The 72,089-nt window shown below is 38.7% G+C and overlaps 2 protein-coding genes across 3 annotated transcripts; one reads left to right on the top strand and one right to left on the bottom strand.

Moving 5' to 3' along the window:
- Positions 1–10,846: 10,846 nt before the first annotated feature.
- On the bottom strand, positions 10,847–27,333 carry nts (neurotensin). Of its 2 annotated transcripts, XM_061894432.1 has the most exons (5): positions 26,927–27,333; positions 20,115–20,181; positions 18,799–18,866; positions 14,203–14,424; positions 10,847–11,859 (listed from the first exon to the last, which is right to left on the bottom strand). In XM_061894432.1, exons 2-5 carry the CDS (start codon positions 20,173–20,175, stop codon positions 11,716–11,718), a joined length of 495 nt encoding a protein of 164 aa, XP_061750416.1. In that variant the 5' UTR covers positions 20,176–20,181; positions 26,927–27,333; the 3' UTR covers positions 10,847–11,715. The 2 variants fall into 2 exon arrangements, with proteins under 2 accessions (XP_061750416.1, XP_061750415.1); XM_061894431.1 differs by lacking the exon at positions 26,927–27,333 and having other exon boundaries at positions 20,115–20,447.
- On the top strand, positions 26,941–40,598 carry rassf9 (Ras association domain family member 9). Its single transcript, XM_061894430.1, has 2 exons — positions 26,941–27,153; positions 39,290–40,598. The coding sequence occupies exons 1-2, from the start codon at positions 26,972–26,974 to the stop codon at positions 40,452–40,454; spliced, it is 1,347 nt and encodes a 448-aa protein (XP_061750414.1). The 5' UTR covers positions 26,941–26,971; the 3' UTR covers positions 40,455–40,598.
- Positions 40,599–72,089: the final 31,491 nt, after the last annotated feature.

Raw genomic sequence — 72,089 nt, forward strand, 5'->3', positions numbered from 1 at the left:
TTGCAAAATTAAACCAAAAAAAAAGTTTACATTTCAATTATGGGGTATTGTTCTGTCGAATTTTGAGGGCAAAGCTTGCATTTTACCATTGGCGGGCCGTGCGTTTCCCACCTAGGCCTTCAGCGATGTCCTGTGTCCAATGATTACCTCTCAAAATATCAATCAATCAATCAATCAATCAAAGTTTATTTATATAGCCCTAAATCACAAGTGTCTCAAGGGGCTGCACAAACCACAACGACATCCTCGGTTCAGAGACCACATAAGAGCAAGGAAGAACTCAATATCATCATTTTGGTCACCACATGACCATTGTTGGAGAAGCACTATACAGCAGGGGTCTCAAACATGCGGCCCGCGGGCCAAGTGCGCCCTCGCGAGACGTTATTTTGCGGCCCGCACCTTGATATGACAATTTAACGCTAGTGCTGCCCGCGAGTTTAATATGAACGCATGAACGGCACTTGACACCGTCATACTTGCCAACGCTCCGAATTTTCCCGGGAGACCCCTGAATTTGAGGGCATCCATCCTCTAGAATTTCCGTCGATTTTCTCCCAACCAACAATATTCAGGGGGTGCCATGATGGCACTGTCCTTGGCGCCAACTGCATCCTGTTCAAACAGTGTGCAAACCCAGTTATATGTTGTATTTGGCTATGTTAGGCACACCTGTGTTATTGCAAGACATATTTGATCAACAGCTACACAGGTCACACTGAGGCTGGCCATAAAAAAAACGTTAACACTGTTGCAAATATGCGCTACACTGTGAACACACACCAAACAAGAATGACAAACACATTTTGGGAGAACATCTACACCGTAACACAACATAAACACAACAGAAGAAATACCCAGAATCCCATGCAGCCCTAACTCTTCCGGGCTACAATATACACCCCCGCTACCATCAAATCTCCCACCCTCCTACTTGCATCGGTTGAGGTGGTGTATATTGTAGCCAGGGAGAGTTCGGGCTGAAAGGTGTTCTGGGTATTTGTTCTGTTGTGTATAAGTTGTTTTAGGGTGCGGATGTTCCCCCGAAATGTGTTTGTCATTCTTGTTTGGTGTGGGTTCACAGTGTGGCGCATATTTGTAACAGTGTTAAAGTTGTTTATACTACTAAATTTGTGTAGTAGTTGTGCTGCTACTTTATTAGTGTAGTAGTTGTGCTGCTACTTATTGTAGTGGTTGTGCCTCTACTTCATTAGTGTAGAAATTGTGTTGCTACTTCATTAGTGTAGTAATTGTGTTGTGACTTCATTAGTGTAGTAATTGTGTTGCTTCTTCATTAGTGTAGCAGTGTTGTTGCTACTTTATTAGTGTAGTAGTTCTGTTGCTAAAACATTAGTGTAATAGTTGTGTTGCTACTTGTTTCCAACATTTACATTTGAATATCGATATGATTTGTTTACATCATTAATATTTCCAGATGATTGTAAATGATACAATTAATTGCAGACTACATTTAGCAGGAAGTGCCAACATGAACTTCCTGTCTGGGCCGCGTATTATTAATGAAGTCATGAAGTGAGAGTGGTGGAGAATGGCAAGTTAACTTTCAGTTTCAATCACTGCCAAGGACATGTGTATAGTATCGCCCCGGAAGAGTGAGTGCTGCAAGGGATTCTGGGTATTTGTTATATTGAGTTTATGTTGTGTTACGGTGCGGATGTTTTCCCGAAATGTGTTTGTCATTCTTGTTTGGTGTGGGTTCACAGTGTGGCGCATATTTGTTACAGTGTTAAAGTTGTTTATACGGCCAGCCTCAGTGTGACCTGTATGGCTGTTGAGCAAGTAGCCTTGAAGCCACTTACGCGGATCTGCATACTTCTCATACAACATATTACTGAGCCGGCATGCTGCTTGTGTGATGTAAAGGCGGACGTGATGACATGTTGTAGAGCAGTGGTTCTCAAATCGGGATACGCGTACCCCTGGGGGTACTTGAAGGTACTTGAAGGTTTTAATTATTCTTAAAAATATCTTTTTTTCCAAATAGTTCAAGAAAGACCACTACAAATGAGCAATATTTTGCACTGTTATACAATTGAATAAATCAGAAACTGATGACATAGTGCTGTATTTTACTTCTTTATCTCTTTTTTTTTTCAACCAAATATGCTTTGCTCTGATTAGGGGGTACTTGAATTAAATTAATGTTCACAGGGGGTACATCACTGAAAAAAGGTTGAGAACCACTGTTGCAGAGGACGTTAAAGGCAGTGCAGTCACGGCACGCCCTTAATAATGTCGGCTGGGTGAAAATTGGGAAAAATTCGGGAGAATGGTTGCACCGGTAGATTGTCGGGAGGTGCACTGAAATTCGGGAGTCCCCCGGAAAAATCGTGAGTGTTGGCAAGTATGTTGCTAGGGCGGGAAAGCCATTCAGAGAAGGTGAATTCATTAAAAAGTACATGTTTGATTTTTTAAGAAATCTTTTCTTGTGGCCCAGCCTCACCCAGTTTCTGCATCCAGTGGCTCCTAGGTAAATTGAGTTTGAGACCCCTGCTATACAGGAACATAATTTACGCCCTACTGCGCATTGACCCACATCAACAGTGTACAAACGGGTTATTGACTGGCGCATTTAAAAATCAATATACCCGCTTTAGCAATTAAAACATCTTAAGTGGTACTGTCAAAAAAAACAAGAAATAAAATATATGACCTCACAATTTGTAGAACCTATTGGAGCTTCCGGGGTTGGCCGACATTGTCTCACAAAATGTATTTTCTCTTGAAATATCCTTCTTGAAAATGGCCTTGCAAATATATGTTGTCTTGTCTAATCATAAAAGATGTAAACAAGGCGTGTTGGCCGACTTCTTAAAGTTTACTCCACAATGTGCTCGTCAAAAACATCCTATGGCTAAACAGGACTACTGCGCATGCTTTTCACAACTGTGGCATGCTGGGTAATGGAGTTCTTATGTGACCTGGCTCATAATATCACGATATACTGTATATCTGCCTTCGACCAGCTAGAAGGCCTTACTGATAACAAGGCGTGATCTGATTGGCTATCGCAGCTGTCTGTCAAATATGTGTGCCCGTTCACTTACATTGTTGATTCTGAAAGCCTCGGGCAGATTTGGTACAGCATGGCAACATAAGCAAGCTGAATTCTGATTGGATAAAAACTATGATCTAAAAACAACATCGCTGGAAGGAGCATAAGAAGAGAATATGAATACTTTTAAATATTGAGAGAAAGTAAATCAAAACTTATATTGTTAATTATAATCATGATTTCTGGTTATATTAGGCCAGCAGAGAAGGTCTTGCTGGCCCTGACAGCACACCCATTTTGGAATAAACCCGTAATATAACAAAAGTTTGCAAGTATACACGTTTTGTTTTTTTTTACACTAAAAACCTGACGTAGCAGACCAGATGCATGCCTTAAAGGCCTACTGAAATGAGATTTTCTTAATTAAACGGGGATAGCAGCTCCATTCTATGTGTCATACTTGATCATTTCGCGATATTGCCATATTTTTGCTGAAAGGACTTAGTAGAGAACATCGACGATAAAGTTCGCAACTTTTGGTTGCTAATAAAAAAGCCTTGCCTGTACCGGAAGTAGCAGACGATGTGCGCGTAACGTCACGGGTTGTAGGGCTCCTCACATCCTCACATTGTTTATAATCATAGCCTCCAGCAGCAAGAGCTATTCGGACCGAGAAAGCGACAATTTCCCCATTAATTTGAGCGAGGATGAAAGACTTGTGGATGAGGAAAGTTAGAGTGAGGAACTAAAAAAATTTTTTTTTTAAAGCGACGGCTCCAGGCGGCGGCAGTGATAGCGTTTCAGATGTAATTAGACATATTTACTAGGCTAATTCTGGAAAATCTCTTATCTGCTTATTGTTTTAATGAGATTCTAAATTCATACCTGAAAATCGGATGGCTGCGGTGAACGCCAGTGTCTCAGAGAGAAGCCAATGGAGGAGCCAAGATCACAGATGCCTTTTTGACAGCTACAGGAGGAGGTCCCATAATCCACTGAAGTCTCCGGTAAGAGCTGACTTAATATCACAATTTTCCCATCCAAAAACTTGCTGGTTGACGTAGAGAAACATGTTTGCTTGACCGCTCCGTGTTAAAGCTTCACAACAAAGAAACACCGGCTGTCTCGGTGCTAAAGGCAGCTGCAATCCACCGCTTTCCACCAACAGCATTCTTCTTTGACGTCTCCATTATTAATTGAACAAATTGCAAAAGATTCAGCAACACAAATGTCCAAAATACCGTGTAATTATGCGATGAAAAGAGACGACTTTTAGCCGTGTGTGGTGCTGGGCTAATATGTCCGCTACAACCCGAGACGTCACACACACGTCATCATACGCGTCATCATTCCGCAACGTTTTCAACAAGAAACTCCGCGGGAAATATAAAATTTCAATTTAATAAACTAAACCGGCCGTATTGGCATGTGTTGCAATGTTAATATTTCATCATTGATATATAAACTATCAGACTGGGTGATTGGTAGTAGTGGGTTTCAGTAGGCCTTTAAGTATATAATCCACATGAGGACGGTAATTGACTTATTAGAGAACTGTCCAATGATCCTGCAAGATTGCCACAAAGAAGAAATGACAAATAATATACAAAACCAGTGAAGTAAATCGTAAATAAAAACAGAATACAATGATTTGCAAATCCTCTTCAACCTACATTCAATTGAATACACTGCAAAGAAACTTTATTTTTGGCAAATATTAGCTAATTTGGAATTTGATGCCAGCAAAAAAGCTGGCACAAGTGGCAAAAAAGGCTGAGGAATTCTCATCAAACACTTATTTGGAACATCCCACAGGTGAACAGGCTAATTGGGAACAGGTGGGTGCCATGATTGGGTATAAAAGCGGTAATTCACAAACAAGGTTGGGGCGAGGGTCACCACTTTGTGAACAAATGTGTGAGCAAATTGTCCAACAGTTTAAGAACATTTTTCAACCAGCTATTGCAAGTAATTTAGGGATTTCACCATCTATGGTCCGTAACATCCTTAAAAGTTTCAGAGGATCTGGAGAAATCACTGCACGTAAACCAGCATTGAATGCCCGTGACCTTCGATCCCTCCGGCGATACTGCATCGAAAAGCAATATCAGTGTGTAAAGGATATCCCCACATTGTGATGGCACCAATAATGCTGAAAGGTACATACAGGATTTGGAGCAACATGTGTTGCCATCCATGCAAGGTCTTTTTCATGGACGCCCCTGCTTATTTCAGCAAGACAATGCCAAACCACATTCTGCACCTGTTACAGCAGTGTGGCTTCATAGTAAAAGAGTGCGGGTACTAGACTGGCCTGCCTGTAGTCCAGACCTGTCTCCAATTGAAAATTTGTGGCGCATTATGAAGCGCAAAATACGACAACGGAGACGCCAGGTTGTTGAAAAACTTAAGCTGTACATCAAGCAAGAATGGGAAAGAATTCCACCTGAAAAGCTTCAAAAATAGGTCTCCTCAGTTTCCAAACAATTACTGAGTGTTGTTAAAAGGAAAGGCCATGCAACACAGTGGTAAAAATGCCCCTGTGCCCAATTGTTTGCAATGTGTGGCTGCCAAAAAAAAAATCAAAGTTATTATTTGCAAAAAAATATTACGTTTCTCAGTTCAGACATTAAATATCTTGTCCTTGCAGTCTATTCAATTGAAAATAAGTTGAAGATTTGCAAATGTTTTTTCTGTTTTTATTTACAATTTACACAAAGTGCTACACTGGTTTTTGGTTTTGGTTTTTATCGTGAAACTGTTTTGAAAATGTGTGCATCACTTTTGAAACATTTTATCGCATTTCATAGATTATAAATACCATCGAGCAACATACAAATATGTTTACAAGGAAGCTGTTCTAAAATGAATAAAGTGGAACTAAAATAATAATATATATGATTCTTAAATAAACTGTCAATAAAATAAAGTGCAAATGAAAATACAACTTCACCATTTTAGTCTTAATTTTTGCGCTGAATAATTTTCTATCTGACTTAAGCTTTAGACTTCTTCTGTTTGTTCGATATTGTCAGTACTGACACAAGTGGTGCAAAAGTGTATTACAACGGAGTACCTCTGCGGCCCCTTACGGAACACAACTAAGGAATACATGTTTTTTTTAGCGGTCCAACAATGGTCCTTAGGTTAAGAAATACTGGTTTAGAAGGACCAGTAAAAGCTCCTGTTTTAAATAATTGGAATGTTCTGTCCATTTAGTAGTTCAGGCTTTAAATTGTTTAAATATTGCTTGTAGAAGCATTTAAGTCCAATCTTAAAACTCATTTGTATACTCTAGCCTTTAAATAGACCCCCCTTTTAGACCATTTGATCTGCCGTTTCTTTTCTTTTCTGCTCTGCCCATACTTGCTAACCCTCCCGGATTTCCCGGGAGACTCCCAAAATTTAGCGCCTCTCCCGAAAACTCAACAATGAGTAGATGAGTGTTATGTGTGTGTGTATATGTGTATATAAATGAACACTGAAATTCAAGTACTTGTCTTGGTGAATTCTAGCTGTACATATACTCCTCCCCTCTTAACAACTCCCCCAACCACGCCCCCACCCCCCACCTCCCGAAATCAGAGGTCTCAAGGTTGGCAAGTATGTCACTCAGGTCCGCATGGAGCTGTAGGGGGCGTGGCCTCCAGCTCCGCCTGAATTTCGGGAGATTTTTGGGAGATAATTTGTCCTGGGAGGTTTTCGGGAGACGTCTCCCAGAAAATCCATGAGGGTTGGCAAATATGGCTCTGCCCCCCCCTCTCTCTCGTGAAGAGGGGGGGGCACAGGTCCGGATAAAGTGCTGGCTGTCCAGAGTCGGGACCCGGGGTGGACCGCTCGCCTGTGCATCGGTTGGGGACATCTCTGCGCTTCTGATCTCTCTCCACTCGGGATGGTCTCCTGCTGGCCCCACTATGGACTGGAATCTTACTATTAGGTCCCTGGTTCAATCCCCACCTAGTACCAACCTCGTCACGTCCGTTGTGTCCTGAGCAAGACACTTCACCCTTGCTCCTGATGAGTGCTTTTTAGGGCCTTGCATGACATCTCCCTCCATCAGTGTGTGAATGTGTGTGTGAATGGGTAAATGTGGAAGTAGTGTCAAAGCGCTTTGAGTACCTTGAAGGTAGAAAAGCGCTATACAAGTACAACCCATTTATTATGTTAGATCCACTATGGACTGGACTTTCACAATATTATGCTAGATCCACTCGACGTCCATTGCACCGGTCGCCCACATCTGCGGTCCTCTCCAAGGTTTCTCATTGTCATCCCACTGGGTTGACTTTTTCCTTGCCCTGATGTGGGATCTGAACCGATGATGTCGTTGTGGCTTGTGCAGCCCTTTGAGACACCTGTGATTTAGGGCTATATAAATAAACATTGATTGATTGTACAGTATTAAATTGCAAGAAAATGGAAGTTTGGCTCCAGTATGTGATGCATCGATTTTTTGTCTTTAGCCCTGCTTGCCTCGTTGTCTCATCCTGTCTTGTTTTACTTTCTTGTTGCCTCTTTATGCTCTCCAAAATCTCAACAACGGAATTGATCAACTGGCCTCTCAACAAAATTGACAAGTTCTCGGGTCGAGGGGAACCTGGTCCCGTCGGAACGGTTGTTGCTGGACACTCTTGGGAGGAGTACCGCATGCCTGGAGACCCTTCCAGTCGAGGACGTTGACGATATCCACCGATTCGATACCACGTTAACAGGACAGCCGCTGATTGGAGTAAGCGTTGCCCTGATGTCTCGAAAAATTGGAAGATGCTGGCAGCCATTGAAGGTACCACAACGCTGCCACAAATGATTGGACACTCAAAGTTTTGTGATTTTGGACAACATCGTACCGTCTGCCCTGCAGGATGAATTTGAGGACCAGAGATAGACAAGAGTAAAAAGATTACATTAGTTTTCGCTCGCTCAAGCACAACCATTCTAATCTTGTTTTCCCTGGCTGCAACACAGGAAGGTCATTGCTTCAAGACTCCCTCGGGGTCAGTGGAGCAAAGACAAAACAAACTCCTTCCCTGCCAACAACACCTGGAAGGATAAACTCTATTCTTTTGCCACCGTTTGCGGAGTGACTCCAGGCCTACAGACTTAACACACACCATGGATTATGGCTACATTTGCACACATACCCACACCCCACTCCATTGCCACCACTTCACCCCACGTGGTATGGCGGAAAACAGTGCAGCGCCCCTAGGGCCTGGCAGCTTCAGCCCGGTTGCTGCCCCCTCCCCTCCTGTTGCAAGTCTTGTGGTTTCTGTGTAAAATGTTTGTGTGCTTATCGGCTATCAAGTTTTTTCCCAGTCTAAGATTTACTTTCTTTACTCACCCTCCCAAAGCGTCTACCATTTTCCCACCTTTTACTGGGCATCTAAAGTGGCCGTCACCGTTCCTGTTCTATTTTACCGCCTGCCCTGCAGGATGAATTTGAGGACCAGAGATAGACAAGAGTGAAACGTTTAAATTTGTTTTGGCTCGCTCAATCACAACCATTCTAATCTTGTTTTCCCTGGCTGCGACGTAGGAAGGTCATTGCTTCAAGACTCCCTTGGAGTCAGTGGAGCAAAGACGAAACAAACTCCTACCCTGCCAACAACACCTGGAAGGATAAACTCTGTTCCTTTGCCACCGCTTGCGGAGTGACTCCAGGCCTACAGACCTAACACACACCATGGACACGTTGCACACATAACCACACCCTACTCCATTGCCACCACTTCACCCCACGTGGTATGGCGGAAAACAGTGCAGCGCCCCTAGGGCCTGGCAGCTTCAGCCCGGTTGCTGCCCCCTCCCCTCCTGTTGCAAGTCTTGTGGTTTCTGTGTAAAATGTTTGTGTGCTTATCGGCTATCAAGTTTTTTCCCAGTCTAAGATTTACTTTCTTTACTCACTCTCCCAAAGCGTCTACCATTTTCCCATCTTTTACTGGGCATCGTAAGTGGCCGTCACCGTTCCTGTTCTATTTTACCATCTGCCCTGCAGGATGAATTTGAGGACCAGAGATCGACAAGAGTGAAAAGTTTAAATTTGTTTTGGCTCGCTCAATCACAACCATTCTAATCTTGTTTTCCCTGGCTGCGACGTAGGAAGGTAATTGCTTCAACACTCCCTCGGAGTCAGTGGAGAAAAAGTCGAAACAAACTCCTTCCCTGCCAACAACACCTGGAAGGATAAACTCTGTTCCTTTGCCACCGCTTGCGGAGTGACTCCAGACCTACAGACTTAACACACACCATGGACCACTGCTACATTTGCACACATACCCACACCCCACTCCATTGCCACATCTTCACCCCACGTGGTATGGCGGAAAACCGTGCAGCGCCCCTAGGGGCTGGCAGCTTCGACCCGGATACATGCCCCCTCCCCTCCTGTTGCAAGTCTTGTGGTTTCTGTGTAAAATGTGTGTGTGCTTATCGGCTATCAAGGTTTTTCCCAGTCTAAGATTTACTTTCTTTACTCATCCTCCCAAAGCGTCTACCATTTTCTCACCTTTTACTGGGCATCGTAAGTGTCCGTCACCGTTCCTGTTCTATTTGTTTGTTTAATCTTGTACAGACGAAAGAGATTTAATTGTACCTGTGCAATGACATTTAAGAGCATAAAGAGCAAATTGTTTCATGTCGGGAGAACGAAATCCAGCCTCAGACAAATCCATGATCCACCAGTCAGCAGCAGCTCTGAAAGAGTTCTTTCAAGGCTGTTCTTTTTCACGCAGAAACGAAGCGAGGCGGTTGAAAAGCACTCTTCTTACAGCGCCCTCGAGTCGGTCATTTCAAAGCGATTTCACCGTGGGCGTCACGGTTTCACATGGAAAACAAGGACTTGTATCAAATGCCAGCGCCTCAGCGGTGAATGTGAGATGAAGAGAGGAATGACAACGACCACGGCTTTTCGAGCATCAATCCTTTAATGATGGACACTAACCCGCCCAAAGGCAGACTGTGAAGTGTGCAGGGACCAAAGAATGGAAATCAGGGGTGTCCAAACTTTTTGGGGGAGTTAATATACGTACTATATGTATATGTGTATAGATACAATATATATATATACACATATGTATATATACAGTTAAAGTTTGACTTCTACCTTGGTTACTTGGTGACGACTTCCTTAAGGTTTTTTAATCAGAAAAATCAAGCAGCTAAAATGCGCCAAACATGGATGTGTGGAGAGTGTTATGCATTTTTTTAATCGTGCTATGTAATGGATTTAAATGTGTGTATATTTTATGGTGCATGGACATGTGTTTAATATCCACAAAGTTCAGTGAACACATTATGTGTGACCATGTCTGACATTTTGTGTTGGTTGTGGGTTGCTGTTGTTTTTGTTTTTTTAACACCATTACTAGGGAAGGTTGTTTGTATTGGATCATATAATTAAATGCTGTCCTACAATTACCGTATTTTTCGGACTATAAGTCGCTGTTTTTTTCATAGTTTGGCCCGGGGGTGCTACTTATACTCAGGAGCGACTTACACATTACCGTAAAATATCAAATAATATTTTTTAGCTCGTTCACATAAGAGACGAGACGTATAAGATTTCATGGGATTTAGCGATTAGGAGTGACAGATTGTTTGGTAAACGTATTCCTGTTCTATATTTTATAGTTATTTGAATGAGTCTTACCATAATATTTTTCGTTAACATAGCAGGCATGTTCTCTGTTGGTTATTTATAACGTACACTTATTCAGCCTGTTGGTCACTATTCTTTAAAGCACAGAGCATCCTGAAAGACCCATTCCACCCCGGGCACTGCCACCTAGAACTGCTACCCTCGAGCAGATGTTATAGGGTGCTAAAAGCTGGCACAATTAGACTAAAAAACAGCTTCTACCCAAGAGCCATAGTAGCATTAAACAGGCACTGAGTGAGCACAATGTGTCCATCATGTCCTCATGTGTCATGTCTTTATTTTTTTCGGACTATAATGTGCAATAATGTTATATGTGTATGCATATATGCATGTGTGTGTATATATATACATACATATGGATACATCTCTTATTTTCCATCTTTTTTTACTATTTACAGTATATTACCAAATTGTATATGCACCTTAGGGGAAATGCTCCAATTTCGTTGTTTTTTTAACCTGTTCACTGCAATAATGACTATAAAAACTCTATTCTATTCTTTTATTTATTTTAAATTGCCTTTCAAATGTCTATTCTTTGTGTTGGGTTTTATCAAATACATTTCCCCCAAAAATGCGTCTTATATATGTTTTTTTCCTTCCTTATTATGCATTTTCGGCAGGTGAGACTTATACTCCGGATAGACTTATACTCCGAAAAATACGGTAATGTACTTTTGTTGGCTATCAGATGTCAATAAAATGGCAGCAATCTGACCAGTGGATGTTTATTGAACTTGTGCTGCCTCGCGGGCCAAACTGAAGACGCTCTGGCCCTAGTTTGGACACCCCTGTTGTAAATAAATATAGCTTCTCCTTCAGTGTGATGCGAACATTTTATTTCAAGGACCTAGTGACACTTGAGGGTAGCAATGGCGGCGAGGCCGGCGAGGCAACGGTTGGATTGGGTCTAAAGGGTCGAAAACATGGGCAAGGAGGCGGGAGAAAGAAGACACGATGGAGGCGGGAGAAAGAAGACACGATAGCGGCGGGAAGGTATACCCCCAATCCCCACGTGAGGCCGTCGGAGGGCGTGTGGATGTCAGTAAATCGCACTTCGTTTCAAGATGTACGGCCTCCGGGACTTAGGTCGGTGAGACGCCTGTCTCTTCAGGATGTAGGGGGACTTCCGCTTCAGCAGAGTCTCGCCGTTCTGGGGCGCATACTCCAGGGAAGCGTGGCGAAGCTGTCAGGATGAAAGGGACACACGGACAGTGGCGGGTCATTAAAATGTTGTCCTTTGAGACCTCGGACGCTTAAAAGTTTGGAAATGCAAAGATGGCAATTATCTCGGAAATTGTGAAGTGAATTACATTTATATAGCGCCTTTTCTCTAGTGACTCAAAGCTATTTACATAGTGAAACCCAATATCTAAGTACATTCAAACCAGTGTGGGAGCAGGTGGGTAAAGTGTCTTGCCCAAGGACACAGCGGCAGTGACTAGGTTGGCAGAAGCGGGAATCGAACCTGAAACCCTCAAGTTGCTGGCACGGCCACTCTACCAACCGAGCTAAACCGCCCCAAATTCTACTTTTACTTTGGTTTTTTTTGTGAAATCCACTCCTGGTTACGGGAACAGAGTTAATTTCTAAACATGCTGAGAAAAGTGACATTAGAGATTGCTACCATTTTTGCTACCAGTATTATATAGTAAACTTTGCATGCGGTTGCAATGCCAAGACATTAGATGGCAGTAGTGGTCAAACTAAGGTGTGTTGCGGTAGTCAGGAAGTAGTCTTTGCCGTTAAGCTGAATGTTAGGCCTGTCTTTTGTTAAATCCTATAAAGTGTTTATACTCGAAGTATTGTAGAGATGGGTACTGTTGTACCTCATTTTTATTGTTGTACCTAATTTTTACTGTTGTACATCGTTTTTGGAGCCACTAGGGATTGAACTTTCACAGTATCATGTTAGACCCGCTCAACATCCATTGCTTTCGGTCCCCTAGAAGGGGGGGTTGCCCACATTTGAGGTCCTCTCCAAGGTTTCTCATAGTCATCGTTGTCACTGGCGTCCCACTGGGTGTGAGTTTTCCTTGCCCTTATGTGGGTTCTTCCAAAGATGTCGTAGTTGTAGAGGTTTGTACAGTCCTTTGAGACATTTGTGATTTAGGGCTATATAAATAAACATTGATTGATTGATTTTACTGTTGTACCTTTTTTACTGTTGTACCTCGTTTTTACTGTTGTACCTCGTTTTTACTGTTGTACCTCGTTTTTACTGTTATACCTCGTTTTTACTGCTGTACCTTGTTTTACTGCTGTACCTTGTTTTACTGTTGTACCTTGTTTTTACTGTTGTACCTTGTTTTACTGTTGTATCTCGTTTTTACTGTTGTACCTCGTCTTTACTGTTGTACCTCGGTTTTACTGTTGTACCTCGTTTTTATTGTTGTACCTCATTTTTGCTGTTGTACCTCTTTTTTATTGTTGTACATCGTGTTTACTGTTGTACCTCGTTTTTACTGTTGTACCTCGTTTTTACTGTTTTACCTAATTTTTATTGTTGAACCTTGTTTTTACTGTTGTACCTCGTTTTTACTGTTGTGCCTCATTTTTACTGCTGTACCTTGTTTTACTGTTGTACCTTGTGTTTACTGTTGTACCTCGTTTTTACTGTTGTACCTCGTGTTTACTATTGTACCTTGTTTTACTGTTGTACCTCGTTTTTACTGTTGTACCTCGTTTTTACTGTTGTACCTCGTTTTTACTGCTGTACCTCGTTTTTACTGTTGTACCTCGTGTTTACTATTGTACCTCATTTTTACTGTTGAACCTTGTTTTTACTGTTGTACCTCGTTTTTACTGTTGTGCCTCATTTTTACTGCTGTACCTTGTTTTACTGTTGTACCTTGTTTTTACTGTTGTACCTCGTTTTTACTGCTGTACCTCGTTTTTACTGTTGTACCTCGTGTTTACTATTGTACCTAATTTTTACTGTTGTACCTCGTTTTTACTGTTGTACCTCGTTTTTACTGTTGTACCTCGTTTTTACTGCTGCACCTCGTTTTTACTGTTGTACTTCGTGTTTACTATTATACCTCATTTTTACTGTTGTACCTCATTTTTACTGTTGAACCTTGTTTTTAATGACTACTGCTGCAAACCAAATTGCCCCTCGGGGACAATAAGGATTTTCTAAGTCTATGTCTAAGTCCAAGACACTTTACCCACCTGCTCCCACTGGTTTAAATGTAACTTAGATATTGGGTTTCCCTTTATAAAGCGCTTTGAGTCACTAGAGAAAAGCGCTATATAAATATAATTCACTTCACTTCAAGTGGAGCCTCACTTTATTTGCGCCGGAGCATTTTTTTGAGTCGATTGCTTAGTCTGATTTGACAATTACAGGCCGTTTGGCTCCGTCCGCTCTCAGTGCTGCTGGAGTGACCAGCAATAGTCATAAAAAGTCGGAATTAGTGCCTGGTTAAGTACCAATGTTTTTGTTTTTGTTTTTTGTTTTTCGTCACTCTGCACGCTTTTCCAGGCAAGTTCAGCATGAAGTGAACATCAAGTCTCTGCGACCCACCCGGTCTTCTTGGCTCTGCAGCGCTCGGCAGATGTGCTGCAGCCTGTAAAGCTCCTCCAGCCTCTGGACGCCGCGCTCCCTGGGCTGCTCCTCTCCCTCTGCATCCTCCTCCTCCTCCTCCTCGCTGCTCCTCCACGCTTCTTGCCGCAGCCCGCTCAGCAACCCGCACAGGTTGTCCAGCGACAGGCGCCAGTAGGGGGCGCTCTGCCGGCTTTGTTGCAGCTGCGGAATCGAATGCATGAATTATGAACGTTTAGCTACTTGAGCCGGTGGAAACAATGGCGAAGGACCATGAGATGGGGAGACATCACCATGGTGATATCTTATGGGAGCATGGCAACAACCTCGCGGCCGTCTCACCCCGTCACGTCTACCGTTGATCGTATAACGGAATTGTCAACATGGCGACGCGAAAGCATCACTGAACGTCAGTCGCCACTCAACGTGAAGGGACAATAATGAAGGAGTCGTCTCCTCATCCGTGGTGCATCATGTGTCTCCATGACGACGGATGGGGACAACACCGTAGAAGCATGAGAATGGAGTCGTGACATATGGCTATGGACACAATAAGGTTGAGACTTTGGAACATCTTCAACAAGACGTAACACATTCCCACCCGACTTAATAAAGTATATTCAGAGTATCCCCAAAAAATTAGCATTTTGGGGATTTTTGAAGATGTGTCCGTCTTTTGCTTTTCTTCCTGCATTGGGATACAATCCACGGGCAGCACAGTGAACCAGGGTTTAGCAGATGTGCCTCACGATACGAAGGGATCTTTCTGTGTGGAGTTTGCATGTTCTCCCCGTGACTGCGTGGGTTCCGTCCGGGTACTCCGGCTTCCTCCCACCTCCAAAGACATGCTCCTGGCGATAGATTGATTGGCAACACTAAAATTGGCCCTAGTGTGTGAATGTTCTCTATCTGTGTGGCGACTTGTCCAGGGTGTACGCCGCCTTCCGCCAGAATGCAGCTAAGATAGACTCCAGCAAAGCCACCCCACCCCCGCGACCCAGAAAGGGACATGCTGTAGAAAATGGATGGATTGATGGAGCCACAATGTTCAGTGAGCAAGTTATGTTTTTTTGGTGATTGGATTTTTTTTTTCCTGCGCCATGACTAGGAAAGGTTGTTTGGATTGGGCCATATAACTTGTCCCCCAAAAAAGGGACAAGCGATGGGAAATGGATGGACGGATGGGATACAATCCACCGTACTTCAAAGGTATTGTCTGTGAGGAACCTCATGAAGAACCAAGAAACACCACAAAATAGCGCTTAGGCAAAGCGATAGGGATAATTATTGATATTTTTCATGACCTGTGTAAGATAAGAACCAGGGGAAAAATATAAAAAATGCTAATATTATTTTAACTGTAACCCTCCTCTTATGTTTATGCTCTCAGCTGTCAAGGCAGAAAGGAAATGTAAACAAAAGCATGGAAAATACTCAATGTCAACAAAAATCAAACAATACGATTTAAAATGAAGGTGAAAAAATAAGGATATTTTTTTTGAGGATTTTAGAGATAAAGGGGAGGTGCGACACCGGCTGGTAGTTTAGCACAAAGTCAGACTCGAGGTTACGTCTTTTAAGCAGAGAATGAATTGATCAAACAAATAAACAGAGAGAGCTGAGAAGAACGATTTTCTGCGGGTTTAGCGCCAGGACGTTACGGCTGTGCTCTAAAGGGTGAGCGCGGCTAAGGCGGTGTGGTATTACCGGTCTTGGTGGGGACGAGCGCCTTGCCTCATTTACAAACCACATTGCTTTACACTACACACCAAATCTGATTTTTTTTCCCACTCAAAGTGACAAAAATCGGATGTTTGTGCCGGTCTAAACTCCCTAAAGTTCTTCAAATCTGATATTTTCTCATCAGGGTAGTAGTCTGAATGTGATTGGAATCGGATCTTTTCAAATGTGACTTCAGTCTAAATAGAAATGTGTGCTGAATGCGACTTTTTTGGTCATTTTTTGGCGAGCTACATCATTTGGGTGCCCGCCAGCGGAAGTAGGTACATCATCACAACATCCGGTTTCTGTCAGCAAAGTATTTTTTCGGCACACAAATTTTTGGTGCATCAATAGTCGAAAGTGCGCAAATAATAGACTCCATGTATGAATGTATATTTTGATTGCGAAGAAATAGCGATCAATGGAGGACTGGAATTGACGACGTGGCATATTTGCTTAAATTTTATGTACATTGTTTACGTAAGTGAGTTGAAAAATAAAGCTAACGTAGATGTGATATCCATGTCTCCTCTACTTAATGGCCATTAATAGATTATAACATTCCCAAATATTTCACACTATATATATTTATTCATCCATTACATTACTTTATTTTCACGGGAAAAAAAATCACACATTTTTATTTTATTATTTCGTTTCTTGTCGATTTACGGGATGCGGACAGATTGCTTTGTTGTCACTTTATCAAACTGAGCATGCAAGTGACATCGAGGCAACATTGGGGCCACATTGGGCCCTGTGCACTTTACAGAGGAGTCTGATAAAGATCACATTGTACTTGCAATGTCAACAGTCAGCTGGAAAAAATCTACTATAGAAAAAAAAAAATCTGATATGGGCCACTTTGGCCTGCAGTAAATACCAAAAAACATCATACTGCACTGGTGATTTTTCCTCTTTTGCCCACTATTTCTTCATTTTGGCTTTCTCTTCTCACTCCATGGAAAGAATAAACTGCCGGACAACCAAAGAGATGGATCGTTGATACTGTTACCTGATTGGCTGTCAGCGTGTCATTGATCAGTGATCACTTCCTGCATTGCTCGGCTACCAGATAGCGAGTGCCTTTGTTCATGCAACCAACCGTGCTTCCATACTTCCGCTTTCTTATAACGAAAAAAAAAAAAGACATGTATACCTATGTTTTTTGGGGGTTTTTTAATCTTCTTCGTTATAAGAAACCAGAAGTTGCGAAGCTTGGTCGGTTGCATGAACAAAGGTCCGATAAAGCGTTTTATATATATATATATATAAATATATATATATATATATATATATATATATATATATATATATATATATATATATATATATACATATATATATATATATATACATATATATATGAACATTTTATCTGTATGTATAAAAATATATATTAAATGTCCATATATGAATGTTTTATACACCTATATATATACATATATGAATTTGTATATCCATCCATCCATCCATTTTCGACCGCTTATTCCCTTTGGGGGCGCTGGTGCCTATCTCAGCTACAATCGAGCGGAAGGCGGTGTACACCCTGGACAAGTCGCCACCTCTTCGCAGGGCCAACACAGATAGACAGACAACATTCACACTCACGTTCACACACTAGGGCCAATTTAGTGTTGCCAATCAACCTATCCCCAGGTGCATGTCTTTGGAAGTGGGAGGAAGCCGGAGTACCCGGAGGGAACCCACACAGTCACGGGGAGGACATCCAAATTCCACACAGAAAGATCCCGAGCCCGGGATTAAACCCTGACTTCTCAGGACCTTCGTATTGTGAGGCAGATGCACTAACCCCTCTTCACCGTGAAGAGTGCATTTGTATATGTATATTTATGTATGTATGTATATATATATGTACATATATATGTATATATGTATACATGTATGTATGTATGTATATAAATGTATTCATGTTTACATGTATGCATGTTTGTACACATACATGTGTACGAATACATACATGTGTATGAATACATACATGTATCTATACATGTATAGATGCATGTATTCATACATGTATCTATACATGTATAGATACATGTATTTATACAACATGTATACATACATGTATCTATACAACATGTATAGATACATGTATCTACACATGTATACATACATGTATGTATCTACACCTGTATGTATGTTTACAAACATACATGTATGTATATATGTATACATATATGTCTGTATAAATGTATACATACATGTATGTATACATGTATGAATGTATGTATATACGTACATTGATAACGTTTTATTGCCCATCCCTAACACAAGGTCTTCGAACACAACCCAAAATGTCACTAACAGTGGTCCCGATCCAAGACTAATATAGACTCCACCGGCTTATCTTCCAATCACCGCACTCGCCCCGCTTTCACATTGTCGTCATGGAGCCCGGTGAGGCGTCACATTTCACACGTCTGCGAGCCCAGGAGACAGATCCATGTGTCACTCTAGTCCCGTCGGACCACACCGTCTCTCCACTCGTGACCACTTCAAGTCCGGGCTCGTCCCAGACCGCCCCATGTGACAAGAAGCCGAGGTCCCGCTACAAGAACAAGGCCTGTCTCGGGTGCGCCCGTGCTACATGACAATGTTTCCCATAAGTCTGTTTCATTGCCTTGGTATCCCGCTACTGATACATTTGGACCACCACAGATAGATTTGTCCTCGCTCATGATATAGCTCATTATTATTGTAGCTTTTCGCTACAACTCCGTACAAACTGATCAGTGTTGCTACCTTAATCACCATATTGACTACATTCTGATTCTTCAGAAAAAAAAAAAAGTGACAATAGCAAAGAATGCAGGACTGGCTGCAGTTTTGTACCTTGGACGCAAACAAGCTGCTGAGGAGCTCCTCTTCTATCGCTCGCTGCTCCTGGTCCACGTCTTGAGCTTGGAGAGAAAGAAAACATTTTTTTTTAGCCGAAAGTGACTTTTTAGTTGTGTTTGTGTTGTGATTTGAAGCAGCATGACTGAAACGGAAAGAGGTCAACGGGGCAGAAAGGACACTTCATTAGGCACACAATCTAATGAGAGCCAATAGAAAAAGTGCGAGAAAAATGTTGATATTTCAACAATAATTGTACAATTGCGGAGCTAAAAAGGCAACCGAAACATACAAATAAACTCTCAGCTACTTTTTAGTGGATAGCGCACTCATAAATAACATTTTAGCTTAGAGGTTTTCTCGGGGCCCCAATACGGAGGGGCCCCTTCAAATATTACACTGAATTATTCATCTTACTCTTGATTTTTCTAGTATTCAAAAATTAAATATAGCCTGTTGACAGTTTAACAGGATAAAACGTGTCTCATACTATAAGTGACAATTATAATATTAAAGCAGTGAAGTGAATTATATTTATACAGCGCTTTTCTCAATTGACTCAAAGTGCTTTACATGGTGAAACCCAATATCTAAGTTACATTTTTAAACCAGTGTGGGTGGCACTGGGAGCAGGCGGGTAAAGTGTCTTGCCCAAGGACACAACGGCAGTGACTAAGGATGGCGGATGCGGAGATCGAACCTGCAACTTTGAAGTTGTTGGCCCGGCCGCTCTAAATTCCTTTTCTCAATAGGCAAGCAACATATTACAAACTGCTGGTTTGCTGTACCAAACACATATTTAGTATGTACGACCACACTAATAATAATAATAATCTGACTAATTTTCTCATGTTAAACTCTCAACGTTTTTTTTTGTATTCAGTTATTTTCTTTTTTATTCACTGCTATTATTCCCACAACGCTTGCTTTTATACATTTATTAGTGTATTATTTATATATATATATATTTTTTACATTTATTTAAAATCCATTTTTTGATTTGAGTTGATTTTAAAGGTGCAATTTTTTTCCTTCCTCAGTGCCCTGTTGTTGTCGGTTTTTTTAATCGTCAATATTGTGTGCGCGTAGGTGTTTTTTTTTTCTTTTTTAAAACATTTTTTTTCCATAGAGCTAGAGTGATTGACTGTTAAGAGCTTTCTGTATACCTAACAAAGTGTCTACTAACAATGATGCACAGAGAAGAACCCTGACCTACGATACGTCTACTCACTAAAATAAATCGTGTATCATCCGTTATTCAGCGGCGTCTATTGATGGCAACCTTCAAATGAAACAACTTTCCTCCGTCTTACCTGCGCAGAGTCCACCGCAGGTGAAGCCCAGCAGGAGCACGCACGCCAAGTGAATCTGCATCTCGCTCTGGGGAAAGAGGGGTGGCGGGGGTGAAAAAAAAAAAAGAAAGGCCGACGACTAAAGCAAGTGGTGAGGGGAAAAAAGACAAATCCCACACACTTTTGCGTGACCCGGCCTGAGCGGGAGGGGTTAGTCCATAGGGTGAAAGGTCGGACGCGTGGCGAGAAGACCTCCCTGCTGCTGAGAAGATGTGAGCTGTGGCCGCCTTCATTCCCGCACTTTATAGTCGCTGACGTGATGTCACTGCATCGTCGCCGCCCCCTCCTGCAGCTACGTCTTCACACAACTTGTGTCGGCAGACGTCACTCTGCCGTCACCGCCTTCATCGCATCCAAGAGTGCGCACGGCTGATGATGGGGCGGACGCAAGGGGGCCGGCGGGGTGAGGCGCGTACGACCTCAGCGTCGTAATCGTCGTCGTCATCGTCGTCGTCATTGCTGCGCTTTTGACGCGTTCTCGCCTCCCCGTTCGCTCGAACCGTTAGTGAAGAAGACACCACCCACCTGATAAGTCCCAAACAGAAAGATATGATGCGGTATTAAATGCTCACAGATGCTCCCCGGTGGTTGTCTGAGCACATTGCGGCTAGTCCTGCATAGTCCCACTCCTTAACTCAGCGGTGTCAAATGGTACTACACAAGCAGCAGTTTTTTTTGTTTTTTTTTATGAGAGAAGCTGCTGTACTAAACGTGTCCACCGGATGTCGCAATAGCAATTCAAGTGTAAAGAGGATGTTTCAGCTGACTCTAAGCGCCCACTGGATTGGCAATGACTTAAGTCAACATGACCGTCATTGTCGAAGTAGTTTGCGTTTCGCGCAGCGCTCGCAATTTGCCGGCGGCACTATGCGCACCCTGAACTCCATTGTAAAAATGTGTCTTTCTACATACAGTCGTAGTCAAAAGTGTACATACACTTTACATAATGTCATGGCTGTCTTGAGTTTACAATCATTTTTACAACACTTATTTTTTTGGTGATGGAGTGATTGGCGCACATATTTGTTGGTCACAAAAAATTATTCATGAAGTTTGGTTCTTTTATGAATTTATTATGGGTCTACTGAAAATATGACCAAATCTGCTGGGTCAAAAGTGTACGTACAGCAATGTTAATATTAGATTACATGTTTGTTCTATTTTACTTAATGCTTAAATCTACCAAGTTCACGTTGGTTAAGTTTGTAGTTATGTCATTGTGGAGGGGGGTGTGGCCTGCGGGCCTGCCACGGAACGGGGTGTGCAAGGACTGGCCTCAAAGACAGCGATAGTCTTTTGCGCGGCTGGGCCTTGTTTTATAATCACCTGTCACCTTTATAAGGAGCAGCCGGAACGAGACAAGTTGGGGGAATTGGAGGTGCTGTTGAGCAGACGCAGGAGGAAAATACATTTTGCTGGAAAGCAGAAGCCTATCAATATTTATGCAAATAAAAAAGTGTTATACCCTGAATTCCAGGCTCTGCTGGCAGTGTGTGGTGGTCCGAAGAACCCACTAGAGGGTAACCTCTACAGTTACCATTCATTTGTTTTGATTATAACCGAATTGTAATATTTGAATAATGATAATGTGTTGTGGCAGTTGCGGACGTCGCCAATGCGGCGGTTTGACGAAACAATCGGTTGCTTTTTCAAACACGTCTTTAATGGTAAACAGGAAGTGCCTAAAGTTGAATCGCTTTGTAAAAACACTGAGACCAAGTCTAAGTCTGTTGTGTTCGTCGTGGTGTTTATGAAACTGCACCAATTTTTTAAGTGTTTTGCTGAGATTCTAAGAACATTACTATCATAGTGAGTAAAAATGGATATTGCAGGTTTGGTTGAGTTATACTTAAATACATTTTTTATTACTTTTTCGCATTATCTCAGGATTCTAAGAACATTACTGTCATATTAAGTAAAAAACTAATATTTGTGCTTGCAAACCTTAATAAGCACGTTTTTAGTAAAACTCACAAAAGATACAGTAATACAGGAATTATTAGACATATTATGCTTGAATAAATCTTTGTCAGCTTAACAAAATTATTAGACATACTGATTATTTGCATTACTTACATTTTCAGTATGAACATGTTCTATTTTTGGCCATAGAAAACAATGTTGAAAGTTGTTTTTATTTTTAAATGATTTTACCAGTCCAGCCCGCATGCAAATAGATTGTCTTCTTTTGCCGTGATGCTTCAGTCTCACGCAGGATTCTCACAGGAATGGAGCAAAAATACACAAATTCTGCCGAGCAACATTCAAAACAGATCTATCAATCAATCAATGTTTACTTATATAGCCCTAAATCACTAGTGTCTCAAAGGGCTGCACAAACCACTACGACATCCTCGGTAGGCCCACATAAGGGCAAGGAAAACTCACACCCAGTGGGACGTCGGTGACAATGATGACTATCAGAACCTTGGAGAGGAAGAAAGCAATGGATGTCGAGCGGGTCTAACATGATACTGTGAAAGTTCAATCCATAATGGATCCACACAGTCGCGAGAGTCCAGTCCAAAGCGGATCCAACACAGCAGCGAGAGTCCCGTTCACAGCGAAGCCAGCAGGAAACCATCCCAAGCGGAGGCGGATCAGCAGCGCAGAGATGTTCCAAGCCGATACACAGGCAAGCAGTACATGGCCACCGGATCGGACCGGACACCCTCCACAAGGGAGAGTGGGACATAGGAGAAAAAGAAAAGAAATGGCAGATCAACTGGTCTAAAAAGGGAGTCTATTTAAAGGCTAGAGTATACAAATGAGTTTTAAGGTGAGACTTAAATGCTTCTACTGAGGTGGCATCGCGAACTGTTACCGGGAGGGCATTTCAGAGCACTGGAGCCCGGAATTACTTTTTTTGGGCTTTGGGAATCACTAATAAGCCGGAGTCCTTTGAACGCAGATTTCTTGCCGGGACATATGGTACAATACAATCGGTAAGATAGGATGGAGCTAGACCGTGTAGTATTTTATACGTAAGTAGTAAAACCTTAAAGTCACATCTTAAGTGCACAGGAAGCCAGTACAGGTGAGCCAGTACAGGCGTAATGTGATCAAACTTTCTTGTTCTTGTCAAAAGTCTAGCAGCCGCATTTTGTACCAACTGTAATCTTTTAATGCTAGACATGGGGAGACCCGAAAATAATACGTTACAGTAGTCGAGGCGAGACGTAACAAACGCATGGATAATGATCTCAGCGTCTTTAGTGGACAGAATGGAGCGAATTTTAGCGATATTACGGAGATGAAAGAAGGCCGTTTTGGTAACGCTTTTAATGTGCAACTCAAAGGAGAGAGTTGGGTCGAAGATAATACCCAGATTCTTTACCGAGTCGCCTTGTTTAATTTTTTGGTTGTCAAATGTTAGAGTTGTATTATTAAATAGAGGTCGGTGTTTAGCAGGACCGATAATCAGCATTTCCGTTTTTTTGGCGTTGAGTTGCAAAAAGTTAGCGGACATCCATTGTTTAATTTCATTAAGACACGCCTCCAGCTGACTACAATCCTGCGTGTTGGTCAGCTTTAGGGACATGTAGAGTTGGGTGTCATCAGCATAACAGTGAAAGCTAAAACGTTATTTGCGTATGATGTCACCTAGCGGCAGCATGTAGATGCTGAAGAGTGCAGGGCCAAGGACCGAACCCTGGGGAACTCCACACGTTACCTTAACGTAGTCCGAGGTCACACTGTTATGGGAGACGCACTGCATCCTATCAGTAAGATAAGAGTTAAACCAAGACAGGGCTGAGTCTGACATACCAATTCGTGCTTTGATACGTTCTAATAAAATATTATGATCGACGGTATCGAAAGCAGCGCTAAGATCGAGGAGCAGCAACATAGATGACGCATCAGAATCCATCGTTAGCAATAGATCATTAGTCATTTTTGCGAGGGCTGTCTCCGTAGAGTGATTTGCCCTGAAACCGGATTGAAAGGTTTCACATAGATTGTTAGACGCTAAGTGTTCATTTAACTGCTCCGCAACAATTTTTTCGAGGATTTTTTAAATAAAGGATCAGATCTTTTACTGTATTTAAAAAGTATACTAAAAAAAATAATGATGATGATAAGATATGATTTGGAGCAGGGTTGCCTAAAGTGGGAACTGCAGGCCAAAATTGGCCCATCGTGTCATTTTCTTTGGCCCGCCAACAGGTGGCTACCAAATGTTATAGATATTTTCTAGCTGCACAATCATTTACGAACATTTCACTATAAAAACCTGGCAGCTCAGTCGCCAGAAATTAACCATAAAATCCCAATGTTTCCATTTGCAGTAATGCACTGCAAAAATAATGGACATAGATTTTACGGTACGAAAGTAGCAGCTCAGTCGCTACAGTTTAGCAGTAAAAAAAAAAAACACTGCGTAAAAAAAATTATTCAATAAAATGATCTAAAAACCTTGCCAAATAATTCGAAACATTGTGTTGATCACAGATATTATTATCAAGGCTTAGGTCAGGCTGATTACAAAAATAAATAAAAATCAAAAAGACTGCAAAAAAGGGAGTCATAAAACTAATTAAAAATAAATCCATCCATCCATCCATTGTCTACCGCTTGTCCCTTTCGGGGTCACTGGAGCCTATCTTAGCTGCATCGCAGGGCCAACACAGATAGAGAGACAACATTCACACTCACATTCACACACTAGGGCCAAAGACCAATCCCCTTGTTCACCCCCTGGGAGGTGAGGGGAGCAGTGGGCAGCAGCGGTGCTGCGCCTGGGAATCATTTGTGGTGATTTAACCCCCAATTCCAACCCTTGATGCTGAGTGCCAATGGGTTTGGTTTGAACTCAAATGCAGAGGACAAATCTCACCACACCTAGTGTGTGTGTGACAATCATTAAAGAAATTTAGTGCTGCCAATCAACCAATCCCCAGGTGCATGTCTTTGGAGGTGGGAGGAAGCCAGAGTACTCGGAGGGAAACCACGCAGTAATAGTAATGATAAATGACAATACAACTTTCCTAAACAAAACTGTCAGTGGATTTTTGTGTTCAAATGAAAATACAGCTACACAATTTTAGTCCTTTTTTTTGCGCTTGAGAACCTTTTCTGCAGCTTTAGCGCCAGACTTTTTTGTTATATTTATAAATACTATATATACTGTATACATATATATATATATATATATATATATATATATATAGTCAATGTGTATATTTTTCTGTCTATATATTCATCCCATCCCATCCATTTTCTACCGCTTATTCCTTTTGGGGTCGCGGGGGGCGCTGGTGCCTATATATGCAATGTTTATTTATATATATATATATATATATAAAAATATATATATATATATATACAAAAGATTAGTCACATGTAATGTTTTCAATGTAGGTGTAAAAATAATGTATTTATATATTTCTTTTGTATTTTATGTCATTCTCTTGTTTTGTTTGCATGGCTCAAAATAAACCATTCATTCATTCAATCATTCATTCATATACATATTCACTATATGTATAAATATATATTTGAATATATATATATATTTCATACAAACTGCGTTTCCATATGAGTTGGGAATTTGTGTTAGATGTAAATATAAACGGAATACAATGATTTACAAATCCTTTTCAGCCCATATTCAGTTGAATGCACTACAAAGACAATATATTTGATGTTCAAACTCATAAACTTTTTTTTTTTTGCAAATAATAATTAACTTAGAATTTCATGGCTGCAACACGTGCCAAAGTAGTTGGGAAAGGACATGTTCACCACTGTGTTACATCACCTTTTCTTTTAGCAACACTCAATAAACAATTGGGAAATGAGTAAACAAATGTTTGAAGCTTTGAAAGTGGAATTATTTCCCATTCTTGTTTTATGTAGAGCTTCAGTCGCTCAACAGTCAGGGGTCTCTGCTGTCGTATTTTACACTTCATAATGCGCCACACATTTTTGATGGGAGACAGGTCTGGACTGCAGGCGGGCCAGGAAAGTACCCGCACTCTTTTTTTACGAAGCCACGCTGTTATAACACGTGCTGAATGTGGCTTGGCATGGTCTAGCTGAAATAAGCTGGGGGTCCATGAAAAAAACGGCGCTTAGATGGCAGCATATGTTGTTCCAAAACCTGTATGTACCTTTCAGCATTAATGGTGCCTTCACAGATGTGTAAGTTACCCATGCCTTGGGCACTAATGCACCCCCATACCATCACAGATGCTGGCTTTTGAACTTTGCGTCGACAACAGTCTGGATGGTTCGCTTCCCCTTTGGTCCGGATGACACGATGTCGAATATTTCCAATAACAATTTAAAATGTGGACTCGTCAGACCACAGAAGACTTTTCCACTTAGCATCAGTCCATCTTAGATGATCTCGGGCCCAGAGACGAATTGTATTTAGTGATCCCCTACACATAATTTGCAATATTTTTTTGGCTCTATTACAGTATATATAATTAAGAGTTGATGTCAAATTTTACATTACTATATTTTGTTATCACCAAGTGTGTTTGATGTCATTTTATTTTTATTTTTTTTTGCCATGGTCCGTTTCATTTTAGCCCAGCAGCCTGATGATAATGATGAAAAAGGGACCCAAAAAAATGAGGGAAAAAGGAGAGAAAAAGAATGTAAAGAAGCTAAACAAGAAAGTTGTTCCTCATCCAAGTCCTTATTTGAATTCATTTAATTGTATGTTTAATCCTCAGTGACCGTGATTTAGGGCTTTATGAATACACATTGATTGATTGATTGATATGTACAGAGCACATGATTGAGGGCAGTAGCTGCAGTACCTCAGATAGTCGTGCAGGTGCATGGGGGCAGTGTTGCACCACTGAATGCACTTTTCCTCTTACTCCTCCTCCTCCTCCAAAGTTCCTGGTGGGACAACGCACCAACTTTTTTCCCTTCTTCTGCAAAGTGTTTTTGGTGCTGCTGCAGTGAGGCTTGTGGACCTGCTGCTGCTCACCATCATGGCGCCCTTTGGGAGGAACTTCTTGAAAGCTCGTCTGAAAAGCAGGTAAGAGAAGAACATTTTTGGAGCTCCTCGGTTTGCACGTGCGTGTGTGTGTGTGTGTGTGTGTGTGTGTGTGTGTGTGTGTGTGTGTGTGTGTGTGTGTGTGTGTGTGTGTGTGTGTGTGTGTGTGTGTGTGTGTGTGTGTGTGTGTGTGTGTGTGTGTGTATGTGCGTGTGTGTGTGTGTGTGTCAGCTACTTCTCAGATTTAAAGCATGGTATATTTGTCCAAACATTTGGGTCACAACAACATATTTTATTGTCTGCCTCATTAATCATTTAGTCTTCCACATTTGCCAGAAGACATGTATTGCATTTTTTTTTTAATAGTTATTATGTATTTAAAAACCACGGAATATTTATACATACAGTCGTGGTGAAACGTTTACATACACTTGTAAAGAACATGATGTCATGGCTGTCTTGAGTTTACAATCATTTCTACAACTCTTTTGTGATAGAGTGATTGGAGCACATACTTATTGGTCACAAAAAACATTCATTAAGTTTGGTTCTTTTATGAATTTATTATGATTCTACTGAAAATGTGACCAAATCTGCTGGGTCAAAGTATACATACAGCAATGTTAATATTTATTTACATGTCCCTTGGCAAGTTTCACTGCAATAAGGTGCTTTTGATAGCCATCCACAAGCTTCTGGCAAGCTTCTTCTTGAATTTTTTGACCACTCTTCTTGATAAAATTGGTGCAGTTCAGCTAAATTTGTAGGTTTTCTGACATGGACTTGTTTCTCCAGAATTGTCTTTGAGAAGGCCATTCTAAAACCTTCATTCCAGCCTGATTTAGCCATTCCTTTACCACCTTTAACGGGTGTTTGGGGTCATTGTCCTGTTGGAACACCCAACTGCGCCCAAGACACCACCTCCGGGCTGATGGTTCTAGGTTGTCCTGAAGAATTTGGATCTTTCTTTTTCATTGTCCCATTTACTCTCTGTAAAGCACCAGTTCCATTGGCAGCAAAACAGGCCCAGAGCATAATGCTACCACCACCATGGTTGATGGTAGGTGTGGTGTTCCTGGGATTAAAGGTCTCATCTTTTCTCCTCCAAACATATGGCTGGGTATTGTGGCCAAACAGCTCAATTTTTGTTTCATTTGACCACAGAACTTTCCTCCAGAATGTATTACCTTTGTCCATGTGTTTCCAATCACTCTTTCACATAAAAATAAGAGTTGTAGAAATTATTGGAAATTCAAGACAGCCATGACAGTATGTTCTTCACAAGTCTATGTAAACTTTTGACCACTACTGTATATATTGAATATTTTGTCAAAACCCAAACATATTTGTCCTCAACTGATGTATTCCTTTTTTAAGTGGATGACATAATGTGGTATGTTTTGTAGTTGCATAGTCGTATCAATCTATAGCATAAATGATATCAATCTATAATTGATGGTATCGATACCAAAGGTATCTTTTATTGCAGGGTTTTTTTTCTATACGCAAAAACTATAAAGAATGTTTCAAGTTTATGCGACCGCAGCGTCTAAACATTATCTCCTGCTCACTCAGGCACTCTTTACCCCTGCCTTTCCTGCTCTAATGACTACTCGCACACACACAACACAACATAAATAACTCCTTACTTAGTCTGAAACAACCATTTCCCACCACGCACACAAACACACGCATACACACAAATAAAAATTAATGTAAACCATGACTGAGTACGGAGGAACTAGGTGAAAAAACACAGTCTTCAGGACATTGTTTTTTCAAAAATGTCTGCACATAATGGAATTTATTTCGGTAAATTCTTCCTCTTTATTATTTTGCAATTACTTTTTTATGAATAGAGGAATATTTTCTGTGTATAAGCTTCTTAACTGTACAAAAAATGTTTTGTACAAAACATGTTTAACTTGTCTTCATAATTGTATTAAACCTATTAGAGAGGAATTCTCCCAAAGGATTAGATATCCATCCATCTATCCATCCATCTTCTTCCGCTTATCCGGGGTCGGGTCGCGGGGGCAACAGCCTAAGCAGGGAAACCCAGACTTCCCTCTCCCCAGCCACTTCGTCTAGCTCTTCCCGGGGGATCCCAAGGCGTTCCCAGGCCAGCCGGGAGACATAGTCTTCCCAACGTGTCCTGGGTCTTCCCCGTGGCCTCCTACCGATTGGACGTGCCCTAAACACCTCCCTAGGGAGGCGTTCGGGTGGCATCCTGACCAGATGCCCGAACCACCTCATCTGGCTCCTCTCGATGTGAAGGAGCAGCGGCTTTACTTTGAATTCCTCCCGGATGGCGGAGCTTCTCACCCTATCTCTAAGGGAGAGCCCCGCCACACGGCGGAGGAAACTCATTTCGGCCGCTTGTACCCGTGATCTTATCCTTTCGGTCATGACCCAAAGCTCATGACCATAGGTGAGGATGGGAACGTAGATCGACCGGTAAATTGAGAGCTTTGCCTTCCGGCTCAGCTCCTTCTTCACCACAACGGATCGGTACAACGTCCGCATTACTGAAGACGCCGCACCGATCCGCCTGTCGATCTCACGATCCACTCTTACCCCACTCGTGAACAAGACTCCTAGGTACTTGAACTCCTCCACTTGGGGCAGGGTCTCCTCCCCAACCCGGAGATGGCATTCCACCCTTTTCCGGGCGAGAACCATGGACTCGGACTTGGAGGTGCTGATTCTCATTCCGGTCGCTTCTCACTCGGGATTAGATCATCAAAATGATTGATATGAGTATCAGCAATATTAGCCCTGTATTTACTTGGTATCAGATCGATACTAAAATTCCCAGTATTGCCCAACGCTTGTAATTACGACTCTAATGTGGTTGTACTCAGCATTCCCAGTAAGGTCTATTCAGGTGTACTGGAGAGGATTCTTCGCCGGAGAGTCGAACCTCGGATTCTGGAGCAACAGTGTGGTTTCCGTCCTGGTTGTGGAACTGTGGACCAGCTCAGTAGGATCCTGGAGGGTACATGGGAGTTTGCCCAACCGGTCTACATGTGCTTTGTGGACTTGGAGAAGGCGTTCGAGCGTGACCCTCGAGAAGTCCTGTGGGGTGTGCTCAGAGAGTATGGGGTATCAGACTGCCTGATTGTGGCGGTCCATTCCCTGTATGATCGGTGTCAGAGCTTGGTCCGGAGTACGACGGACCCGTTTCCAGTGAGGGCTGGACAGCCCTTGGTCATCGATTCTGTTCATAACCTTTATGGACAGAATTTCTAGGCGCAGTCAGGGCGTTTAGGGCATCTGGTTTGATGGCCGTAAGATTAGGTCTACTTTTTGCAGATGATGTAGTCTTGCTGACTTCATCCGGCTAGGATCGTCAGCTCTTACTGGATCAGGTACCAGCCGGGCGTGAAGCGACTGGAGTGAAAATCAGTCGAATCCATGGTCTTTGCCCGGAAAAGGGTAGAGTACCGTCCTAGGGTTGGGGAGGAGATCCTGCCCCAAGTACCTCAAAGTTTTGTTTGCGAATGGCGGAAGAGTGATTCGTGAGATCCACAGGCGGATCGGTGCGGCGTCTGCAGTGATGCGGACCACTGTATCTATCCGTTGCTGTGAAAAAAGGGCTTAGCCGGAAGGCAAAGCACTTAATTTACCGGTCGATCTACGTTCCCACCCTCACCTATGGTCATGAGCTCAGGGTTGTGGCCAAACTCAGCAGGCACAAGACATTAAACAATGTTGAGAACTTGTTGAATTTGGTCCTGACGTTGAGCAACTTAAACCTAATGTTGAAACAACATGCTTTTTGACGACGTTTAATGGAAGTCGGGTTGTGACGTTGATTTGACCATCGCATTTGGTCATTTGCCAACCAACAATGTGCATCCAACATTGGACATCAACGTTCTCAATTAACAAAAAAAATATTTTGCAACGTTGTTTGAAAACGTTGGGGCAACACGTTGGGACAGCGGTTAGTGCATGTGCCTCACCATACAAAGGTCCTGGGTTCAATCCTGAGCTCGGGATCTTTATGCGTGACGTTTGCATGTTCTCCCTGTGACTGCGTGGGTTCCCTCCGGGTACTCCGGCTTCCTCACACCTCCAAAGACATTAACCTGGGAAAAGGTTGATTGGCAACACTAAATTGACCCTAGTGTGTGAATGTGGGTGTGAATCTTGTATCTCTATCTGTGTTGGCCCTGCGATGAGGTGGCGACTTGTCCAGGGCGTTGATACTACATGTAGTAGTTGTGTTGATACTACATTAGTGTAGTACTTGTTGCTACTTCATTAGTGTAGTAGTTGTGTTGCTACCACATTAGTGTTGTAGTTGTGTTGCTCCTTTATTAGTATAGTAGTTGTGTTGCTACCACATTAGTGTTGTAGTTGTGTTGCTTCTTCATTAGTGTAGTAGTTGTGTTGCTACTACATTAGTGTAGTAGTTGTGCTGCTACTACATTAGTGTAGTAGTTGTGCTGCTACTTTATTAGTGTAGTAGTTGTGCTGCTACTTTATTAGTGTAGTAGTTGTGCTGCTACTTATTGTAGTGGTTGTGCCTTGACTTTATTAGTGTAGAAATAGTGTTGTTACTTTATTAGTGTATTAATTGTGTTGCTTCTTCATGAGTGTAGTAGTTGTGTTGCTACTACATTAGTGTAGTAGTTGTGCTGCTACTACATTAGTGTAGTAGTTGTGCTGCTACTTTATTAGTGTAGTAGTTGTGCTGCTACTTATTGTAGTGGTTGTGCCTTGACTTTATTAGTGTAGAAATAGTGTTGTTACTTCATTAGTGTAGTAATTGTGTTGTGACTTCATTAGTGTATTAATTGTGTTGCTTCTTCATGAGTGTAGTAGTTTTGTTGCTACTTTATTAGTGTAGTAGTTCTGTTGCTAAAACATTAGTGTAATAGTTGTTATGCTACTTGTTTCCAACATTTACATTTAAATATCGATATGATTTCTTTACATCATTAATATTTCAAGATGATTGTTAATGATACAATTAATTGCAGACTACATTTAACAGGGAGTGCCAACATTAAATTCCTGTCTGGGCTGCGTATTATTAATGATGTCATGAAGTGAGAGTGGTGGCGAATGGCAAGTTAACTTTCAGTTTCAATCACTGCCAAGGACATGTATATTGTAGCGTCCTGGAAGAGTTAGTGCAGTGAGGATTTCTGGGTATTTCTTCTGTTGTGTTTATGTTGTGTTACGGTGCGGATGTTCTCCGAAAATGTGTTTGTCATTTTTGTTTGGTGTGGCTTCACAGTGTGGCGCATATTTGTAACAGTGTTAAAGTTGTTTATACGGCCACCCTCAGTGTGACCTGTATGGCTGTTGACCAAGTATGCATTGCATTCACTTGTGTGTGTGAGAAAAGCCGTAGATATTATGTGATTGGGCCTTTAAGGCACCCCTCCAATATTGTTGACTGGGAGAAATTCTGGAGAATAGTTGCCCCGGGAGATTTTCGGAAGGGGCACTGAAATTCGGGAGTCTCCTGAGAAAATCGTGAGGATTGGCAAGTATGACTGGGAGACGCAACTGCTCTGTACTTCTCACTACGTTTGCGTGTACCACTCCGTACAGCGGCGTTTTAAAAAGTCATAAATTTTACTTTTTGAAACAGATACCGATAATTTTCGATATTACATTTTAAAGCATTCATCGGCCGATAATATTAGCAGTACGATATAATCGGACATCTTTACTCATCTCACAAGGTATATATCTGCGGCTTATATATAGAAAAATATTTTACATATAAACCGTTGCGCTCTATAGTCTGGAAAAACAGTACTCTTGTTTTGGCGAATAAGTTATAAAATGTTAATTTTAGTCACCTCTCATCATGTTTGAGAGCCTTTGAACAAAATAATCCGGGCGCACTAATAATATCCACAAACGCCGTAAAACAAATGCAACAGGAAAACGCTGCAAGTTCATGGTACAAATTGGAAGTTAGTCTGTCTATGTGGCGTTTTTATGTGTTCGTAGCGTTTTATCGTCTTATGAATTTACTTCAAGGGACATCACATTGCATTTCAGTTCCTATCTGAAAAAGGAGTAGGAAGAAGAAAATAGTCTTGATTCAAATTGCTGTTTGAAAGCCTTTGTTTCTGCTCATTATATGTAAAGTAAAGTACACGTTCCAATTCGAAAGAAGAACAAATAGGTGGACGCCCAGAGTGAGGGACATTCTTCTACTTCCTGTCTCGCTTCCCTCGGGCCAGTGTGTGTGATTATGTGCTACAGGATGTTGGTGATTGTGATGGGAGGACAAACACAGGTGTTTCCCTCGCTCACTGTACTCTCGTCCTGATCAGCTGCTTACTATATGTTATTATTATTATTAGGGCTGAACAATATGGCCGAAAATCGCATCACAATACAAGTTTTTTGTATCGGACCATATCGATATTTATAGACATGTTTTATGACCGGTGGAAAATAAGAACCAAGAGAAGCGTAACCTTCCTCTGATTACAATGCCCTCAGCTATCACGGCAGAAAGGAAATGACATAAGCATGGGAAACAAACATTGTCAACAAAATAGTGAAGTATCACTGAACACTTAACAATACGTTTTTAAAATGAAGGTGCAAAAATAAGGAATATGTAAGAAATGCTTAATAAAGTGTGAAAATGCAAACAAAGAGAATGCTGGGAAGAACTATTTCCTGCAGGTCTAGTGCCATTAAGTCACAGCTGTGCTCTAAAGGGTGAGCGCGGCTAGGGTGGTACGGTACTGTGTGGCTGCGCAATTTCTGGTTTCTTGTGACGAAGAAAAAAAATGATCGAACGCATAATCAATTTAGGGCTGGGCGATATATCGATATATACGATATATACGATATATCGCGGGTTTGTCTCTGTGCAATATAGAAAATGACTATATCGTAATATTCGAGTATACGTTCTCACGCAGTTGCTTTTAGCTGCGGGCGTACACTTCAGGCTCTTCTCACTCTTTCCTGTCTTTCCTTCTCACAGACAAGCAGGCGGACATTCTTACATACGTCACATACTGTCACGTCATACGTCACATACGTGTCCGCCCTCGCAGAGCAGAGAGGTAGCATACTGGGCTACGTTAGCTGCTAACGTAGCTGTACGAGAGAAAGAAGGTGCGGATCTGGTAGCAGGGTTTCCATCGTCTGGCGGTGGTTCGGTTTCAAGTAGGAATATGTCGAACAGACAACCGTAATTGGTCAAGTGTGGGGGGAAAAAGCGTTGCCAAAAAAAGTAGCATTACTGCTAATATGTAGCATCATTTGAAAGGTCACTCGCTTGAGAATGATGGGAATTTCATAACCGTAGTAACATACCACACAGTGAAGGACGAATACTATTTGATTTCCTATTATGCAGCTCATTTTTATTTGACACTTAAAATGTCTCTCACAATCTCGCACTTTATGTTTTGGAAATGACTTGAATGTTTGTGCCATTGTTTAATAACTTTAATAAGTACACTTTTGGTCAATTGACTTAGTTGTGATTTCCCTCTCTGCATGAAAGTTTAAAAGTAGCATATATGAATGCAGTATGAGGAAAAATGTTTTAATGTAGACACATAGAATCATCATACTGCTGTGATTATATGCATCAATTGTTCATTCAAGGCCAAGGCAAAATATCGTAATATATATCGCGATATGGCCTAAAAATATTGCGATATTAAAAAAAGGCAATATCGCCCAGCCCTAAATCGAATACGTTTTTTGTTATCTATTGCGTGTCTGTGTTGATCGATACCGTATTTTTCGGATTATAAGTCGCTCCGGAGTATACGTCCCACCGGCCGAAAATGTATAATAAAGAAGGAACAAAACATATATACGTCGCACTGGAGTATAAGTCGCATTTTTGGGGGAAATTTATTTGACAAAATCCAACACCAAGAATAGACATTTGAAAGGCAATTAAAAATAAATAAATAATAGTGAACAACAGGCTGAACAAGTGTACGTTATATGACGCATAAAAAAACAACGGAGAAGGTGCCTGGTATGTTAACGTAACATATTATGGTAAGAGTCATTCAAATAATTATAAGATATAGAACATGCTATACGTTTACCAAACAATCTGTCACTCCTAATCAATAAATCCGATGAACTCTTCTTCCTCGATGTCGCTTCTAAACAACTCTGCCAACTCCAAAGGTATGCGCCGCTTCCTCTTGTCGTTTTCTGCTGCAAATTTCACTACGTCCAGCTTGTAATCTGCAGTACATGATTTCCTTTTCGGTGCCAGTTTCGTTCAGCCCTTCTCAGTTTTTATAAGTTACCGCCAACGATGAAATGAACCATTTTAATAGCTACGGCAGTAGCATATAGCATATAGCAGTTAGCATTCCATGACCCACAATGCACTTCCATGACCCTCCCCCACCAAATTCTTATTGGTTGACGTGTATGTGACGATTGCTAAAATTTTCTTTGTCTCTTCCGCGAATGAGATAAATAATATTATTTGATAATTTACGGTAATGTGTTAATAATTCCACACATAAGTCGCTCCGGAGTATATATCGCACCCCCGGCCAAACTATGAAAAAAACTGCGACTTATAGTCTGAAAAATACTGTACTGATATCATTATATCGCCCAACCCTAATCATTATTATTGTTATGCTTTTTACAAGTGCGCCCCGCTAACATTTTTTTTTTAATCCGTAATACATTATTTTATATCTTCACTCCTTGTTAGTGCAAAAACATAATCTATTCATGATTACTCCACAAAACATTTATCATTAAAAATGGATGTTGCTGGGTTTATTCATCGCCGTGTCTAAAGAAAAGGAATAAAGTAGAACTTTTTATGACACATTTAGACTGTTCATAATAACTAGAAAGTTATTTTCACTGCTTTTCTAAGCCTTGTGAAAAGTTCTTAAAGTCCCCTTGTTGGTGTTGCCGAATGTCCGAGTCGTGCATTACTTGTTTGTGGAGAGTTTATCTCCACTTTTTACTTCGCTGATCTCACTTTTGAGGCTCCACGTAATCATTAACGGACATCGTTGTTTTCCCGCGACATTCCTCACCACTTGTTCACCACTTTGCTTTGCATCCATGTGGGAAACTGAACACTTCAGAGGGTTGGTTGTGTTTCATCCTAACAAGTGAACACACACACACACACACACACACACACACACACACACACACACACACACACACACACACACACACACACACACACACACACACGGCGCCTCCAAGATAAATAGTCGTCTGTGGTTGTCTGATTCTAGAAACACTTCAATGAATACTACATTTATTTACAGTAAAGTTACTTTTAAGCCGAATTGTCTGGAACATACACATGTGAGAACGACATACATGTCACATATATATTGCAAATATGTGCATTTATTTAGCCCTATGTGCATGCGACCTAGCTTAGCAGTTCATTAGTATTACACTGGTAGTTCTTAGTAAATCAACTATGTACAGTGGCAGGCTGTGCGTTTCCCACCTAGGCCTTCAGTGATGTCCTACTTAGTCCGACTTTAATAAATACCCCTCAAAATACCATCATTCATGTCACCACATGACCACGGCTGGAGAAATATTATACAGAAACACACTTGTGGACTACTGGACATTGAAACACCTCAATAGTGTACAAAATACCATTATTTGGCACATTTAAAAATCAATGAATCAGCATTTAAAACATACCTAGCGTGGTACTGTCTGAATTAAAATAATTGTAAAGAACATATTAAATGTGGAAAAATTAAAAAATAAAATATTTGAACTTTTTCTTTGTGAGTTTAAAAAGTGAGAACCGATGATTTCCCTGTTGGCTGGGTGTGGCTCCAGTGCCCCTTCCTGCTTTTTGAAAATTGCAACTTGTAATTGGATTCTCACCTTGTAGTGACAAGTGAAAATTCAATCACAGCCACATTTAGCGTAAGGCTACCTAGATGGGCTACTGTCAACAACTCGCGATCTGATTGGCTATCGCAACTGTCTATCAACTGTCTATCTGGCAGAATTCTAACAGCGCTGGCAACAAGCTAGCTGAATTCTGATGGGATAAAAGCTTTAACTAGTGTGTATGTGACAATCATTGGTACTTTAACTTTAACTTTTAAAAACAAGCAACACTGGAGCCTAATTAGACATGAATATAATATGATGAATACTTAATGGAAAGTAGATTAAAATTAACTTGTATTAATCTATAATCGTGATTTATGTTAGCCCAGTAGAGAAGGCCTTGCTGGCCTTAACGGCACACAACTGACTGTGTACTCACTAACTACTACTATGTGCATGCTACTACAATAGCAATACATTGTATTTTACTATTTATGTAGATGCATAGATATGTCTATTTTGTGTAATGGTGTGTGCTTAGCTGTTGTGTAGCTGTTAGCTCGTAGCATGTTTACCTTTTTGTAAATTACTTTAGTAAAATGGAACACATTGTGTGATTATTGGAGACATTTAGATGTTAACAGACTGTCAGGCTTTGCACAAGTAAATAGATTAAAGGACTGCTTTTTTCGTACATTATATCGAAAATATTAGATTTAAGGTGATATCAGATGTGTATTTTTTTTATTGCTGATATCGGACATGCCTGTTTAATGTCAACCGTACTTTGATAAACTAACAGACCGCTGATATTGCTCATTTTCTGGAGTACACAAACCCAAACAAATTTTTTGCAACCAAAAAAAATATCAAGTTTTGACCAACAAAGTTTCACAACTACCAAAATAGATTGTACAACCCAAAAAAATTGTGACCAAAGAATGTTTTTGAAATCCCCAAAAATATTTTACAACCCCCCCAAAAAACATTTTCGGCCCAAAAAATTTGCAACCCCCAAAAATGTTTTACAACCCAGAAAAAAGATTTGCAAACCCTCCAAAAAAGATTTGCAACCCGAAAAAAAAATTATTTGCGACTTCCAAAAAATGTGCATCCCCCAAAAAGATTTGAAATCAAGAACAAATTTTAAACTAAATAGTTTTGCAACCCCAAAAAGATTTGCAACCACCCCAAAAAAAGATTTGCAACTCCACCAAAAAGATTTGCAAACCCCAAAAAAATTGGCAACCCCCATTCCTAAAGAAGATTTGAAACCAAGAAAAAATTTGAAACAAAAAGAATAGTTTTGCAACCCAAAAAAAAAAGATTTACAACCCACATAAAGATTTGCAACCCAAAAAAAATAATATTTACAACCCCAAAAATTATTTGCAAACCCCCCCTAAAAAATTTGCGACCCCCTCCTAAAAAATTTGCAATCCAAATAAAGATTTGCAACCCCACCAAAAATATTTTCAACCCCCCAAAAATTTTGCAATCCAAAAAGGGAATTTCAATGCCCCCAAAAAATTGCATTTCAGAAAAAGATTTGAAACCCTCAAAAAAGATTTAGAACCAGAAAAATATTGAATCCAAATTCAAATCCATTAGTTTTTTTTATATGTGGGGGGTGGTTTGTTCCAGATCTTGTTTAGTTAGTTTGCATAATAAAACACATCTCTCTGTATAGGGCACTACCAAGTGCACACTATGGCAAAAGCTCACTTTTACTTGTTTTGATATTGTACAAAAATGTGTATCATGCATCCATCCATCCATCCATTTCCTACCACTTGTCCCTTATTGGGGTCGCGGGGGGTGGCTGGAGCCTATCTCAGCTGCATTCGGCATTTAACTAAACTTTTTTTTTTTCTCGTATTAGTTAGAGCCTAAAATGAAAGTCTGTCATCGGCTGACATTTAAAGGAGGTTAACCGCGGTCTAAGAAACATTTTGTCTTTTGTGTCGCTAGCAAACAATAGTTGAAGTGTCTGCAAATGTCATCTGCTTATTGGATTAGCCTGTATTAGCTCGGCGACATTAGCGCTGCTCTATTAGGCTCAAGGGGAAAAATGGATATTGGTCGGTTTTGATGGTCCAGATGAAAAGGTAATGATGTTCTCGGGGTTTAAATCGCATGCGACAGTCATCACTGCTGAGTAAGAATGTAATAACGTCGAGACGCAATGAGGGAAGGTCGTTTCCTGCTCGATGACCTCTTGGACCAACGTCTTAGTAGAAGTGAAGGTCAATGCATGGTTCAAGAAAATGACTGTAGCCTGTAAAAGTTCCTGAGAAACCTCCTTCAGGGAGGTAAAAACTGTATGTAGACTTTGATGTTTCACGTTCTGGTGTTTCAGGACCAAAGACAGCGAGGTTGTGACGGGGAAGGAGATTCAGGTGACGGTCTGCAAGGAAGAGAAGGTCGTCTGTGGGGTGACCAAACACACCACCTGTGCTGACATCATTCAGGCATTACTAGACGATCACAGATCCATCGCAGAGAGCAAGCGGCTCCTGCATGGAGAGTCCAAAGACTTCTGTCTGCTGGAGCGCTGGAAGGGTTTCGAAAGAGCCTTGCCGCCACTCACCAGGATTTTGAGGCTGTGGAACGCTTGGGGAGATCAGAGACCCTTCATCCAATTTGTTCTGGTGAAAACCAGCGACTTTGTGCCCACGCGGGCCATGAAAGGTCCAAAGACTAGAAGCAGCAGCAAGGCTGTGAGAAGCGTGAAGAACCTTCAGACGCTGCCTGTGGACAAGCAGAAGCGTGTGGTGAAGAAAGTCTTCAGGAAGCTAGAGAAGATTCACAAGGACGGCAAAGTGGAGATCCAGGACATGGTGCAGATCATTCTGGACCAGGACCACACCATCCAGGAGCAGATCCGGCGGATGAGGGATCTGGATTTTCAGACGGCGCAGCTTCAGGTGCAGAAAGAAGGAGAAGAGTTTTTTGAGGACTGTGGATCCACTTTAAACCCAGAGCAGCTTGATGAGCTCCTGCACGCCAGTGAAGACGTCCACCAGCTGGAGCTTCAGCTTCAGAGGCACCAGGCTGTCATCAGGCAGCTGAGTCACGACATCGACGCAGAGCTGAGGATGGCAAGCGAAGGGGAAGAAGCGAAGGCTTCGTCCTGGACCTACCGTGAGACCGACCAGTCTCTGCTGGCCGATCTGGAGAGGATGCAGGCGGAGCTGAGACGCAGCGTCTTGGCGGGCTTGGCTCTTTGTGGGCAAGCGGCGGAAGTGGATAAGCAGCTTCATCAGTCCGAGACCGCTCTGCTCTCCAGAGATCAGGAGTGCCGGCAACTGGCCACACAGCTAGGCTCGCTGCAAATATGCGAAGCCGCAGAGGAGGCACCTGTTGCCGTGAAAATGGGGACTCGGGCGGCAACGTTCAAGCAGGGCTCGTCCCTCGCCGACGTGACGGACACGGACTCTGACACTGGCATTAGTTCCACACACAGTCAGGACTCGCTGTCACCCAGCCAAAACTTTCATCCTCCACTAGACACAGACGTCTGATAAAAAGACTTAACAGCGTTTTCGACTTTGTGCAAAACAAACATTGAAGAGGTCATATTGTGCAAAACCAATTTTCTCTTACCTGTTGGTTCCTGTTTTTGTGTATTTGGAATCTGCATTAAATCCTGAAAATTTTAAATCAAACCATGGAATTACGTCGGATATTTTATCCGGTTGTAGTCTGACATTGTAGTCAATAAGCTCCTACTTGTTCCTCAATCCTCTTGAGGGGCGGACTGGCTCGTACATCAATCAATCAGTCAGAGGTTATTTTTATAGCCCTTGATCACGAGTGATTAAGGGCTTAATCAAGACTACTCCGATAAGAGGCGAAACGTCTTCTAAGACAAACCAAACAGTCCAGTTGAGATTACAAAGACCTGGATGAATGAGAACATTCATAGATAAAATGGGACTTAAATGCTTTTACATAGGTAGCATCTCCAACTGTTACCGCGAGAACATTCCAGAGTACTGGAGTATAGAAAAACGCTCTGTAGCCCGCAGACTTTTTTGGGGCTCTGGGATTCACTAATAAGCCGCAGTTCTTGGAACGCAGATTTCTGTCCAGGACATATGGTACAATACAATCAGCAAGATAGGATGGGGCTAGACTCCGCTGTTGCCATTTCTAATACAAAGTAGTGTATAGTTCTAATTTATATCTGTCAGTAGACTCCATATGGAAGTACTAAAATCTACAACATGGCTGACAGGGGGGAGACGCAGGACTGGAGGAGGACTTTGGCACATAAATAAGACGGCCCACAAATGCTTGAAGATAATCTGTAAAACATAATCTTCGCAACATTCGGACCAAAAACAACATTCGGACGGCGTGGCGCAGTGGGAGAGTGGCCGTGCGCAACCCGAGGGTCACTGGTTCAAATCCCACCTAGAACCAACCTCGTCACGTCCGTTGTGTCCTGAGCAAGACACGTCACCCTTGCTCCTGATGGGTGCTGGTTAGTGCCTTGCATGGCAGCTCCCTCCATCAGTGTGTGAATGTGTGTGTGAATGGGTAAATGTGGAAGTAGTGTCAAAGCGCTTTGAGTACCTTGAAGGTAGAAAAGCGCTATACAAGTACAACCCATTTATCATTTAAAAAACCACCATTACATCGTATGAAGACCACAAGGAAGTGTCTTAAATGTAGAAAAAATATAACATGACCCCTTTAAAGAACATTGAGTCAGAAGACGAAAAGAGTCACCGGTTTTGAACAATCTTTTAATCCTTGAAATATGCAATATTAGCACTCGAAATCACAATTTTCGTTACTTTTATATTAAAACTCACTATTTATATATGTTTGTATATATACATCAAATATATCATTATAGATGACCACCAGATGGATAGCACCAGGGTTTTAACGATAAACGGTATAATGTTAAACGGTTAATATTACAGTTTTAAATCAAAATGAAAACCATATTTGATAAAACTTTTATATAAACTCTGCTCATTTCCTGGAGAAAAAAGTTAGCGGTAGCTATCTTCAATACTGACATGAAAACAAGAGATGTTAACGTCCTTCTCCATTAAAAAAAACGACATACCCACATATAAACATGTAAAAAACTTTACTGTCTGAGTAACTAAGATGTTGAATTGTGTACATTAAACTTACAATCTTTGCTCTTAGACAGAGACATTGATCGATACTCGAAGCAATACGACAACAGGAAGTGAATCTGCATGACGTCACATAAACTGGATGTTACGCACCCAACACACGTTTATGTATCATTAAAACATTTAATTTTTTTAATGATTTGATTCAGAATATATTCTCGATTTTAAACTGATTTTCGCAATGCATTATTTTGTTATGATAATTTGGTTACAATTCTAGTGCAACTTTTTTAAAAAACAGGTTACAGGTAAGACATTATCCTTATGTTTGCATGAAAATGGCCTCAAAACAGCTTTGTTTTTTTTTAAGTATTCTTATTTAAAAGCAAGTAATAATGATTACCTATATATATATATATATATATATATATATATATATAATATATATATATATATATATATATATATATATATATATAAATATATATATATATAATATTTTTTATGTTTTTTTTTAATTATTAATGAAGTTGGCAATGAAAATAAATCGCGATTCGGATAAGAATCAAGTTTGCTCGTGCCCCCTAGAAGAAGATGAACTAATTAAACACCCAAATGAAAATAAAATGGTTCTTAAGTAGACAAAATCATGTGAAATATTTCTTCTGCCGAGAAAGTATTTTGTGTGGCTATTAATTTATTGTATTTATTTAGTTTTGTAAAACTTAAAATCAAGTGTGTTACAGCCTTACTTGTTTATATCACGTGCCATTTATATTTTACATTTTTTACTACTTTTATAAAAAAAAAAAAAAACGAAAAATTATGTATTTTCTTAGGCCTGCTGGTGTATGCAAATCATTGCAGCCCATCTTATTATTTCTCATACTTATTATTTATGTATTATTATTATGGGCCTGCTTGTGAATCAAAAGTTGAAGTTAGACACAGTATCTTGACAAAAAGTTAAGATATACTATACATCCTATTTGCCCTCCATAAATAATAATAATAACATTCTTACATTGATGGTAAGATATATTTGGAACCACGGCCGCCCTGGAAGACACTGAAGGAAACATGGCTGCCATTTTTCACCAATGGCCTTTCTGACCACCACTGGATATTCATTCACATTCACACATCAAGAAGTCTTGCCCAAGGACACAACAGCAGTCACTGGGACTGAGAAAGAGGGGTTGAGAGGTCTGTTCTACCTTCTGCCATCAGACCATTATTGTCAATAAACTGCCTGCTCAAAACGTTTCTATCTCCCATTTCTTATTTTTGAAGTTCTACATAAAAACATATCAATTCTAGTCATGATCAGTTTCCGATAAAAAAGTTGTATATCAGTCAAGTAATGATAATTTGATGGCTGATGGTAACAATTTTTAACCGCCAGGCTCTGCACACTGCGAATGGGTACGAATATGTACTGACCCATCTAGAAACTTCAAGGTGTCATCGTTATCATTTTTACCAATTATTGTCAAGACCGGAACTTGTGGAGCTGAGTTACAAATGTTAAAAGTTTCATGGCGAACCATCAGATCAAAGTTTGGTGCCAGGCCACGCCCACATCCTGTGTCACAGGCTAAATTCCTTTGCAGTTTATTTATCATGGCATATCTGTTTAGTATCTGTCGTTTCAATCGTGGTTCATTTAATCTCAGTCCCTTGGAGGAGCTCGTTTAAGTACGACTCTATTTTTTGGCCTGAAAATGGCCGACGGAAACCAAGATGGCCCACTTCCCGTTTGTTTTCAAATATGGGTCCTAAGGCCTTTTACGTGCGTCCTGTCATTAAGGACGTCTCCTGCGGTTTTTGTGACGATACGTGAATCTGGTGGGAGGGGCTCATTTTTTTTTTTTACTTATCAAGTAGGCACTTAAGGGTCATTTTTGACATTTTGGACGTCCGTTGTTTGATCCATCACTGCCAACACACAAGTTGTGCGACAGGTGAGTCTAATAAATAGGGTGCACACTGTTTAAAAATGAATAAATTAAGCAACATTTACATCGTTGTTTTTATTGTTTTTAAGTTGGTAAACTTTGTATTGAGTTGGTGACGAGTTGAAAAGGCAAGAAAGTAAAGTAAGATTTACCCCCCAAAATTCTAAAAGTTAAGTTTGACAAATATAAAAAGTAATTAAGATTAACATTGACGTATACATTGGCAAAACTTCATATAAATAAGATATATATAAGGCTGCAGCTGACAAGTATTTTAGTAATCTAGCGATTAGTTTGTTCAATTGAGAGATCAAATAAAAGACTTAAATTCAATGTGTGTTTTAGAGAAAATAGTTAAAACAAAGATTTTTCCGGTTTCATAAACTCCCTTACATTCTCTTTACCTTTTATTTACCTTTTTTCACATTTATCTTCCATTTACCATTAATTTCCCTTCCTTTACTTTCTATTACCTTTTTTATCTTCTATTAAGACTCCCTTACCTTCTATTTGCCTTTTATTTACCACATTTTAACTTTTATTCACCTTTTACTTTTTTGTAAATGTGTACCTTCTATTTAGTTATTTTACCTTTCTGTACCTTCTATTTACTTTGTATTTACATTTTACTTGCCTTCTTTTACCTTTTATTCAGCTTCCTTTACCTTCTATTTACACTACTTTAGCTTCTATTTAATGTTATTTACCCTTTCTTTACTTTATATCAACCATAATTATTTAATTGCTATTTACATTATTTCACTTTATATTTACCTTCTACTCAGACTCCCTAACTCTCTAGTTCCCTTTTTATTTACCTGTATTTTAACTTTTATTCACCTTTTTCTTTTTGTAAATGTGTACCTTCTATTTATCTATTTTACCTTCCAGTACTTTCTATTTGCTTTTTATTTACCTTTTAATTGCCTCTTTTACCTTATATTTACATTACTTGAGCTTCTACTTAACTTTATTTACCTTTTCTTTACTTTATATAACCCGTATTTTACCTTTTTATTTGCCTTCTGTTTACCTTGTTTTACCTTTAATTTACTTTGGTTTACCTTGTTTTAACTTATATTTTTTTTCTTAGTTTTTTGTAAATCTTTACATTTTATGTACCCTTTTCAACCTTCCATTTACCTTATTTTCCCTTTTATTCACTTTTTATTACATTTGATTCACCTTTAGTTTACTTTTTTTTACCATTCATTCACCTTCTTTTCCCTTTTTTTACCTCCTCTTACCTATCATTTACCTTTTTTACGTTATTCTGACTATGATTTAGCTTTTACTTCAGAAGTAATGGAAACAACGAAACCAAAATAAAAGTGATAATGTGAGCCAAGCGTTCTTTTCATGAATGATTATTGAAGTCATTTTAACTCCCAAAGTGTTGTCTTCTTGTCAAACGCGCGACTGACAGACTGGTCTTTGTGCTGCGGGCAGACGGGGGCCACGCTGGGGGAAGGTATCAATTTCACCAGATGAAAATATCCTAACCACTTTCTTCTTCCCACTACTCCTCCTCTCGGAGATCCTCAAAGCTCTTACACCAATAACTGTTAGGGGGCTGACGCTGTTATTGTGGAGGGTCAAGTAATGTTTGCAATCGAGGGTCAGCAGAAACATGACTTTACACGCCAGCAGCGGGAAACCTCGTGGTCATCCGTCAGCACAACTCCTGTCCGACAGGACCCGCCAAGACGTCCGATGGTTGCCGAGCATGAAGACATGTCTCGTGGAGCGACACAAGCTGAGGCACGTTCAAGAGACTGCGGGCTATTTGGCAGCACTTCCAAGAGTCATTTCATCAAACACAAAATGTGTGCCTTACATTGCAAAATACGCATCCGTCCAAAAATACTCATCATGCAGTACACTGCAGACCTGCGCCAAGTCCGAATCAATCGTGATTCTTATTTGTAACGATTTTCAATAGATTCTAAAAATTCTAGGTAGAATTTTGGTAAACCAAACCAGTTTTCTTTGAAGTAATATAGCAATTTATCAGGGCTGTTTATCTATTTAATGAAGTCATGTAGTTCATCATGGAACTAGCACCCAATGTTACTAAAAGTATTGTTTTTAAACAGAGAATTTAATCGTTTACCCAATCGAACCGTGTGGTGCCAAAAGATTCACAGTCCTACAAAACATGTCCGCCTAATTCTGTCCCCAGAACACTAAACAATGCTGTTCCACCTCAGACCAGTAAGTGGTCTGCTGGGTCCCTTTGGTGGACTACAACAATCAAAATGACATTTTCACCCACCTCACTTAGCAAACCATTTCAAGGGCTTCTGAAAGTACACTAATGCTAGCGTAGCATTTAGGCGTTGCTGTCTAAATGTAAACGTGTTGTGCTGTCGGATGTTTGGTTTCGTGATGGAAACACTCCAGGATCTCAGAGCGCTGGAAGAGGCTCTTACAGCAGCAATTCGAAGGAAAGTCATTTCAAAACAGCTTAGCGAATCAAGTCCAGACTGTCATTCGCGCCAGATGCTAATAATGAGACACTTAGGTAGACGAGCAACACCTCGCCTTGTCTCTTCAGCGCGAACTCTTCGCATGGCAGGGGTCACGATTCCGTCTTGCAAAGAATTCACTAGATTGAAAAAAAGGCCAGAAGCCAAGTTGTGTTTTAGGAAAACATCCACGTACCTGGACCAAGGTACCCCTGTGGTCACTGGTCAGAGGGTTCATTAGCCTAGTAAGGCAAACACTCTTTGAGAAGGCAAACTCAAGAGTTTTGTTGGATTTTGACCTGAGGGATCACTGAGTGTCAACATATTCACCATATGTTTGTATGTACGTATGTTTCTATTTGTGTATGTACGTATGTATGTATGTATGTTTCCATGCTTGTATGTATGTATGTATGTTTCTATTTGTGTATGTACGTATGTATGTATGTATGTTTCCATGCTTGTATGTATGTATGTATGTTTCTATTTGTGTATGCATGTATGTCTGTATACATGTACATGTGTGTATGTTTCTATTTGTGTATGTACCATGTATGTATGTACGTATGATTGTATGTATGTTTCTATGTATGCTTGTATGTATATACATATGTTTCTATGTATGTGTGTATGCATGTACATACGTATGTTTCTATTTGTGTATGTACGTATGTATGTATGTTTCTATGTTTCTTTGTATGTATGTACGTATGTTTGTATTTGTTTATGTATGTATGTATGTATGTATATATGTACACATGTATGTATGTTTCTGTTTGTGTATGTATGTATGTATGTACGTACAAACCCCGTTTCCATATAAGTTGGGAAATTGAGATGGATGTAAATATAAATGAATTGCAAATAATTTTCAACCCATATTCAGTTGAATATGCTACAAAGACAACATATTTAATGTTCGGACTGATATACATTTTTTTGTGCAAATATTCATTAACTTTATGATTTGATGCCAGCAACACGTGACAAAGAAGTTGGGAAAGGTGGAAATAAATACTGATATAAATGAGGAATGCTCATCAAACACTTATATGGAACATCCCACAGGTGTGCAGGCTAATTGGGAACAGTTGGGTGCCATGATTGAGTATAAAAGCAGCTTCCATGAAATGCTAAGTAATTCACAAACAAGGATGGGGTGAGGGTCACCACTTTGTAAGCAAATTGTCAAACAGTTTTAGAACAACATTTCTCAACGAGCTATTGCAAGGAAATTAGGGATTTTACCATCTACGGTCCGTAAAATCATCAAAAAGTTCAGAGAATCTAAAGAAATCACTGCACGTAAGCGATGATATTACAGACTTTTGATCCCTCAGGCGACATCAGTGTGTAAAGGATATCACCACATGGGCTCAGGACCACTATATAAAACCACTGTCAGTTACTACAGTTGGTCGCTACATCTGTAAATGCAAGTTAAAACTCTACTGTGCAAAGCCAAACCCATTTATCAACAATATCCTGAAACGCCGCCGGATTGGCTGTGCCCGAGCTCACCTAGGATGGACTGATGCAAAGTGTAAAGGTGTTCTGTGGTCTGACGAGTCCACATTTCAAATTATATTTGGAAACAGAGGACGTGGTGTCCTCCAGAACAAAGAGAAAAATAACCATTCGGATTGTTTTAGGCGGAAAGTTCAAAAGCCAGCTTCTGTGATGGTATGGGGGTGTATTAGTGCCCAAGGCCTGGGTAACTTACACATCTGTGAAGGCACCATTAATGCTGAAAGGTCCATACAGGTTTTGGAGCAACATATGTTGTCATCCAAGCAACGTTATACTAGACGCCCCTGCTTATTTCAACAAGACAAGTGTTACAACAGCGTGGCTTCGTAAAAAAAGAGTGTGGGTACTTTCCTGGCCCGCCTGCAGTCCAAACATGTCTCCCATCAAAAATGTGTGGCGCATTATGAAGCGTAAAATACGACAACAGAGACCCCGGACTGTTGAACGACTGAACTTTACATAAAACAAAAATGGGAAAGAATTCCACCTTTAAAGCTTCAACAATTAGTTTCCTCAGTTCCCAAACGTTTATTGAGTGTTGTTAAAAGAAAAGGTGATATAACAGTGGTGAACATGTCCTTTCCCAACTACTTTGGCACGTGTTGCAGCCATGAAATTCTAAATTAATTATTATTTGCAAAAAAAAATAAAGTTCATGAGTTTGAACATCAAATATCTTGTCTTTGTAGTGCATTCAATTGAATATGGGTTGAAAAAGATTTGCAAATCATTGTATTCCATTTATATTTACATCTAACACAATTTCCCAACTCATATGGAAAATGGGTTTGTATGTATGTAAGTTTGTATGTATGCACGTGTGTGTGTGTGTGTGTGTGTGTGTGTGTGTGTGTGTGTGTGTGTGTGTGTGTGTGTGTGTGTGTGTGTGTGTGTGTGTGTGTGTGTGTGTGTGTGTGTGTGTGTGTGTTCATGCATGTATAAATATAACTCAAAAATAAATTAATGTTTGGGCCCAGGTTTTGGTTTTACATTCTGTTCTTAGGTCATTCAATGGATTGCAACCAGACTGTTCAGTTTGTCTTTAAAGACTTTTGTTGCTCATCGAGTAGTCTTCATGTCCACATACTTAGATTGGTGACATCTCGTTTGCTCGGTGCTGAGTTCCAAACTACTCATCCTGGAACAGGAGGCACATAAACACACACAGGAATGGTCTCGTTCTTTTGAAGTGTAAGAAAGACTCACGTCTACATCAACAAACGTTAATTGAAAATCGAATCGTTCGTACATAATATCTTATCGAACCTTTCCGTTATTAAAGGCCTACTGAAACCCACTACTACCAACCACGCAGTCGAATAGTTTATATATCAATGATGAAATTTTAACATTGCAACACATGCCAATACGGCCGGTTTAGTTTACAAAATTACAATTTTAAATTTCCCGCGGAGTTTCTTGTTGAAAACGTCGCGGAATGATAACGCGTGTTTGTAACGTCTCAGGTTGTAGCGGACATATTAGCCCAGCACCACACACGGCTAAAAGTAGTCTCTTTTCATCGCATAGTTACACAGTAATTTGGACATCTGTGTTGCTGAATCTTTTGCAATGTGTTCAACTAATAATGGAGACTATAAAGAATAATGGTGTTGGTGGAAATCGGTGGGTTGCAGCTGCCTTTAGCACCAAAACACAGCCAGTGTTTCTTAATTGCTAAGTTTTAACATAGAGCGGTCAAGCGAACATGTTTCTCTACGTCAACCAGCAAGTTTTTCAATGTGAAAATTGTGATATTAAGTCAAATCTTACCTGAGACTTCAGTGGATTATGGGACCTCCTCCTGCAGCTCAAAAAGGCAGGTGTGATCTTGGGTCCTCGGCTTCTCTGAGAGACACTGGCGTTCACCCCAGCCCTCCGACTTTCAGGTATGACTTTACAATCTCAGTAAAACACTATTGAAAAATAAGCAGATAAGGGATCTCCAGAATTATCTTCGTAAATGTGTCTAATTACATCTGAAACACCGCTGTCGCCTTTTTTTTTTTTCCCCTAGTACTTCACTCTAAAGGTCCTCATCCACGAATCTTTACTCCTCGCTCAAATTATTGGTGAATTTGTCGCTTTCTCGGTTCGAACAGCTCTAGCTACTGCTGGCTATGATTGTAAACAATGTGAGGATGTGAGGAGCCCTAAAAACCGTGACGTCACGCGCATATCGTCTGCTACTTCCGGTAAAGGCAATACTTTTTTATTAGCGACCAAAATTTGCAAACTTTATCGTCGATGTTCTCTACTACATCCTTTCAGCAAAAATATGGCAATGTCGCAAAATGATCAAGTATGACACATAGAATGGACCTGCTAAATAAGAAAATCTCATTTCAGTAGGCTTTTAGATTAGAATCTTATGGTGCATATCAATGCACATCGCACAACAACCACCTTACAAGTTATAGTGCCTTGTTCCAACATGCTCATCGTGTCTGTGCGTTCAAGACAACATAGTGGATTATTTGATCATGTTATCATTTGGTGGGCAAATGTCCGTCTGCAGCTAATTGGATCTTCGTGGAGACAAAAGTCTGCTCAACGAAGGCAAGAATTCATTAGTGCCGATGCAGACGGGACCACCTCGAGCCCTTTCGAGGACCACTTGTCCGACAAGGACTGTTCCATGATTGCGTTGTTGACATGTCCTACTGGATTTGTGACGGGAATTCAAGGGGGCGGAGCTAAAGAACACTCACTTCCCGCAGGCGAGGAAGGAGACAAAAGAGGAGAAGAAAGATGTCCTCCATTGTTGTTGAACTGCTTGGAGTACGCTCAGCTCCTCCTCCATCCACTAAGCGCCGGACAGCCTGTAGCCATGGCAACGGAAAGCCCACTCACCGCCTTGCTCTAAATGCGACTGCATTTAGAATTTTTTTTTTCTTCATAAATCGGATCAAACAAATGGCGCTCTTTACCATAAATACGCGCCGGCGAAGAAAACAAATAGTGACAAATGGTGACTCAAGTCAATTTTGTCCCAACAGGGACGTGTCTGGAAGCCATCAGAGCCTCGTTTGAATAAACACTTTGGTCTGACTCTTCTCGCTGACAGGCTCGGATTTAACGCATTCCTGACGCCATGACACTCTTGTTACACTTCCTGGAAGCCAAAAAGCTGCTTAAGGACGCCTGCTGGCAGCAACGTGAAAGACGAGTTGGACATTTTTGTCAGGAAAAAACTCAGTGTGTGAGAAAGTCCCGAAAATGTCAAAAAACTGCTCAGTAAACCTAGAAAATGTCACGACAACAACCCTGTTGGTTTGAAGCAACATTCAAGAAAGTCCAGATAACAAGAAACTAAATATTATATTAATATTGTGTAGCGAGAGTCAGGGATTAGTCTTTGTCATGAAGTTGATATGCCAGTCTTGTCTTGTGTTGAGTCCGACAAATTGTTTGTACAGTAAGTATTCTACTTATTACACACCGGCTGTTTGGGTGAAGTTTTTACTTCCGAATTTGGAGGTGTTGAAATCGCCATGTAAAATGCTAACGCGAACCAGTAGTATGGAGTTGCAAATGCCAAAAGTTTTGTAGCAAACCATCAGGTCAAAGTTTGGCGCCATGCCACGCCCACATCCCATGACATAGGCTAAATTCCTTCGCAATGTATCATCACCCATGTGCATAGTGTCCGTGGTCTTATCCGCGGTTCATTTGATCAAGGTCATTCGGAGGAGTTTGTTAAAAGTACGAGCCCTGTTTTTGACCTGAAAATGGCCGACAGAAACCAAGATGGCCGACTGCCTGTTCGTTTTCAAATATAAGTCCTTGAGACTTTTACGACGACACGTAAAAACTGGTGTAAGGAGCTAATTTTTTCGACTTATTAAGTAATTTTTCGACTTAAGTCATTTCTGTAGTACTTTATTGATAGTACTTTATTGATTCCTTCAGGAGGGTTCCTTCAGGAACCAATAAAGTACAATCCATCTATTTCTGACATTTCGACTTTGGGAACCCTAAAGTATGAGTTTTATCACCAGACCGGACATGGACTTATTAAGTCATTTTTCGACTTAAGTCATTTCTGACATTTCGACTTTTGGAACCCGAAAATATGAATTTTATCACCAGACCAGACGTGCTTCGGGAAAAAAAAAATGAGGCAACTTTTTCCAATCAAGTCATGCTAACCAAAAGCAACCAAAATGTAGGTTATATATCCAATGTCAATTAGCATCAAGCTAGCACATTTAGAAAACTGGCGCCTTACTTTTGAACGCTTTCTTTTTTGGCATGAAAAATTCTAACATTGCACTGGAAAAAAAACACCTATTGCACACACTGAATAGTGTCATGTAGATATTTACGATTTAAAAAAAGGCAGACGTTTTCCCTAAAATTGACACTGTTTTTTTTACTCCTAATTACTTTTAATAGAAAACAGTGCCAGTGTTATTTTTAATGTAAAATTCTGGCAACGGAGCAGCTATACGAGGCCATTGATTTACAGCCCAATACTGTAAATGGAAAAATGGTACCACTGACATGACATCATGTCATTGCTATGTCAGACTTAGCCTTGTCTGGGCTTCACTCCTATCTTACTGACAGGATGCAGTGCGTTTCCCATAACAATGTGAGCTCGGAGTATGTTAAACCAAAGGTACCACATCTGCGGTAACCTCCAAGGTTTCTCATTTTAGCCCATTGGGTTGAGTTTTTCCTTGCCCTGATGTGGGATCTGAGCCAAAGATGTCTTTGTGGCTTGTGCAGCCCTTTGAGACACTCCTGATTTAAGGCTATATAAATAAACTTTGATTGATTGATTGATGTTAGGGACGGGTACAAAATTCGGTACATTTGTAGGCACCGATCAAATTCTGTCGGTACTAATTATTAGTTAGAGCAAACGGTGCGATAATTGTACGTAAACAATCAGGCAGCACTCAGACAAACTCTCTCTGAGTCATATTGCAACTTTCAACAACAACAAAGCAAGTGTGCTCGGTGGAAAACGCTTGAACAGGAAAAAAAAAAAAAGACTCCACTCTTTCAAAATGCGCTAGCTTGATGCTAATTTACATTGGATTTGCCATCGACAGGCTACCACTAAAACAAACATTACAATCAAACAAACAGCCGGTGTGTGATAAGCTCATCACTTGCAGTGTAAACACTTTGTAGGGCGAAACACAACACATTTGGCTTCCTGAAAAAAAAAAAGCTACTTCCTAATTAGACAAGAAACTATATCCAACGATCCATTTTCTACCGCTTATTCCCTTTGGTGTCGCGGGGGGTGCTGGTGCCTATCTCAGCTACAATAGAACTATAGATAGCATTTAATGTCTTGGAAGTGCACTGCTAAGTAGACTTAAATGCAATCAGCAAACAACACATAACAACTGGACGGCTCAGTTATCATAATCAGCTCGTTTCTAAACGTTACATTAAAAAAATAACATTTTATTATACACACTAAAGTATGGGAAATTGGTATTGTTGAGTACCATTATCAAATGTATTGTATCAAATAACGTGCAAACAAAATATCGGAATATGGTACCGTTTGATTTTAAGTGAATTGGTGCTTGATAGTACCAACAAAATTTGGTAAGTACCAATAAAAATACTGCAGATCCTTAGTGCCAGGGGGTAAAATGTCGGAAAATCGAACCTTTTCAGACATGTTTTCTCTGCAGGGAACCCTTATGAGGGTGTGAGTGCATTCTGACCCAGCATATCACTAGTTTGTCCATGAAGTCCAAAAAACAGTTTTGTCCCTTTAAGAACATACTCCAAATCTCAACCAAACACACCTGTCCATCACCATGGCCAAGACCAAGGAGCTGTCAAAGGACCTTCAGGACAAGATTGTAGACCTACACAAGATTGGGATGGATGACTGTCGGTGCAATACTTAAATCAAATGAAAGAAGTCTAAGGGGACAGTCAAACGTTGGTAACACACGTGTTATCGAGGTCCTGCTGCTTGGTAAGACACGTGTATACAACGTGGACAACATGACAATCAGTCTGGTTGGACTACGTCTGCTCGAAGGCAACACAGGAAGCGGAGGAAGTAGTGTGTTTGTGCAGGGAAAGGTCAGAACTCATTATGGACATGGACACACACACACAGTGGTATTCTAACCTTAACAGTAAAAGTACTATTTAAAGATCATAGTTCCATCACAAGAAGAGCTGTGAGAAGTAAAACACAAGCTTTCGGTTGTTTTTGGGGTTGTTGGTCCATGGAGTGTTGTTTTGGTCCATTAGGGCACACACACTTTAAAGATCACCAAGGTAATGGTTTTTACTGAACGTGCACGAATACAAAATAAGGGAATGTCAAATTTTACCTTTGGTCATGTCACATGGCTTCACTTCTTCATAAACTTGTGTGACACTCGCCTACGCGGCACTGTGAAAACAAAAGTAGAATTTTACAGTAAAAAAACAAACTGTTACTACCATTTTCCCATTTGCAGTAATTCCCTGTAAAAAAAAAAACGTGCAAAATTGTATGCCAGTTTTGAACTGTAAAATCCACATATTTTTTACACTGTAAAAAAAAGGCCACCAGCGCACTTAAAGCACTGGAACAGATTGATAATTTCCCTATTGTCCAAAAGCCGACTGATCGAAACTAAAACAGGTGCAAACTTGATAGCACACGCAGAACAAATATACTAAAAGTGTGCACAGCGAGCGGAATAAAAAGTGCGATCCATTATGCGTGTCCGTCTCCGTTAATATGCAAAACATCGGAACGCCCGCAAAACTGGGCGGAGAAGATGCAATGTGATTGATCAAAACTCATCAGCGTTTTTCCAGTATTATTTTTACGTCATTACAAGCACGGCTGTGAAAAAGGAGGTGCTCGTCCTACGTGTGTGTGTCAATATATTTAGACCGACATAAATGACAAATATTACACTTATTGTTTATTCAGCAACATGGTTTTATAAATTTATAGCTACTTGGGGACTTAAGGGGCTGATCAAAACACATTTAGTTTATATGTCGTTGTATCCTTTTGGGTTGTTTTTAACGGTGTTTGTTGTATTTCATTAACATATCTCTTATATGAAAAAAAAAATTAAATAAGCATTTTTTGCTCTTGAGTACAGTAAGTGCACCTTCAGTGCTGAAAATAAAAATAAAAAGTGGGTTTGAATCAGGGGCCTCCAAACTACGGCCCACCGGCGTCTTCAATTTGGCCCACGAGAGTTCAACAAGCAATCTGGCCGGGCAGGATCTTGACATTATAAAATGTATATATGTGGTGGTCCTTATTTGTCGTCATCTTGCGGACAATGTGAGTGACTCAGACCAATGACCATGAAGTTTACTTCCTAGAGAGTACTACCGTAGCAATACTTATAAGACCCAAACCAAATAACCAACCCTAGCCATGGCGCAGAAAACAAAAATTCCACTCAGCAAAAAAACCCATAACCTGCTCATTGAACTTTGTGGATATTACAAAAAAACATCCAACGACCATAAAAATATTGAAAATTACACCTACTTAAACGATTAGACAAATGCATGATGGGACAAATGCAAAAAAAAAAAAACTCTTTCCACACTTATTTGTGTTTAGCACATTTTAGCTGCCTGATATTTCTGATCATCTACAAAACATTAAGGAGGCCGTCACGAATATAAACAAGGTAGAAGTTGAATTTTCACATACTCTTAATATTCAATTCTAACAATTATTAATTATAGATCCAATAATATGAACAAATATATATGTATAGGATATATACATATATATATATATATATATATATATATATATATATATATATATATATATATATATATATATGGGGGGTGATCGACCTGCAGGGGGCCAAAAGTCATTTGTATGCAAAATCGATAGAAAAAAGTAATGTATAAAAATAACTACATATATATATATATATATATATATATATATATATATATATATATATATATATATATATATATGTTTATATATATATATATATATATATATATATATTTATATAAATATATATATATAAATATATATATATATATATATATATGTTTATATATATATATATATATTTATATATATATATATATAAATATATATATATATATATATGCACACACACACATATATATAGTTATTTTTATGTAAGTATACATTACTTTTTCTATCGATTTTGCATCGATAGAAAAAAATAATGTATAAATATATAAAAATAACTACATATATATATATGTGTGTGCATATATATATATATATATATATATATATATATATACATATATATATATATATATATATATATGCACACACACACATATATACATATATATATATATATGCACACACACACAAATATATATATATATATCAATCAATCAATCAATGTTTACTTATATAGCCCTAATTCACTAGTGTCTCAAAGGGCTGCACAATATATATATATATATATCAATTTTGCATGCAAGTGGCTTTTGGCCCACTGCGGGTCGACCCCCCCCCAGTCAAAGTTTGGACACCCCTGGCTTAAATGCAGATGCACAGCAGGACCGCTTCTAAAACGGCCATAAAAAGTGGCGCATGTGTGACGGTCCTCAACTGTGTGCGGCAAAATGCAGTTCCACACTGCTGTCACTTCAACATGTCACCGGCATCGGGTGGATCACAAATTTCTTTTATCACAGTGTCCTGCAAAATGGTGCAAAATTGTGAGGTTGTGAGTCCACTCGGTTTACGGGTATCCCCCTCGGAAGGTTTCACAGTTCTCATGTTTTACAGAATAAAACTACAGTTTCATTTTACAAACAAAAAGTCTTACATTTGGATGTGATCGTATAGGGTTTAAAATGAGTGTTCATACAAATGATCATATTCTGTTGTTGGTTATGCATATTTTTAATATGCATAACACACCGAAACATACAGTCACATTTTACAGGATGTCCCTGAACGCACCTCGCCTATACAAAATGGCTGCTTCAAACCTGCGTCCTAGTCAGGCTAACATTAGCATTATAATAATGGGCGAGGACAGCAATGCTGACAATTAAACAATCACCGTGGCATGAAATAATAGTGTTACCTGAAAAAACGCTGCAAATTGTGAGACTCTCTGTCCACTTGGGTCACGGGAATCTCTAAAAAACACATCAACAATCATGACTCCGATTAACACAGTACAAGTGAATTTCGGTCTTCAAAATATCACCCTAAGATAAAGTTTTGGTCAATAACAGTTAGCGAACATTTTTATGTGTACGTTGCAAAGGACTATTCAAAATATATAAAGTCAAGATTCACTAAATAGTAAACAATCCCGGACAATGCAAAAAACAACAACATGTCTCACCTTTTAGATAGCTTCACAGTTCTGAGCGCTTCCGGTAGGTAAGCGTACATACCACTTCTCGCCAGCAACAGGCGCTGTTGCAACACTTTAGTCATAATTCAATAAAGCATAATGGATGTTTGTTTTCTACACAGTTACACATAGACTGCAAAGACCAAATATTTAACGTTCGAACTTAAAACAATTTTTTGGCGGCAAATAATAATTATCTTAGAATTCGTCGTGGTCGGGGGTGGGGCGGAGGCGTGGTTGGGGGTGTGGTTGGGGCGGGGGCGTGGTTAAGAGGCGAGGCGTATAATTCACCAACTTGAGTATTTCATATATGTATATATATATATATATATATATATATATATATATATATATATATATATATATATATATATATAGGTGTGGGAAAAAATCACAAGACTACTTCATCTCTACAGAACTGTTTCATGAGGGGTTCCCTCAATCATCAGGAGATTTGAGGGAACCCCTCATGAAACAGTTCTGTAGAGATGAAGTAGTCTTGTGATTTTTTCCCACACCTACATATTGCGCTCTACCACGGTATCGAGCACTATTCTCTGGATAATCCAATCAAGACATATATATATATATATATATATATATATATATATATATATATATATATATATATAAATATATATATATATATATATATTTATATACATATATATATATATATATATATATATATATATATATATATATATATATATATATATATATATACATATATATATACATATATATATATGAAATACTTGACTTTCAGGGAATTCTAGCTATATATATTTATTTTATGATATATATAAATAAAATAAATAGTTGAATTTCCGACGGCACCTATAAAATACACAGTAATAAAAACACAGTTGTTCTACTAACTGTACTGTGCTTGCTGGTTACTAATAAAAAAACAACACTTACCTTTCACTATTTGAGTAACCTTGGTTCTGCCAATTGCATATTGGTGAGCGATCTCCGAATCCGGGAACATATATCACGGATTTGTTGTAGACATCCGCAAATGAGAACGGGATGTTGCTTCCAGCTATCAGCATTCCTCGACTTTCTCAGTCTTTTTGTTACTTGTGCCAGCTTTTTTGAAACATGTTGCAGGCAACAAATTCCAAATGAGCTAATATTTTCAAAAAATGACAAAGTTTTCCAGTTCGAACGTTACGTGTCTTGTCTATGAAGTCTATTCAATTGAATGTAGCTTGAAAAGGATTAACAAATCATTGTATTCTGTTTTTATTTACCATTTACACAACGTGGCAACTTCATTGGTTTTGGGGTTTGTACTTGAAATCTTAGTAGATGACACGCACCACGCCCACTTAAAGTACACGGTATTTTATTGTTTGCCCACGCTTAGTAAATCAGGCCCTCGGTGTCCGCTTTTTGGACCTCAGTCGTCTTTCAGCGGGGGTCCATTTTGTGCGAGGAGGTCAAAAAACATTTGACTGACGGCACTTTCATCACAAAGCAATCTCTCGGGCTCATTCGAGTGCAGAAATCTTCTCCACCGATTCCCAATTCCGAAAGGCGACGCTGACGAAAACTCAATCATTTCTCCAAATATTTCTCTCTATTTATCGAGCCGTCGCGAATAAAGAGGTGACGAAACCTCCCGCACTCACCTTATCGCTCGCTCTCGCCCGTCAGATTGTTTTCGGCTCGTCACGGCATCAACTCGACGTTTATCGCCCGCGTAACGCCGCCGCTAATCGCATTTAAAGAAGCAATAAGGAGAATCATCCAAAACCATTTAAGGCTCATCCACCAGCGAGTCTTTGCCCGCTGATGAAAGTGATAAAGTTAGACATTAATTAACTACGGCTAATATGATTTACATATTACATTATTATGGGGTGTATTGCATGTTTTAATGGCAGCACTGATTGCTATATTGCTTTTTTTTTTCAAAGTTAATAACTCTGACGTGGTTTTCTATTTCCTGCTGGCATTGGCTGGATTTTTACTGCCGTTATTTAATTAAAAGCTTACCATTTCAATTATGTTTGCAGCACATCTGATGCTTGTTGGCTTCTTGTTTTACGAATAAAAACTGTCACAGCTTGTCACACCTTATTTTAAATTTATTGGTCATTTTCTGGGTGTAGTTTTAGTTACTGTCTCGCGCTCTTATTTTGTGTTTTTTCACTACCTGTTTTCCCCTTTCCTGCAGCTATAGACGATTCTTTCCATGCCGAGCTCAAGTACGCACGTACTTTGTGGACGCCGTCTGCTCCTCATTCCTTGTAAGTGTTTTTGCTGTGTTCCAGCATTCCGTTTTGCACACTGCCTCCTCGTTCGTCCCCATTTAAAAATCACGACAACCTTTGTCGTCTCACATGACGCACCGCTTGACAAAAAAAAACACAATTTTAGAAACTGCTCACAAAACAAAGAAAAATCAGAGCTTTTTTTAACCCTGTGAAAACTATCCTACAAGAATATATTCTTGTAATTGATAAGAGAAACAATATGTTTATGACGATAAATTGATGAGAGACAATTTTATTTTTGAAGCAAGTTAAGTTGTGATGTTAGAAAAATTCTAAGGAAATACGTAATATTTTTTAAGATTTGTTTAAAAAAATATATTTGACAAGGTCATAGTCAGAATGGTGACAAAAAAATACGATGATGGACTTGTGCTGTAACTTTATGAGAAAAAAACCCGACTATTTACAATGTTTAATTATACCAGAATAAAGTTGAAATGATACAAACTCTAATTACACTGGGGGGGGGGAAGTTATATTATTAAAGGCCTACTGAAAGCCACTACTACCCACCACGCAGTCTGATAGTTTATATATCAATGATGAAATATTAACATTGCAACACATGCCAATATACGCCCTTTTTAGTTAATTAAATTTCAATTTTAAATTACCCGGGAGTTTTTTTCTTGAAAACGTCGCGTAATGATGACGTGTACGCTTGACGTCACAGGCTGTTAGGAAATATGAGCGCTGCGCACACACACAGCTAAAAGTCGTCTGCTTTAACCGCATAATTACACAGTATTTGGGAGATCTGTGTTGCTGAATCCTTTGCAATTTGTTCAATTAATATTGGAGAAGTCAAAGTAGAAAGATGGAGTTGGGAAGCTTTAGCCTTTAGCCACACAAACGTACGGTGATTCCTTGTTTAAAATTCACGTAGGTGAAACTTTACTATGGATCACAGCGGTCAAGCAAACATGGAGCCCAACCGAATGTCATCCAGCAGGTTTCGGTGAGAAAATTGTGGTAAAGAGTCGCTTCTTACCGGAAATCAGCTGAGCTTGTGACACGCACCATTCATGCAGCTGCCGTCGACTCCCCTGAGACACTGGACGTCAACACACCCGTGGACGTACACCTCCGACTATCAGGTACTGTTAAACTCACTAAAACACTAGCAACACAATAGAAAGATAAGGGATTTCCCAGACGTATCCTAGTAAATGTGTCTAAAAACATCAGAATCCGCCCTAATGCAATCGCGTTGTTTTTTTTATTTTATTTTTTATTTTATTTTATTTTTTCTAGTCCGTTGCTATCAATATCCTCAAACACAAATCTTTCATCCTCGCTCAAATTAATGAGGAAATTGACGTATTCTTGGTCCGAATAGCAGTTTTTGTTGGAGGCTCCCATTTAAATCAATGTGAATATGTGAGGAGCCATCAACATGGGACGTCATCGTCTGTGACTTTTGGTAGAGGCAAGGCTTTTCTCTTAGCACCAAAAGTTGCAAACTTTATCATGGATGTTCTCTACTAAATCCTTTCAGCAAAAATATTGCAATATCGCAAAATGATCAAGTATGACACATAGAATGGACCTGCGATCCCCGTTTAAAAAATAAAATCTCATTTCAGTAGGCCTTTAACGAATACATGTATTTTATTAAGAAAAATAGATAATGCTACAATAACAAAGTAATTATAAAAGACTATTGTTTTAGATCAAATTTTAATTTGACCCCAAAAAAAGTATTGATTTTACAAGAAAGAAATGTAGGAGTACACCTACAAGCAATTGTAATCCTACAAGAATAACATGATCAAAGTAATATTTTCTTTGTTTTATGATAACCAATTTGGAAACATACGAGATCGAACGTGTAATGGTAATGGTAATGGTAATATATATATATATATATATATATATATATATATATATATATATATATATATATATATGTATATATATATGTATATATATGTATGTATATATATATATGTGTGTGTGTGTGTGTGCATGTATGTAGTATGTATATGTATGTACAGTATATATATATATATATATATATATATATATATATATATATATATATATGTATATGTATATATATATATATATATATATATATATATATTGATTTTACAAGAAAGAAATGTAGGAGTACACCTACAAGAAATTGTAATCATACAAGAATAACATGATCAAAGTAATATTTTCTTTGTTTTATGATAACCAATTTGGAAACATACGAGATCGAACGTGTAATGGTAATGGTAATATATATATATATATATATATATATATATATATATATATATATATATGTATGTATATATATATATATGTGTGTGTGTGTGTGCATGTATGTAGTATGTATATGTATGTACAGTATATATATATATATATATATATATATATATATATATATATATATATATATATACAACAATGAAAATATGAGAAAAAAGCAAAAAAACAAAACAAAACAAAATTATTTACAAGTTTTACATTTTACCAGAACAAGGTTTTTTTTGTAATTTTGCCAAAAAAAAAGTCATTAATTTTACAAGAGAAAAGTTTTAATCTTTGGAATACACTAAAAATAAATTTAAAAAATACAGTTAAAAAAATGAAAATATCCTCCTACGACAATCAAATTGTAATTTTACAGGATCAAAGGTGGAAGAGTAATTTTTCTTTTTTTCTTTTTTACGACAATGAAGGAGTAATTTATGAGGGAAAAAACTTGTAGTCTTAGGAAGGTAAGACTACTATTAACAATTTATAATTTTACCAGAATAAAGTTGTTAGTTTTAGTTTTTTATTGTAATGTTACAGTGAAAAAATCATGTTTATACAACAAAAAAGTTGTAATCTTTGGAACACACTAATAAGGAATGGTAGTGTTACAAGAATAAACCTACTAAAGGGTTTTTTTTTTTTTTTGCGACAATTAAGTTGTATTCGTTCCAAAAAAAGTTGTAACATTCAGGAATAAGTCTATATCTTAAAAAAAATCTTGCAAGAATAACGTAATAATTCAAGATTTTTTATGTTATTTTACCCAAATAAGTCATGAGTTTGCTAAAATAAAGAAATATTTACTTTTGGGATTACATCTAAAATAAATTGTTGCCTTTTAAGGATAAAGTTATAAACATGTATTTTTCCTTTATTTATTACGACAATCAAGCTGTAATTTTACAAGCATGTAAAATAGTCATCTAACAACAAGGAGAATATTGATTATTTTCCTCTTTTGTCATAATCCCGAGGCAATACATCATATTGTTTTGAATTCAACAGGACAAAGTACATTAACTGACAAAAGAAAGGTTTTAGAAATACATTCAATTAGTCCAAATAATAATAAAAAGTGGGATTTTTTGGGGAGAAAAGTTAAAATTTTTAAATGATTACAAAATAAAGACAATTTGTAAAGGAATTAAAAATACTACATAAACGTACCAAAAAGTGTTTTTAACGAGTTTGTCGTGGCGTGGGGAAAAAAAGACGTCACCCTGGAGAACAAAGACGGCTAATAAAATGTCTAGAAAGGTTCTGATGACCTGTAACCTTCCTGCTGGGGCGTGAAGTGGAAAGAACTTTCTACTAAAAAAAAAAAAAACACCAAGCTTTCTGACATTTGTGTTCGAGCCAAACATTCCGCTCCAGTAAGTCGACAAAATGAAACGTTCAAGTTAAAAAAAAATAATAGGATTGAAAGTTTGTTTTGTCTCCCATGTGACGTCCTCTTTGAATTTGATCCCATAAAAATGGTCTTTTTTTTTTTTTTACATTTGACTGAACCACAGCACAAAAAGACAAAATAAAAAGAATAAAACATCATCAAGTCCTCAATGGTGAGTCATTTTTGGTCTCGGTTGCTTTTTGTGCGTCCTGTGTCAATATGACGTCAACAATCTTGCTGTAGCCGCTTGTGTCGACGCCGCTCGGAATGGCTGACTCACATCGACATAAGCGGTTGCGATTAGAAAGTAATTACGTTGCTGATTAGTGATCATAATACAGGTAAAAATAAACAACACATGTTGACATGAACAGACCCATTATTTATAGAAATTACACTTTGGCGCTAACATTTAACTGTCGATACAAAGGGTTGCAATAACAACGTAATTTTGTCGCTGATTAGTGATCATAATGATGGTAAAAATACATAACACGTGTTGACATGAACAGACCCATTATTCATACAAATTACACTTTTGGCACTAACATTTAATGTCGACACAAGCTGTTGCAATTAGAAAGTAATGATGTCGCTGATTAGTGATCATAATTAAGGTAAAACTACACAACACGTGTTGACATAAACAGGTCCATTATTCATAGAAATTACATTTTGGCGCTAACATTTAATGTTGACACTAGCAGTTGCAACAAGAAATTAAAGGTAGAAAAGCGCTATACAAGTACAACCCATTTATCATTTTAAATATGTCACTGATTAGTGATCATAATACAGGTAAAAATAAACAACACATGTTGACATGAACAGACCCATTATTCATAGAAATTACACTTTGGCGCTAACATTTAACTGTCGTTTCAAAGGGTTGCAATAACAACGTAATTTTGTCACTGATTAGTGATCATAATGATGGTAAAAATACACAACACGTGTTGACATGAACAGACCCATTATTCATAGAAATTACCCTTTTGTGCTAACATTTAATGTGGACACTAGCAGTTGCAACTAGAAATTTAATATGTCCTGATTAGTGATCATAATTTAAGTAAAAATACACAACACATGTTGACATGAACAGACCCATTATCCATATAAATTACACTTTGGCGCAAACATTTAATGCCCACACAAGCGGTTTCAATAATAACGTAATTTTGTCACTGATTAGTGATCATAATGATGGTAAAAATACACAACACGTGTTGACATGAACAGATCCATTAGTAATAGAATTTACACTTTTGGCACTAACATTTAATGTCGACACAAGCGGTTGCAATTAGAAAGTAATGATGTTGCTGATTAGTGATCATAATGAAGGTAAAAATACACAACACATGTTGACATGAACAGGTCTATAACTCATGGAAATTACACTTTGGCACTAACATTTAATGTCGACACTAGCAGTTGCAACTCGAAATTAAATATGTCACTGATTAGTGATCATAATTAAGGTAAAAATACACAGCACATGTTGACATGAACAGACCCATTATTCATAGAAATTACAGTTTTGGCACCAACATTTAATGTCGACATAAGCAGTTGCAATTGGAAAGTAATTATGTCACTGATTAGTGATCATAATGAAGGTAAAAATACACAACACGTGTTGACATGAACAGGTCCATTATTCATAGAAATTACCCTTTTGTGCTAACATTTAATGTCGACACTAGCAGTTGCAACTAGAAATTAAATATGTCACTGATTAGTGATCATAATTTAAGTAAAAATACACAACACATGTTGACATGAACAGACCCATTATCCATATAAATTACACTTCGGCGCTAACATTTAATGCCCACACAAGCGGTTTCAATAATAACGTAATTTTGTCACTGATTAGTGATCATAATGATGGTAAAAAATACACAACACGTGTTGACATGAACAGATCCATTATTAATAGAATTTACACTCATATAAATTACACTTCGGGGCAAACATTTAATGTCGACACAAGCGGTTGCAATTACAAAGTAATGATGTCGCTGATTAGTGATCATAATTAAGGTAAAAATACACAACACGTGTTGACATGAACAGGTCCATTATTCATAGAAATTACACTTTAGCGCTAACATTTAATGTTGACATTAGCAGTTGCAACTCGAAATTAAACATGTCACTGATTAGTGATCATAATTAAGGTAAAAATGCACAACACATGTTGACATGAACAGACCCATTATTCATATAAAATACACTTCGGGGCAAACATTTAATGTCGACACAAGCGGTTGCAATTAGAAAGTAATGATGTCGCTGATTAGTGATCAACTAGAAATTAAATATGTCACTGATTAGTAATCATAATTAAAGTCAAAATACACAACACATGTTGACATGAACAGACCCATTATTCATATAAATTACACTTTGGCGCTAATATTTAATATCCACACAAGCGGTTGCAATTAAAAAGTAATGATGTCGCTGATTAGTGATCATAATGAAGGTAAAAATACACAACACATGTTGACATGAACAGATCCATTATTCATAGAAATTACACTTTGGCGCTAACATTTAATTGTAGATACAAGAGGTTGCAATAATAATCTAATTTTGTCGCTGATTAGTGATCATAAAGATGGTAAGAATCACAACACGTGTTGACATGAACAGATCCACTATTCATAGAATTTACACTTTTGGCACTAACATTTAATGTCGACACAAGCGGTTGCAATTAGAAAGTAATCATGTCGCTGATTAGTGATCATAATGAAGGTAAAAATACACAACACGTGTTGACATGAACAGGTCCATTATTCATAGAAATTACACTTTAGCGCTAACATTTAATGTTGACATTAGCAGTTGCAACTCGAAATTAAACATGTCACTGATTAGTGATCATAATTAAGGTAAAAATGCACAACACATGTTGACATGAACAGACCCATTATTCATATAAATTACACTTCGGGGCAAACATTTAATGTCGACACAAGCGGTTGCAATTAGAAAGTAATGATGTCGCTGATTAGTGATCAACTAGAAATTAAATATGTCACTGATTAGTGATCATAATTAAAGTCAAAATACACAACACATGTTGACATGAACAGACCCATTATTCATATAAATTACACTTTGGCGCTAATATTTAATATCCACACAAGCGGTTGCAATTAAAAAGTAATGATGTCGCTGATTAGTGATCATAATGAAGGTAAAAATACACAACACATGTTGACATGAACAGATCCATTATTCATAGAAATTACACTTTGGCGCTAACATTTAATTGCCGATACAAGAGGTTGCAATAATAATCTAATTTTGTCGCTGATTAGTGATCATAAAGATGGTAAGAATCACAACACGTGTTGACATGAACAGATCCACTATTCATAGAATTTACACTTTTGGCACTAACATTTAATGTCGACACAAGCGGTTGCAATTAGAAAGTAATCATGTCGCTGATTAGTGATCATAATGAAGGTAAGAATATACAACACGTGTTGACATGCACAGATCCATTATTCATAGAAATTACACTTTGGCGCTAACATTTAATGTCGACACAAGCGGTTGCAATTAAAAAGTAATGATATCGATGATTAGTGATCATGATGAAGGTAAAAAAATACACAACACATGTTGACATGAACAGATGCATTATTCATAGAAATTACATTTTTGGCGCTAACATTTAATGTCGACACTAGCAGCAGAAATTACAAAGTAATTTTTGTCGCTGATTAGTGATCATAATGAAGGTAAAATGCCTCACAATACAAAGTTCCTGCAGTCCTGGGTTCAAATCCAGGCTCGGGATCTTTCTGTGTGGAGTTTGCATGTTCTCCCCGTGAATGCGTGGGTTCCCTCCGGGTACTCCGGCTTCCTCCCACTTCCAAAGACATGCACCTGGGGATAAGTTGATTGGCAACACTAAATTGGCCCTAGTGTGTGAATGTGAGTGTGAATGTTGTCTGTCTATCTGTGTTGGCCCTGCGATGAGGTGGCGACTTGTCCAGGGTGTACTTTGCCTTCCGCCCGATTGTAGCTGAGATAGGCGCCAGCGCCCCCCGCGACCCCGAAAGGGAATAAGCGGTAGAAAATGGATGGATGGATGGATGTTGACATGAACCTTGTTTTTATTGTCTTTATGGGTTTTTTCTCCTTGTGGTTTTCCTCTCTTTGTTTTTTATTGTCTTTATGTTTTCATTCTCGTATTTTTATTCTCCATGTTTTTATTGTCTTTGTTTTTATTCTTCTTGTGTTTTTATTCTCCTGTTTTTATTGTCTTTATGTTGTTATTCTCCTTGGGTTTTTATTCTCCTAGTTTTTATTGTCTTTATGTTTTTATTCTATTTGTGTTTATATTCTTCTTTTTTTAATTGTCTTTATGTTTTTATTCTATTCGTGTTTTTATTCTCCTTGTTTGTATTGTCTTTATGTTTTTATTCTCCTTGTTTGTATTGTCTTTATGTTTTTATTCTCCTTGTGTTTTTAATTCTCCTTGTTTTTATTGTCTTAATGTTTTCAATCTCCTTGTGTTTTTATTCTCCTTGAGTTTCTAACCTCCTTGTTTTTAATGTCTTTGTGTTTTTATTCTCTTTTTGTTTTTATTGTCTTTATGTTTTTATTCTCCTTTTTTTATTGTCTTTGTTTTTATTCTCCTTGTCTTCTCCTTGTTTTTGTTGTCTTTATGTCTTTATTCTCTTTGTGTTTTTATTCTCCTTGTCTTTATTGTCTTTATATTTTTATTATCCTTGTTTTTATTGTCTATGTTTTTAATTGTCCCTGTTTTTATTGCATTTATGTTTTTATTGTCCTGGATTTTATTGTTTTTTGTTTTCATTCTTCTTGTGTTTTTATTCTCCTTGTATTTATTGTCTTTATGTTTTAATTTTCCCTGTGTTTTTCTTCTGTTTGTTTGTATTCTCCTTGTGTTTTTCTTCTCCTTGTTTTTATTGTCTTTATGTTTTCATTCTCCTGGTTTTTATTGTCTTTATGTTTTTATTGTCCTTATTTTTATTGTCTTAATGTTTTTATTCTCCTTGTGTTTTTATCCTCCTTGTTTTTATTGTCTTTATGTTTTCATTCTCCTTGTGTTTTTATTCCCCTTGTTTTTATTGTCTTTATGTTTTTATTCCCTTTCCTTGTTTTTATTGTCTTTATATTTTCATTCTCCTTGCGTTTTAATTGTCTTAAAATGTTTTTATTCTATTTGTGTTTTTATTCTCTTAGTTTTTTTTAGGCGCCTTATATTTTTTTTTTGCCTTATGTATTTTTATTCTCCCTATGTTTTTCTTATATGTCATAGTTTTATTCTTATTGTTCTCATTTTCCCTATTGTTTTATCCTTTTTATGGTTTTTTTTGTCCTTAATGTTTTATGTTCCTTATGTTCTTATTTTACTTGTGTTTTTATTCTTCTTGTTTTTATTTTCCTTCAGCTTTACTGTTTTTGTCTTTACTTTCCTTATATTTGTATCATGTTTGACACCATTGCGTTACTGAGATTGTATTTTGGATGTCGGGCGATTTAATGACGCGCCCGGTCTCGGGTGTACCCACCCCTGTGTGTGTGTGTGTGTGTGTGTGTGTGTGTGTGTGTGTGTGTGTGTGTGTGTGTGTGTGTGTGTGTGTGTGTGTGTGTGTGTGTGTGTGTGTGTGTGTGTGTGTGTGTGTGTGTGTGTGTGTGTAGATCAGAGAGTCCAGGTGCTTCCACTTAATGACTGGGTGGGATTGTGACCTCCTAGGCCTGTTGACCGCCTGCGTGCGCAAAGCAGCACACCAATAAGGCGATGCCTACGTCCGTCCTCACGTCACAGCCCACTGGACACACACATACACACGCACGCACACACAAACACACACTCACACACACGTTCTTGTATTTATTACATTCTTGAGACCGGAGAAAAATGCCTACCTCTTTAGGACCACCCTTTCTAGATAAATAAAGATGTGTATTTACAACATTAATAACATATACATACAATGCAAATATACAAAAGCTTGTTGTGAAAAATGAGTTGGAATTTTACAAGAAAAAGGTAACAATTTCACAAGAAAAACGTAAAATTTTGGCAGTGTTGTAATAAAAGTTGTCATTACTCTCAACACAAGTCAAAATTTTACAAGAAAAATTGAACATGTGTTCAATATTTTTGATAAAAGTTGTAATTTCACTCACTAACGGTCGCAATTTGACAAGAAAAGCTTAAAATGTTGGTAATTTTATGAAAATAATAATCGGAATTTTACTGGCAATATTGTGACAAAAGTTAGAATGTTATATGACAAATGTCACCAGTTTGCATTAAAAAGCAATAATTTCACATAAAAAAAGTAAAATTTTTACAAGAAAATATTGCAATATTACAGAAACAGAAAACACATGAGAAATTGTTCCCAATTTTATAAGAAAGAAGTCGAAACTTTGTTGGTAAAAGCCTGCTTTTAGTTCATCTTTTTTGAATTTTTAGTTTGGAAAGGGACAAGCGGTAGCAAAAGAATGAATGGATGGATGGAATTGGTTTTTAATCCTCATTATTTACTTCAAGTTATTACAGTATCTATATATATATATATTTTTTATTTTATTAATATTTTAGTTTTATTTATTTATTTATTTTTGTTGATTTTGGCCAAAGGGGGCGCATTTCAATTTCTTACACACACACTTGTTATTACATATGTTGAACAGAGGGGGAGCACTTTAAGTTTTTACACACACTTGTTATTTCATATGTTGACCAGAGGGGGAGCACTTTTAAAACAGACACACAGTCAATTTGAAAAAGCCCTCCTTTTTGGGACCACCCTCATTTTGATAGATTTCACCACCAGGGGGTGCAAATGAGACATTCTCTATTACATGCAATGGATTTCTGTATTGGGACCATGATTTATGTCCTAACTCATATGGAAAGTACTTTTCCTTGTTGATGTCTCAAGAAGGGTAGAAATACAAGAACACACACGCACACACACACACACATGTGCACACACACACACACGCACGCACAGGAAACAGCCTCCATTGTTCATGACTTCTAGATAAGCCCCGCCCACATCCCCTAAAAAAAGTCATTGCGCCTTTAAAAACACAATAAATCAGAAGACCCAATTTAGAGTACTTTGATACTTTTTGTGCACTAAAGATGCTGCAAACAATCCAAAGTAGGTCAAAATATGATCGACTAAACATACTTAACTTTGTGTTATCGCTGACAGAGCTAGTTAGTCTAAAATGTAATCATTTATAACCATTTATTAATCATAATCACAAATAATAATCATTTATTTACAATATGATGATTACATAACAAAACAAGCAGTGAGACACAAATATTTTTTAAATAATGTCAGTATGATAAATAAAATAAAAATAAAAAATAAAATATATATATATATATATTACAATGAATTTTCATAATTTTTAGGATTTAAGGCTAAAAATCTTATATTTTTAACTCACTTAAGTGATTTATTTTGGTGCTCTATAAAGTAAAAATGTTTTAAAATAAAGTTGTTTCATTGTAGTCGTGAAAGAATAATTATGATAATCTTCATCAAAACAATAGTAATAATAATAATACTTGAAATAGACTATGAAAAAAAAAGGTGTTTAACACTAACTCATTTAAATGTTGTATTGTTTGTTTGAGGCAATTGTCATTTTATGACAACATCATCAACAGATATAGTTTTTAGATGTATTTCATTGTGTATTATTGTATAATTGCTGTGTTGTAAATGTATTGCTAGTGTTTTATTGTGTACTATTGTATCATTGTTGGTTTGTGGATTTAGTATTAGTGTTGTATTGTATACTATTCTATCATTGTGTTGTGTTATATAATTATTAGTGTTTTATTTTATATTATTCCATCAGTGTGTTGTGTTATAGAATTAATATTATTACAATAATATTTATAGATTAGAATTATTTAGTGCTTTTCTATTTAATATTATTCTATCACTGTGTTGTGTTATAGAATTATTATTAGGGTTTTATTGTATGTTATTCTGTCCTTGTGTAGTGTTATCGAATTTTGAGGGGAAATAAGCTATTCCAAAATGTGGAAAAAGTGAAATATTGTGAATATTTTCTGGATACACAGTACTAGAAGAGTACAGTACTACTACAGTATGTATCGACACATACAGTATATATCAGTACTACTACAGTAAGTATCAATACATACAGTACGTATTAGTACTAGGGTATGTATCAGTACTACTAAAGTTTTTTGTGATGTTTGCTGGGCATAATGATGCCGGATTCGTTCTTTCGTGGATGCGTTCGGGCAAGAACACAGCGTATGGTAAGAAATAAAGATTAATTTAACTCAAAAACAGGCTAACAACAAAACACTGGTGCTAGGCAGAAAAGGCAAACAAAAGGTTCTAGCATGGGAGCTAGGGAAACAAACAACATAAACACTTATACTTGGCACAAAGGCAGAAAAAAGGAAAAACAAAAACAACTAGCATGAGAGCTGGGGATAAATAAGGCGTAGCGCGAAATCTAGCGAGTATAAACATAGACAGCAGTCGTCACTTGTTGCATCAAAGCAAATTAGGATCCGAGGCCGAATGAACAAAAAGGGTTGGCTTAGATAAGAACGATTATTAACAAAACAGGTGTGCCTCAACAGCGGGTAGCAGGTGGAACTAATAAGAAACCATGGTGACAGAGCAAACAGGAAATAAGGAAGTCAAATAACAGAATGTGATACAAAAATGGAACAAAACAACAATATGGTATGATCCGGGCATCGGATCATAACATTTTTATCAATACATACACTATGTATCAGTACTACTACAGTTT

This window comes from Nerophis ophidion, linkage group LG03 (assembly GCF_033978795.1).
Source record: "Nerophis ophidion isolate RoL-2023_Sa linkage group LG03, RoL_Noph_v1.0, whole genome shotgun sequence".
Taxonomy (NCBI): Eukaryota; Metazoa; Chordata; class Actinopteri; order Syngnathiformes; family Syngnathidae; genus Nerophis; species Nerophis ophidion.

Coding starts and splice junctions, on each gene's coding strand:
- rassf9 (XM_061894430.1), top strand. CDS start 26,972: ATGCACTTTTCCTCTTACTCCTCCTCCTCCTCCAAAGTTCCTGGTGGG. Junction 27,154..39,289: donor AAAGCTCGTCTGAAAAGCAG/GTAAGAGAAGAA, acceptor CTGGTGTTTCAG/GACCAAAGACAGCGAGGTTG.
- nts (XM_061894432.1), bottom strand. CDS start 20,175: ATGCAGATTCACTTGGCGTGCGTGCTCCTGCTGGGCTTCACCTGCGGT. Junction 18,867..20,114: donor CTGCGGTGGACTCTGCGCAG/GTAAGACGGAGG, acceptor TTTCTCTCCAAG/CTCAAGACGTGGACCAGGAG. Junction 11,860..14,202: donor TGCAGAGCCAAGAAGACCGG/GTGGGTCGCAGA, acceptor TCATCCTGACAG/CTTCGCCACGCTTCCCTGGA.